Source organism: Centroberyx affinis, unplaced genomic scaffold, assembly GCF_046629955.1.
Source record: "Centroberyx affinis isolate AG114_WGS23_722 - 3 ecotype Tasmania unplaced genomic scaffold, CSIRO-AGI_Caff_v1 ptg006544l_1, whole genome shotgun sequence".
NCBI lineage: Eukaryota > Metazoa > Chordata > Actinopteri > Beryciformes > Berycidae > Centroberyx > Centroberyx affinis.
Genome location: NW_027283313.1, coordinates 169 through 72,257, shown reverse-complemented (window position 1 = coordinate 72,257; position 72,089 = coordinate 169). Strand labels below are relative to the sequence as shown.

The window sequence follows — 72,089 nt, the reverse complement described above, 5'->3', positions numbered from 1 at the left end:
CGATGCATCTGAGGTAGCATATGGTTGTGTTGCTTACCTCTCTGTCCAGTCAGAGGGTAAGGTCAGTACCTCATTTGTGATGGCTCAGTCCAGGGTAGCTCCCAAGAAGCAACTCTCTATGCCGCGTCTTGAGCTATGTGCAGCCCTCACAGGAGCTCAGCTGGCCTCTCTTCTGGAGCGAGAACTCACACTGCGGCTACAATGTACCTACCTGTGGACTGACTCTTCCACTGTCCTGCGCTGGCTCAACTCGGAGTCCTGCCGCTATAAAGTGTTCATAGGTACCAGAGTTGCAGAGATCCAAGAGCTCACCAATTCGCAGGCATGGAGGTGCGTGGACTCTGCAAGCAACCCGGCAGATGACATCACTCGTGGCAAGACATTGGCCGAGCTATCTACACCAAGCCGTTGGAGATGCGGTCCCCCCTTTCTTCAGTGTCCTTCTGATCAGTGGCCAGTCCTGCATGTTCCTGTAAAGGAAGACATCACTGAACTGAAAAGGTCCACCTTCTGCAGCCTCACCTGCTCTGCTCCACAAAATCTGCCAGATGCCTCACAGTACAGCAACTGGAAAGAGCTCATGATGGATATGTACAAGGTCCTTCACGGGGCAGCCAAGAGTAATCCTGACTCTGCTGACCCTGACTTCAAGGAAGCCGAGAGGTACCTGCTGCGCGCCAGTCAGGAAGAGACTTTTCCCGAGGAGTTAAAAGGCTCAAGGCTGACCAGGCTATCCTTACGAGCAGCAGAATTAGTTCCCTGACTGTTCTACAGGTCTGCTCAGAGTTGGAGGTCGTCTGAGGAACCTTGACACGACCTGCCCTCTTGATGTGCATCCCATCGTGCTGGATCCTCAACACCTCATCCAGGACACAGACCATCACCTTCTTCGTCCAGGACCCGAGCTGCGCAGGCAATACTGGATTCTGAGGGGTAGACAGGCCGTGAAGAAACACCAGAGGAGCTGCACAGATTGCCAAAGGTGGAAGGCAGAGCCACGTGTTCCTCTGATGGCAGACCTACCTCCATCACGTCTCCGCCTATATCAGCCGCCTTTCTACTCCACCGGAGTGGACTGCTTCGGACCACTCACTGTGAAGATAGGTAGATGTCTGGAAAAGCGCTGGGGGATCATTTACAAGTGTATGACCACTCGAGCCGTTCACCTGGACCTTCTAAACAGCCTGAACATAGATGCCTTCCTTCTGTCTCTACGGAGATTCATCCCCAGGAGAGGAACCCCTCATGAAATCCTGTCGGACAGAGGAACTAATTTCAGAGGAGCCCAGAGAAAGCTACAAGAGGCTTTCGCTGCCATGGATCAGCAGCTCCAAGAACAACTCCGATCATACCAAATAAAGTTCAAGCCTAATCCTCCTAATGCTCCACACTTTGGTGGTGCCTGGGAGCGTGAAATCCGGTCGACCAAAGCAGCCCTCCAAGTAGTGGTCAAGGGTCTAACTGTCTCGGAGGACATCCTGTTGACCGTACTGATAGAGGTGGAAGGCATTCTGAACACCAAGCCCCTGGGTTATGTGTCCTCAGATGTGGCTGATCCAGATCCCGTAACCCCCAATATGCTCCTTATGGGGCAGCGGGACGCCTCTCTACTGCAAGCGATCTATGCCCCGGAACCTCTCAGCATGCGGCGCTGGCGTCACTGTCAGATTGTGGGTGACCATTTCTGGACGCAGTTTATACACTGCTATCTTCCCACTCTGCAGGAGCGCAGAAAGTGGAAGATATCAGTGGAAGATCTGGCAGAGGACAAGGTGGTCATGATTGTGGACCCTCAGTTGCCTCGAGCTCACTGGCCTGTGGGACGGATAACCAAGCTAGTCCGGAGTAGAGACCAACGTGTCCAGACTGCTGAGGTCATGGTCAAGGGCAAACCGTACCTGAGGCCTGTGGCCAGGTTGATCCAGTTGCCAGCCATTCCAGACGATGACGACTCAGCTGTGGCACCACCCCGACCTTGACACTAACATCTTAGCCAGCTAATCTGGGGGCGGCTGTGAAGAATTCCCTCTGAGTCTCATTTTCCCGCGGCCGTACGCACTGCCTCCTCCCTTTCCGATTGCGCAATCTTCATAAGCTGCTTGAATGGAGGAGGAGGCAGCTGCATCTGAGAGCCACGATTTCATATGATTTGGTTCTCTGTGTAGTTTGATTGACTTCATGCGTTCTTGCCCATGTAAGTCCACTCATTACTTTTACTTGCCATAGGAAATAAGGCCAGTCAATGCCTGCTAAATCCTATTCGGCCAATACGTAGTATCCTGGCGCTTGACCAAATTCATATGCCACGTCCGCATTCATTCATAGTTTGTTTGTTACACGGGACATTCGTTATGAGTTACTATTTATGTTAATTGCTTGTATCGCTAAGTTCGGTGAAACATTGGTAGTTGTTATTTCAGATGTGGATTTCATTTGTTTAATTAATTAATATTCACGAACATTAATAGCGGCACTTATCGCCCATTTATGTATTTTTAGCACCTTGTTTTCAGACTCTGATGTGATGATAGTTTGTTGAATGCCGATGCAATTCACTTGTGCCATTAAGGCTATACTGATAGTTGAATGCCCTTTGCTTTCATTGCTTTATTTTCCTATTGTCTTTCAGAAACCACACGTCAGTCATCAAACACGCCAATCATCAATCTTCATCTGTTTGTTACCTTTGTGATCTGTGGGCAATAATTCATCTATTTGCCTGTGTTGTAACCCCCTGCCTTTATTCAACATTCAATACATATTCTGAATTTTATAAACTGGACTCTGCCTTGTGTTTGATCCTGAAGTAAAGCCAGTGAGTGGGAATCAAATTAACCAGAAGACCGGAAGAAGTTGTTTTTAGATTTTAAAGCTATGGTGAAATCTATTGAAACCAGGTTGTCTGTGTGCAAATGATCAGATCTGATCATTTTAATGTTACTCAAATCTATGTGTTTTCTATGTGTTTTTTATGTTAATTTTTTTGTTGAAACTCTGTGTTGCTGCTATTGAGATCCTTGATCTCAATGGGACAAACCTGGTTAAATAAAGGCTAAATAAAAAAAAAAGAATGACTTAATCCCATTTCATGGAAATTTGTCATACAATTGAAATATGTAAACCTTACAAAACATGGTCAACTCTATAAAGGAGTGAGAGTGTGTGTGTGTGTGTGTGTGTGTGTGTGTGTCAGTGAGAGAGGGAGAGAGGGAGAGAGAAAGACAGAGATTTGCTCTTGAAAAATGAATTAACACACAGTAATGCTCAATCATTTATTTGTTTCTTGGGGTTCCAGTTCCAATTCCAATTTACCTTAAATTTGCTAGCTGATTTGCAGTAACAGTTAACATGTTGTAATCATAACATTTTGTTATACGTCTGAGCAATTGCAACTAGCAGTCAATTTGTTCAGCACCGCAGCAGTAAAGTCACATTCATACTCCGGTTTAAAACGGTGCAAACCTCAGGTAAATGTTGTCTTTGTCACGAACCTTGTAACATGTGAGGCCTGTGAAACCAAATGAAGCAGCATGTTAGTAGATATAACAACAAACACCTGTAGTTTATACAGGATTTACACTGACAGGCTACAGCCTATGATCACAACCTTAAGGACAATTTCAACACCTGTAGATATCTTCTATCATACAGGATTTACACCACATAATTGCAACAATACTTTCCTGGGCCAGCGGCAACAATATCAACGCATTACCCTACAGTGTGCAGCTCAATGGCATACGCAAGCACATACTGCCCCACCTCCACCAATACAGTTCTATGATTCAGATTATTCCATCAATCATACACACACACACACACACACACACACACACACACAGCGATCGATTCATACTGCTCTGCATATAGACCTATAGCAAATAATAATATATGTAACCTGGGCTTTTTCACTGGGCTTACTTAGTCAGAAAAACTGTGGATCTTTGTCTTCTCCCACTGAGGTTTAACTCAACCAATGAGGCTATTTCTCCCTCCAGTGCAGCTCTGCCACTGAGCTTTCAACTTACCAATAGGTATGACATCCCCATTATTATTGAGCAGTGTTTCCCAGAATTGGTTCGGCCCATTTGTGCCCACAGTCTTCCCTTTCACAGTCACTGCCACCACAGCCAGAGACATTACGGGTTTCAAACCTGCCGAGATAACACAGTAATTCTCAACAGGAGTGAAACCTGCTGAAATGATGCTGATGTTCACTTCAACAGCATATCACATGTTAATGCTTTCCATGTCAGAAAACTATGCTGTGTTTGCAGATTGGTGAAAGCACATGAAAACACTGATCAGGGTTATTCATTTCATAAATTAATATAGGCCTACATATTTTTTTCTGTTCATAAAATTATTTAAATCAGAATTTGGTTTAATTTATTAAAGACATCAGCACTCTGTTCATGTAAGTTGACATGTTCAAAAAGAAGAAATTAAAGTAGGTTTCAGAGCAAATCTTACTAGGTTAAGTTAATACAATTACACCAGTCCTTATGCATAGTTAACGAATGGTCATCACGCATCTATAAGCCTTGCTATTTTATTGCATAATGTACCCAAATTGAGTGTTGTTGATCCATGTCAGGGCCTGCAGTAGGTTCTGACCATTTTCTGCCGAAAAAGAGAAGGATGGAATGTTGGGATCTGGCTTGACAGCATTTTTGATAGTCAGTTCAAAGTGGATTGATTGACCACCAACCTGGCCCTGATCTGTAGAAAATAGAGCATGAAAATACTGTGATTTTCAAATCATTCATTGCTGGAAAATCTGTTTTTGTGAGCTCTAATATATCCCTTACCTTTCTTAGTTGTCATCATTTTGTGTATATCCCTTCGGTGTCCACAGCAAGAGAAGAGGTGGAGTAGTTCACTGCTTTCATGTGTCAGCTTGTATAGTAATCCTGCTTATCAGTGCTATGAGAAAGCCACGTGATTATGAGGGCGTCACGAGAAAACAAGTTCAGAATTATTCTGCTTCTGTTGAGAGAATGTGAAATATGGCATTCTAGTTCCAGCAACACAACCTGGTTTGGGAAAGTCAAGAATGTATAAAGCAATGTTCTGAAGGAAGTTGTACAAGTTTTAATAGTGTAGGTGTTTTCCCAGGTCCTCCGTCTGTGTTTCTGTTTGTGTGTGTGTGTGTGTGTGTGTGTGTGTGTGTGTGTGTGTGTGTGTGTGTGTGTGTGTGTGTATGCGCACATGTGCATGCATTGATAGATGTCTAGCTATCTAGCTAATCAACATGTTAAATACCTGACTGAAGCGCAAGTATTTAACATGTTGATTAGCTTGATAGCTAGACATCTGTTTTATTACTGAGAACTACCATAACCTCAGAATTCCATTTTGTACCTTTAAAATCAAGTTGTTAATGATAATAATACCACATCGATCGCGCGTGCTCCGATCACGCCGCACAGCTCGATAGGCGCTGCTGGGCCAGCCGAGGGCTGGAGCGCTGTTAAAAATGCTTACAGCTGGCCTGAAAGCCGTTCCCAGCCTTCCCAGGCCATTTGGAGGGCCGAAACAGTTGGAGAGCGTGAATATAGCCACTCTAACACACACTGACACACTCTACACACACTGACACACTGTACACACACTGACACACTGTACACACACTGACACACTGTACACACAGTAACACAGAGTAACACACTGTAACACACACTGACACACACTGACACACACTGACACACTGTACACACAGTAACGCACTGTAACACACTGTAACACACAGTAACACAGTGTAAAACAGTGTAACACACTGTAACACACTGCAACACACACTGACACACTGTACACACAGTAACGCAGTGTAAAACAGTGTAACACACTGCAACACACACTGACACACTGTACACACAATAACGCAGTGTAACACACTGTAACACACACTGACACACTGTACACACAGTAACACAGTGTAAGACACTGTAACGCACTGTAACACACACTGAAACACTGTACACACATTAACGCAGTGTAACACAGTGTAACACTGTACACACAGTAACATAGTGTAACACATTTTAACACACTGCAACACACACTGACACACTACACAGAGTAACACTGTGTAACACATTGTAACACATACTACACATACAGCAACACACTGTAACACACTGTAACACACTGTAACACACACTGGCACACTGTACACACAGCAACGCAGTGTAACAGTGTAACACACACTGACACACTGATACACCGACACACTGTACACACAGTAACACAGTGTAACACAGTGTAACACACACTGACACATACTGACACACACTGACACACTGTACACACAGTAACACAGTTCAACACACTGTTCAACACAACGCAGTGTAACACAGTGTAACACACACTGATACACTGACACACTGTACACACATTAACGCAGTGTAACACAGTGTAACACACACTGACACACTGTACACACAGTAACGCAGTGTAACACATTTTAACACACTGCAACACACACTGACACACTGTAAACACATTGACTCAGTGTAACACACTATAGCACACATTGACACACTGTACACACAGTAAAGCAGTGTAAGACAGTGTTACACACACTGACACAGTGTAACACACAGTAACGCAGTGTAACACACTGTAACACACACTGACACACTGTACACACAGTAACAGTGTGACACACTGTAACACACACTGACACACTGACAAACTGTACACACAGTAACACAGTGTAACACATTGTAACACATACTGCACACACAGCAACACACTGTAACACACTGTAATACAGTGTAACACATTTTAAAACACTGCAACACACACTGGCACACTGTACACACAGCAACGCAGTGTAACACAGTGTAACTCACTGTAACACACATTGATACACTGACACACTGTACACAGTAACACAGTGTAACAGTGTAACACACTGACACACACTGGCACACTGTACACACAGTAACACAGTGTAACACACACTGACACACTACACACAGTAACGCAGTGTAACACACTGTAACACACTGTAACACACACTGACACTCTGTACACACACTAATGCAGTGTAAGACACTGAAACACACTGTGACACACTATAACACACAATAAGGCAGTGTAACACAGTGTAACACACTGTAACACACACTGACACACTGTACACACATTAACGCAGTTTAACACAGTGTAACACACACTGATACACTGTACACACAGTAACACAGTGTAACACAGTGTAACACACACTGACACACTGTACACACATTAACTCAGTGTAACAGTGTAACACACTGTAGCACACAGTAACACAGTGTAACACACTGTAACACACTGTAACACACAATGACACACTGCACATAGTAACACTGTGTAACAAATTGTAACGCATACTGCACACAGTAACACAGTGTAACACGGTGTAACACACTACAACACACACTGACACACTGTACACAGTAACACAGTGTAACAAATTGTAACGCATACTGCACACACAGTAACACAGTGTAACACGGTGTAACACACTACAACACACACTGACACACTGTACACACAGTAATGCAGTGTAACACACTGTAATACACTGTAACACACAATAACGCAATGTAACGCAGTGTAACACACTGTAACACACTGTAACACACACTGACACTGTACACACAGTAACACAGTGTAACACTCTGTAACACACAGTAACACAGTGTAACACTCTGTAACACACAGTAACACAGTGTAACACTCTGTAACACACATCGGCACTCTGTACACACAGTAACGCAGTATAACACATTGTAACGCATACTGCACACACAGTAACACATTGTAACACGGTGTAACACACTACAACATACACTGACACACTGTACACACAATAACGCAGTGTAACGCAGTGTAACACACTGTAACACACTGTAACACACAATAACGCAGTGTAACGCCGTGTAACACACTGACACACTGTACACACATTAACGCAGTGTAACACAGTGTGGTGTGTGTTACACTGCGTTAATGTGTGTACAGTGTGGTGTAACACACTGCAACACACACTGACACACTCTACACAGTAATGGAGTGTAACACACTGTAACACACAATAACGCAGTGTAACGCAGTGTAACACAGTGTAAAGTTTTATTTCTCTGATTCACCGGCTTTCTCGCTACCACCGCTTCTCTCTCTCGCTCTCTCTCTCTCTCGCTACCACAGCTCCCTCTCTTCATTCACTTTCTAGCTCGCCCGACCACTGCCTCTCTCTCTCTCTTTCTCTCTCTCTTTCTCTCTCTCTACCACCGCTCCCTCTCTTCATTCACTTTCTATCTCACTCGACCACCGCTTCTCTCTCTCTCTCACTACCACCGCTCCGCTCCCTCTCTTCATTCACTTTCTAGCTCGCTCGACCACCGCCTCTCTCTCTCTCTTTCTCTCTCTCGCTCTCTCTCGCTACCACCGCTCCCTCTCTTCATTCACTTTATAGCCCGCTCAACCACCGCTTCTCTCTCTCTCTCTCTCTCTCTCTCTCTCTCTCTCTCTCTCTCTCTTGGAGCGAGATCAAATGAATGATTCGTAATTGATATGTTATTCGATAGCCTAATTTTTATACAAGTAATATTCATACTGGTTTAAATAAACAATTTGATAGTATTTCACATCTTTGCTGAGCAAGAGTTAAAGGAATTAAAGGCCTGTCCCATATAGAGCCTGTCCCGAATATAGGCCGGTTGAGTTCAGTGTTTGAAGCAAATAAAAGCCTGGGCTATTAATTGAAGTTTTACGGTACTTCCTTTTTGTGGCAGGCTTACAAACATGGCAAAATGTAACATCATATGAGAGTTGGCCGTCTGTGGAAATAGAGGGGGTACACATGAGGAGGTTGAATGTTTGAGGGGGTACAGGACTTTAAAAAGTTTGGGAACCACTGCCTTAGAGCTCCATAGTATTGTGCACATCTTCATATTTTTAAGCAAAGCACTTTTGGTGGCAGTTAGGCCTGAGTTGAGTTTCTGTACGTGGCGCTCTTTTCTTTGTCTCTTCAGCCATGGTGGCATCGCTGTTCCTGTTAACTACCCAGTTCTTGCTCTGTTTATTCCAAACAAACCAGAAATATAAAATGCATCACTTCCTGTGTGGCAGAGGATTTTTCCCAGGAAAGAGCTACCAAACACCGGCTGTTTAGAACAGCAGGCTTTCATGAATATGGATATATGGATATAGCTTCAATCACTGTTGGGTTACAGCATTCAGTGATAGAGCGCAGCAAAACAGACATTTATTTATATGAAAATGTTTTGGATTATTACTTTAACTCCCATTTCTCCCAATGGCGCTTTTTTATTTTCACCATTATGTAGCTGCGAGAATGATGGGAAATTAGGCACAGGTGACCTAAAGTGTTGTACATTTATTAATAAGTATGATTTGTTCAATTAAATACTGCAATACAGTTTGGTGATTCGCCGTGCCGGACCCGGAGGCAGCTGAAACCCCTGCACTCTTGGGTTTACGCTAGTGGTATCCATAGTTTACACTAATTCTCTAACACAATCAATTAAAATGTTCAACAAAGCTGTGCTAAGGTCAACTAGAATAGAACATTCATCAGCATTCACTGCTAAAAGATCATTTGTACCTCTAAATAAATCAGTCTAGGAAACTGGGTTGAAAGAATACTAGAATGTCCTATGTAGAAGTTACTTTGCTGATATTTTACTTCAGAAGCAGTACTTTTTAGAAAAATTACATTTTTAGCTGTGATCTTTTCCATGCATTTCTAAAAGGAGGAGATGACAGAGTTCAAACTAGATTATTTTGTTTGGAAAATTTGGAAATTAGAAAATAAAGTGCACAACAAAGTAAAGCCAGATTACTCTTAAAATGTGTCTAAGATGCATTGTGCTGTTGCAGTATAGAACATATCAGGACCACATGTTTTTCCTATGAAGTGGACTAGATGAATCCCAGGAGCCAACAGCAGCAGGGCCACTGATAGGAGAATACGCATCACTATTCTGGTTGTTGGTTTGAACTCCCTTCTGCCAGTGTGCTTGTCTACCCGCTCATATATATTTATATCCTAGTGGTAATTGTTTAGATACTGGAGTTGAATGAACTTGAACCTTAATGTTATGCAAGCTAATGCAATATTGTGTGCCAAATTTTGTAAACTGTAGTTTTATGTAACAATGAATTGCAAATATACTCCTCCATCATATATCAATAATCTTGTATCACCTCTCTGAGTAACTGCTCTATTGAGGTGGTTTAAAGATATGACCGCATAGGTAAACAGATAAGGTATTATTCATCAGTTTCCAGACCACAATTTATCAGCAAAGAAGATTGGTATGAAAAAAAAATTAAAATCTGTGTTGTATTTCTAGTGATGTTAATTTAACAACTGTACATTAAAATAGCACACCCACCTGTCTCTCTCAGAATATGCTGGTCTTTAGGATATTTAGTAAACTGCTGATTGTGAAATAAGTTACACCAACAAGCTGTTCAAAAATATCAAGAGCATTTCAGATTTGGCCATTTCCCTTTTCTTCCACATCTGCTATCACAATATAGCTCATGTAATCATCACAAATTCTCTTATTTGGAAGTAGGGATGTTTTGCCACCAGGGGTCTCTGTAGTCCACCAACATATCTCATTATGACCCGAGGAAACAGACATTTCATTGCCCTAGACTACAACTACATAATGACTGAATAATCACTGTAAGCTTCTCTGTAAGCAATAATCCTGTATTTTATCATTGTTGTGGGAGTAGCTGTTGTCCTTCATGTAGCTCATTTACCTTGTCTGCTAAACAGACACTGATGTAGACTAATGTCTAATACATTAGTGTCCAGTACATTGGTAAATTGCAGTCAGTGGTATTACAGCAGAAAATAAAATAATAAAATGGCTCTTGGCTATACAGCCAAGGGTGGGGACATTTCTTTGATATCCACAAATAATGAAAGGCATTAAAGCTGAGTTGGTAAAAACTCTATTATGAAGTTTACTTTCAGCTAGTATCCCAAGAAATAACAGCAGCAGTAACACTGAGAGGAGAGCAAGCATCATCGTTTGAATACCAATCTGCCTGTCGTCAGCATTATAGTGGTCATTGTTTACATAATGGAGTTGACTGAACTCTGTTGACCTTTGTAGAGTAATGAATTAAACAAAAAAGTTTATGGAGTATGTGGTCTTTCATAGCATTCGTTTTGATGTCTCACTATGGGATACACCCCTACGCATATCTTCAGAGGTGCCATGCCATTGTTCCGACGGCCCATTATTCCGAAACCCCAATAGTACGAAAACTCCATGCCTGGCTCCATCCACAACCGTGGCTTCTGACAGCCTTGACTGTAAGCTTGCTCTAACCCTAACCTCAGTGACCCCATGCCTCAACCCAACCACCTCTGAGATAACGGGCTATCAGACAAATGGGCTTTCGGTCCAATGGGTGGACATTTTTCGGACTATTGGGGTTTCGGAAAAATGGGCCGTCGGAACAATGGGCAGTCTCCTCTTCAGAAGCATTTATTCCACTGTGCCAGCCCTGAGTGGCTGGCAGTCGTGACGCGTGCGTCAAGACCCTCCTCCTATATACAGGACCCTCCTCCTATATATAGGTCTGACGCTGCATCACTTGTCATTCAATCACCTCTTCTCGCTTCAGAAGCTTGTCTCTGCCTGCTGCTACTGCTAACTAGCTTAACTGTTCACAGACGGAGCACAGTGCCGAGCGCTAGTTTTCACTGTTGCTCAGGCTTCGTCTTGCCTTCTCCATAGGTAAGACTCTGTGAGAGATTACGTTCACTGTAGTCTGTCTCCAAACAGTAGAATTGTTTGCTGTGGTTAGCTACTCCTATCTCTCCACCCAGCTAACTCCGACGGCTAGCTTGACTGGTTACTCACCGTCCTGCTCCACCTGGATTAGCTTTGGGCTCTCATCACTCCAGGTATTAGCCACCGTTTAGCACTCCACGCTAAATGACGACAGCTGCAAAGCTGCCCCACACCACGGGGGAAGAGATGACCGGTGCTCGCCTCTGCAAATCTGGAAATAAAATTTCACGCAGACACCAGATTTACTCCACTTGCCTCGGGCTAGAACACGCACGGGCATCGATTCCCCTGGCTCATGCGGACATTGCACCCGGTTCACAATGAAGAGCCTCCGGCCTCGGCTGGCTTACCAAGCTAGCCTCTCGGAGTGCAATCCTTTCCTCGCTGCTGCTACCGTGGAACACCAACCCGGTATGAACAATGAGGAAACCCCGACCCCAGCTAGCCAATGCTGGGGTTCGGCGTTGGATGTCTCTGATCTGCTGGCTGAACCAAGAGGAGTTTCTCGTATCCGATGAAGATGACGATGACTTCTCCTTCGTGCCGCTGACTCAACATGTCAGCCCCCTCAGCATATCGGTGATTGCAGGTGCGCGGTAGGGTCCATCACCCGTCCCCACCCTCAGTGTTGATATGCACGACGTGTGCAAATGCACCGCAGAAAAGTTGGAAATCCTGTGGCCTGCTGTTGCAGCGGAGGTCCCCCGATCCCACGATGAGGGGAAAAACTGCCCCAGGCCAAGAGGGCTGCGAGGCAGCTCCTCCTGGCTTTCCCGGAGCTCCCAGAGGAGGTTTCCTCCTCGGAGCGTCCATTTTCCAGCAAGACCCTTATACCAGGGGCATCTTCCTTGGATTTTGAGGGGATAGAGAGACATGCCATGGCCCACCTGCCACCAAGTGTATAAGGCAGCAGCAGTGGCGGTGAGGGCCCTGAATGTCACGTCGATGCTCACGGCATAGCAGGCAGAGCTTTGCGATGACATGGCTGCAAAGCCGGACCCAGCCATGTGGAAAGAAATTACCATGGTTACCGACATCTGTCTCCAGGTTCAGCGATGCGGTGTGCAGGCGACAGGGAAGTCGATCCTTGACGTCCCCATGGTCTCCGAAGGGATCTTCGGCGCCGCACTGGCTTCTATGCAGAGGCGGTGTGAGGCGAAGAAGAAGGAGGATGAAGCGATACAGCTCTGCCTCCACCGGAAGGTGCCGCCTACCACGCAGCCGTCTCCTGGAGAGACTTATGCCCAGGTGGCCGCCAGGCCAACCCTGTCTTGCCGGATCCCTAAACGCCCGAAGGCTCCGGCTCCCGTCCCGGTGGACCTCCCGTGATAAAGAGTGCCTGCACCAAGAAGGCCTTCCGCCCCACTGCTGCACAGGCTAACCGGCAGGGTCCGTCTACCAGTCAGCAGTCCAAGGGGAAAATAAGGCGTCTTAGTGGTCTACCCCTCCACTGGAGAGACAGCCAGATGTTCCCTGTTCCACAGAGCGGATCTGTTATCCAGAGGAAATCCCCTCTACAGGGAGTGGCAACTGCACCCAACTGTAGTCAACCACCTTTGGGAATGGTTCGGCAGCGCGATGATGGACCTGTTTGCGTCCGGAGAAAATGCACAGTGCCCGCTGTTCTCTCTGCATGATCGAGACTGGCTGCGCGTTCCACTGTATGGGTTTCCCCTGTTGGCCTTGATTCCCCCCACCCTGTTCAGGGTGAGGGAAGATCGGTTGCTGTTACTCCTGATCGCTCCTCACTGGCCCTCAATGCCTTTGCTTGCAGAGGTGAACCAACTCTGCGGCCAGCCTTCCGTTGTGCAGGGACCTGTTGTCCCAGGCAGGCAGGGAAATATTTCATCCTAACCCAGAGCGCTTCGCCCTGTGGGCTTGGCCCATAAGTGGCTTAGTCTGAGCTCTACGGGGCTTCCTCAGAGTCATTAATACCATCCAGAATGCTAGGGTGTCTTCCACTAGGTCTCTGTATGACTGTAAGTGGAGGGTGTTTGAGGAATGGTATGCTGAGGCACAGGAAATTCCTTTTCAGTGTTCAGTGGGTGCAATTTTATCCTTACTTCAGGATTTAATCGATAAGCGGAGAGCCTTGTCCACTATTAAAGTCTACCTGGCCACCATTGTGGCGTGCCTTGTTGGCTTTGAGGGCAAGACTGGGGGTCAGCACCCCCTTGTTTGCCGGTTTATGAGGGGAGCACGGAGGCTGCTCCCAGTCTCTAGGCCGGTTTTCCCTTAGTGGGATTTGGTTGTTGTATTGGAGGGTCTGGTGGGTCCTCCAGCTTTTCAGCCTTTTGAGCAGATTGGCCTGAAACAAATGTCATTTAAAATGGCTCTATTGTTGGCTTTGGCATCAGCAAAGCGTGTGGGTGATATGGGTGTCGGTGCATCCTGCATGCATGATCTTTGCCCAGGGGAATTTGTGGGTTACCTTATGGCCTAACCCTACTTTTGTCCCTAAGGTTATCAACTCATGCTCGCATGTGGAGCTCATTGCTTTCCAACCTCCACCGTTTAGCTCTCCGGAGCAGCAGCAGTTACACCTGTTGTGCCCGGTGCGCACTTTACATGCATATTTGGATAGAACTGGTGGTTTCAGGAAAGGGGACCAGTTGTTTGTGTCGTGGGCTGCACCCTGCAAGGATAAGCCTGTCACAAAGCAAAGGCTTTCTCACTGGATTGTGGGGGCTATTGCACTGGCCTATTCAAGCTCGGGTCTCCAGACCCCGACTGGTTTACGCGCACATTCCACTAGCGGTTTGGCTACCTCTTGGGCTCTGTTTAGAGGGGTCTCTATTCAGGAGATATGTGCGGCAGCTAGCTGGTCCTCGCCTCTCACATTTGCGAAGTTGGATGTCACTGTCCCTACTATTGCTTGTGCTGTTCACTCACGCAGAGCAGGCTGTTCCAACACCTGAGTATTGGTTGTCAGTCTTCGAGATAAGCTTGTCTGGCAATACAGAAGTCTCCATATCCCATAGTGAGACATCAAAATGAATCCTATGAAAGAGAATTTTACGTTACTTGCGTAACCCCGTGTCTCTGCGTAGCATGAGTGAGATGTCTCACCAGACAGCCTTTCTTGCCATTGGGGCGAGAAGAGGTGTGCTTTCTTGAATGACGAGTGATGCAGCGCTAGCCCTATATATAGGAGGAGGGACTGCAAGTCACTCAGGGCAGGCATAGTGGAATGAATGCTTTTGAAGATAGGCGTGGGGGCGTATCCCATAGTGAGACATCGAAATGAATGCTATGAAAGAGAACCGGGGATACACAAGTAACATGAAATACAAACATGCTCCATCATGTTTTCCTATCAACTTAATCCCATGTCACCTCTCTAGATTACTTTGCTATTAAGTGGGTTCTAAGAACAGGTAAACATTTATTCATGAGCCAGGTAAGCTATTAATCAGTTTCAAGAGAGTAACAGGTAATGTGTTTAGTTTAATAACAATACAATACAAACAGTAAAATGTCAGACGACATTCACACTGTTATGCGACATTCAAGGCAGACTGTGATCAAAGTCAGTGCTATGATGAGATAAGGTTAGTTATGCCACCATGGTCTTCGCATAAATCATGTATTTGTGATGGAAAAAGTTCAAGTCAACAAAGGTCAGGTGAATAAATGTCCTCTGTCGGTTGTCCTACACTACACCACTACATGTAGCTGGGTCTCCCATCCAAAAAACATCCAGGGTCTATCCCTGTCTAATTTCACACACCAACCAGGGTCTATGGTTACAATTTAAATTCATATTTGTTAAACTACATGTATAGGGCAGGACTGGCCATATTTACAAATAATTGAATAATAAATAAATCTATTAATGAATACATGAATAAATAAATAAATGTTAAAATATGAAATGCATAGAAATCCTAGCCTATATAAATAACAGTGAGCATAAATGACTGAATTGATAAGTAAGATTATGCATTTATGTTTTTCTCCTACTGCATTGCGTTTTGTATGCAGAGCACTTCACATATCCAACACATATCCAAGGGTTGAAATAAAATATTTGTGATTGAAATAAACTATTTGTGTGTTACTATATTTGTGTATATACATTACTGTAACAGTATTTTACAACAGGCTACTTTGCATAAATGTATCTCTGAACATGCAAAAGGCATAAGCCTACTGATGAGATATTCATAGTAGTGTTTTCCTTTGAGCACATCGGTGTGTAGTCAATTGTTAGAAAGATGTATTCATATGATGGTTATGTGTTGCATTTTGATGCAAAATTACATTTTGAAAAGAGAGTTTGATTTTGCAAGAGATTTGTGGAGTTTTGCATTTTGTGTTTGTGTTTTTGTGTGTTGTGTTTAGAGTTTTGAGAAAATGAGCCTTAGTTTCAGAAAATGTGTGTAAGCAATTGTGAAAAACTGTAACAAAATAAGCTGTAATAGAGTGTGACTAACACATTGCAGCCCGGTCGCAGCAGAAAGCCCACCATATTATGCAGCTCAGTGTTGCCTCCTTGTGGCTGTTTCAAGTATTGCATCCCACATGTATGAGCGGACACTCAAATAAACCAACACAAATTTGTTTCGTTTAATATCACCTAGACTGAAACAGATGGTTTAGATGCACATCAGCTCTTTTAAAATGCATTGGCATTTCAAGCACAAATGGCATACTTGTAAATTCATTAATTCATTTTATTTTAACTCTATTTGAGTCAATTTTGTAAATGATAATACTGTTCTATCTATCTAATGGTGGCACTGTAACTACAAGTCAAAAATAAAAGTTTCAAAAGACTAGAACTCTGTAACGGTTGGTCCAATACACCCGAAACTTCTCTGACCATGATGGCCCTTCAAACATCGTTGTCCACATGAAGGATTTTTGTCATTTGTAATTGAATTTATTGAAAAACAACTTCTCCTAGACAAGGAGAAGTTTGTGCAGTCATTAGATGTGACAGTGACTTTGTGGAAAGAGAAGCTGACCAATGTCTAGCAGATTCCTGGTTCAAAACCTGCCAGCGATAATCTGTGAGATAAGTAGTGAGGTAAAAGCTGGTGTTAAGAAATGTTGTTGCTGAATGTTTATTCAAAGCAACAACACACCACACAGTGGCTGCTTTGAAAACATCTGACAAAACAAAAATTGGCCTCAGGACTAAATTCCTATTGGATGAATTTTCTGTTTCTTGGCAAACAATTACTGTAATGTATCATCAAACTTGCTCCATATGTCAAGTGAATGTCAAGGGAGGCAACAACAGCATTTTTGAATCAATCCGTAGGGGGTGTCACAGATATAAAAAATGTAAAAAATGTCTAAAAATGTGTGTGTGTGTGTGTGTGTGTGTCTGTGTGTGCGTGTGTAATGGGTTGAGAAAATGGACATTTAGAAAGATTCAAAAGTAAAGGGAAAAAAAGAGAACCCCTATTTTTTTTATTTTTCATGGTTATCTTGTTAATTAAATAGTTTGTACAGCTGCATTCATTTTGTTCAGTGCAAGTCTTACACATCCAGGTCACTAGAGGGTGTTTTGCGCCTGAGGAATGATAGCGATACAGAGGCAAGCACCGCAGAACAATAAAGCCTGTGGTGACAGTGAAAAGAAGCTGATCTTCTCTGCCTCTTTATTTCAAACCACAGGATATTACATTGCCCACCCTGACCGTCCAAGTTAGGGAGGCAACAATTTGGGGGCTAGTCCGGGATCAGCTCCAGCTTGTGGATGGTAGCTGATCTTCCAGAACTACAGTGACCTGATCGCCATTCTCCTGGACCAGTGGGCCAGGTGACAGACTTAAGTTATCCAGAGATAGCTGCCCAACTACGATGGGAAATCCAGCAACAGCTCAGCCTACTGACCAGCCTTGCCAACAAAGATGTGCTCTTCAGGCTTGCAGAATCCATCCAAGAGGAAGTGGAAGAAGACCCGCCAGATGTGGATGCGACCGATGTGGAACTCTTCGACTTCATTGTTGACTTTTTGAGAAGTAAACAACTGAAAGGTGTAGAGGACCAAGGAATGGCCCACCTGCTCGTTTTTCGTGACCTCATTAATGAACTGCTAGCACCACCAACGACTGATGAAGATGGCACAGAGCTAACAACGGAGACTGAGCCAGCCGCAACAGCTTCAACAATGGGTCTTCCCAGCATACCAAAACCTGTGACAGAGACTGAACCAGTGGTAGCAGCAGCAGTGAGTGTACCCACAGCACCAAAAACAGTGGTTGCTGACCAGGTAACTGGGTTAGTAAGGTTAACAGATGTTGCAGCACTACTACCCCGTAGAGAATTCAAGATACATGGTGGACAGATTTCTGATTCAGATTCAGATTTGAGTTATAACAGTTTGTGTAAACAAATTGATGAGGGTCTAGCTGAAAATCTTACAGAGACTGAGATCATTCGAACTGTGTTCAAGATAATTAAGCCTGGTACTTTTAAAGATATGCTGATCACCAAAGATAACTTGACTGTTGCTGAGTTGAAACACTTTCTCAGGGCACATCTCAGGGACAGAAGCAGTACAGAACTGTTCCAAGATCTTAGCAATGCAAAACAGTCTGACAGGGAAAGCCCACAGCAGTTTATGCGAGCACTGGTGGGATTTCTAAGCTATTATCGATCGTTCATCCAGGACTTCTCCCGACTGGCGAGGCCCCTGTATGAACTCCTCCAAAGCCCATCTGAGATCATTGGAGAGCCCACCAAACTCCATACCAACACAAGCAAAGGTCGAATTAAGAAAGGAGAGAAAGGGCAACTCCCCTCCAGAACACCGATAGTTTGGACAGAGGAACACCAGAGTGTTGTTTCAAGTTTGGTAGACATGTTAACCAATCCTCCCATCCTAGCTTATCCCAGCTTTGACCTTCCATTCATACTACACACAGATGCATCCAATGAAGGTTTGGGAGCAGTGTTATACCAACGTCAGGATAATAAGCTGCGTGTCATTGGCTACGGGTCAAGAACATTAACACCTACCGAGAGAAACTACCACCTACACTCCAGTAAACTTGAGTTCTTGGTGCTAAAATGGGCCATTTGTGACAAGTTCCGGGACTATCTGTATTACGCCCCAACGTTCACCGTCTATACAGATAATAATCCGTTGACTTATATCTTGACCACTGCACGACTGAATGCTGTTGGACATAGGTGGTTGGCGAACTTGCCGATTTTCACTTCGACATAAAATACCGGCCCAGTAAAATGAACGCAGACGCTGACACTCTCTCCAGATACCCCATCAAACTTAAAGACCAAATGAGTGAGCATACGGAAACAGTATCGCCAGAGGTGGTGTCTACAGTGTGGCAAGGTAGCAAAGCTGTGCAAGACAATGATGTCCCTTGGGTAGCTGCATTGCAAATCGGTGATGCTAGTGATGAGTCAGTGCCAGTCAATAGTACCTCTAGTGTCACACCCGAAAACATCAGAGCAGCACAACAGGATGATTCAGCCATCAAGGACGTTATCACCCTGAAACTGAAAGACTGGACTCCCAACGAGAAGGATAAGAAAGTCATGGGGAGAGAGACAAAAAGACTGCTCTATGAATGGAATAAGCTTGTTGTGGATGATGGGATACTTTACCGATGGACGGAACAAAACAAACAACTTGTCCTCCCTGAAAAATTGAAATGTCTGGTGTTAAAGAGCTTACATGATGACATGGGGCATGTAGGTGCAGAAAAGGTTACTCAGTTGGCACGTGAGAGGTTTTACTGGCCCTACATGCAGCAAGACATAGCGGACTATGTAACCAAAAAATCTGTCTGTATCAAGCAAAAGCGTCCCAATGTTCCACAGAGAGCTCCAATGGGGTCTATCACCACCAGTGCTCCGTTTGAACTAGTCTGCATTGACTATCTACACCTCGAGCCAAGCAGTGGAGGATATGAGTATATCCTTGTTCTAGTCGACCACTTTACTCGCTTTGCCCAGGCATAGCCAACGAGGAACAAATCAGGGAAAACGGCAGCTGAAAAGATATTTCAGGATTTTATCCCTCGTTTTGGGTACCCAGAGAAGCTCCATCATGATCAAGGACGCGAGTTCGAGAACAACCTGTTTCAAAGACTACAACAACTATCAGGAATCGCTCACTCACGAACCACTCCTTATCATCCACAAAGCAATCCAGTGGAACGACTGAACCGTACTCTCCTTCAAATGCTGCGTACCCTACAAGAGGAAAAGCAAAGCCATTGGAAGGATCATTTACCACACATTGTGCATGCCTATAACTGCACAAGGCATGAAGCGACTGGCTATTCTCCATTCTTTCTCTTGTATGGCCGAGCTCCAAGGTTACCCATTGACTTGTTGTTTCCATCCCAAACAGAGAATGAAACATCCAGCTCTCAGACCTTTGTGCAGAAATGGGCAGACAGAATGCGGGCTGCTTACCAGATAGCCTCCAACAACAGCGAGAAATCTTCAGCCAAAGGCAAGAGACAATATGACAGAGCAGTAAGAGGTGCTACTCTTCGGCCCGGTGACAGAGTACTGGTAAAGAACCTCTCTGAGAGAGGAGGGCCGGGGAAGCTACGCGCCTATTGGGAGAATGCAGTGCATCGTGTCGTGGAGAGAGTGGGAGATGGACCTGTGTATAAAGTACAGCCAGAGAAAAGTACTAAATCCCTGCTCGTGCTTCACAGGAACCTCCTTCTACCAGTAAATGACCTACCTCTTGAAGAAGACCTGCCTGTGAAAAGAGAGAAAACAAAACAAAGACAGACAAGACGGAGGTTACCTGAAAACGACACCAGTCATCACCAGGCTGATAGCTCTGATGAGGAAGAATATACTTATCATAACATCTGCAGCAAAATCCCATGCTACAGACTGATACGGCCACCACAGCAAACCCACATTATGCCCCAGCACACTCCTCAGAATCAGTCCAAGCTTCGCGCAGCAGCCAGTGAATTCTGTCCTGTCACAGAATTGGCTGAGGGAAGTCAAGACGAAGAACAGGTGCAGAGTGAGTCGGAGGCGCTGGAGGAAAGGCCTGAACAGGAGAAGGTGGGAGACCAGGATCAAACAGAGGTGCAGGAGCATGAAGCGCATGTGAGGAGATCACAACGGGGAGGGAGACCAAGAGAAATATTCACCTATGACATTTTAGGTCAACCAATATACAGACACTTAAACGTTAAGGTGAATCCACTATTGTCAGGTCAGCCACTCCCAGTTCACCCCCAGTCACTCCCAGTCAGTTTTGTACCCTGCACTTACCCCATGCACCATCAACCTTATGGTCACACTTAGCCGTACACCTACACTCAAGTAGGCCTACACTGAGCCCACTGACATATAGCCATATAGACAAATGTAAGGAGTCATTCTTTAAAGTCAGGGAGAGTGTAATGGGTTGAGAAAATGGACATTTAGAAAGATTCAAAAGTAAAGGAAAAAAAAGAGAACCCCTATTTTTTTTATTTTTCATGGTTATCTTGTTAAATAGTTTGTACAGCTGCATTCATTTTGTTCAGTGCAAGTCTTACACATCCAGGTCACTAGAGGGCGTTTTGCGCCTGAGGAATGATAGCGATACAGAGGCAAGCACCGCAGAACAATAAAGCCTGCGGTGACAGTGAAAAGAAGCTGATCTTCTCTGCCTCTTTATTTCAAACCACAAGATATTACATTGCCCACCCTGACCGTCCAAGTTAGGGAGGCAACACGTGTGTGTGTACTTGACACCTAGTTTTTAAACTGAGATATCTGATCTAAAGAAACTATATGTGTTATACCAAAATAAAGTTTTGGAGCTTATGTGCATTGTGAGCTCTGCAGGTACGTGGACGATTTCAAGCAGCCTGTTGACAGCCTGGACAATCCAAACAGCACCTGTATTTTCTATGGCTGAGGCCACTGGGCGTTGACGTTTCCAAATAAAATGATTCTTCCCCTACTGCAAATGCAGACTAATGCTGTTGTCCTTCCATGACTTTCCCTACAGTATTTGGACATGAAATGCTGCTTTTGATGGAGATGTGAGGAGAAAAAAATGGACTTGGAAAGTTCAACTGTGCAGGTATAGGCTTTGGAACGGCCTGCCTGAGAACCTCAGACTGACAGGCAGCATCATCTTTTAAATTTCTTCTTAAAATATACTTTTATCGTAAGGTCTTTTTATATCCTTTTACTTCTATACATTCACTACAATGAGTCAAGTAGAGTTTTTTTTGGACGGATGTACTAGTCAATGGTAAATGTCTTCGGACATATATCCACAGCCGCCTGGCTTCGGTTCACACAAACACACTCTCCAAACTTTTTTCCTTCATACTGCAAGCAAGGTTATTTTTAGGCCAGGGAAATGTTGATACAAGCTGGGCACAGACCCAGGGACAGGGAGTGAGGATACACAGAGAGGAACAGATAACAAACTCTTGTAGCTTGGTTAACCCTTATATTACTGTCTTGACACAAGTCATTTTTCTACTGTATTTTTCCTTTTTGGGTCAAATTTTACTTACATTGCCATGGCAAAATTATATTAAACTATTTAAGGAGACCTCTGCCAGCCGAGATGTATCCTTAATACCATAAATTATCCTGACCCAGATTATAGGGACTAGAAATGATGGAAATGCATTCATTGATTCCAGATAGTGAAATTATGCACATTCATAGCATGTTTTGGTGCTGTTAATCCAAACATAGACCACCTGACTCAGCCCCCACCCCCCCCTTGTTCATAATAATGTTTTGCAGAACTATTAACTGAGGTCAGGTAAGAGAGATATAACATAACCATTTCCACCTCACTCTTCATAAGAGATAAAGTTATGATGCATGATGAATGGAATGAGTTGTGGACAAAGTGCCTCTATATATTTAGTACAAAATAATTATTCACTGAAACATTGCTTACTCTTCTCGACTGTACATCTCTCCTTGCAGTATGTAATGAAATATACTCATGAGTTAAAGGTTAAGGTGTCTGGATCATGCCTCTTTTACTCAACACCTGTTGGATGCAAACCCTTTCAGACAGTAACTGTGATTAAGGGTAAATAAACGGCTAAATCACAGCTACAAAGGCAGTCATATTAAATTGAATGCCAATTAGTATGTGTCAGCTTTAAAGGAGCTCTGACAATCACTACTTTATTGTTTTTATATGTTGAGTTTTCAAGAAGGCAGCTAGGCAACTCACAGATCCAAAGTGGCCAAATAGTCAGAGCATCGCTCACAAAAACTGCAAAATTATTTAAAATGGTAAAGCAGAACAGCCTTCAGCCAACATGTTTAACTGTTAAACGTGGTGGTGGATTTGTAATAGTGCAGCAGCATCTACTGGGCATCATTGGGTCTGATGATCGCTTTGCATGGTTGTAGAACGGCTAAGTAATGAGTCCATTTTACAGAATCAGGAGCACCCTAGGATGCAAACACTTCCCTCATGATGTTCCCATATTCCAAGATTACATGAACTCCAGGATGAAGTCACACTCCTTCCATGGCCTCCCCAGTCAGCAGATCTAAACATCATTGAACCTTTATGTGAAGTAGATTTCAACCTCCTTCATCCCTCAAAGAACTGGAGGCTTTCCTTCTTGAAGAAAGGTCCAATATCCACTTCACAGTTGAGGATGCAGTATGAGGACTGAAGGGTGTCCCTACTCCTTATTAGATACTTAAGTCATATTGTTAAGTGTTTCCGTCCTTGTGTACCTTCCTGTATATCAGTGATCTTCAGTTGCCTGTGTTGTGAATGTAATAATACAAAAAAAATCTATCCCTATAACTTGTACATAAATGTTACTCTAAAAGGAATTCCACTACCTGTGACTGAATTTCTTTCAGCATTTATTTTACAGCTACTACTTTATAGCTACTTCTTAATATCACCTTATAAAATGTCTTCAATATTTTCCCCATCAGGTGTTCTGTTAACAAGCCTACTGTGTATATTACCTGTGTATAATCATTTATTCATTATTCATACTATGAATTTAATATGCACTTGTCTGCACAAAATGAATGATACTAAAGGAAATCCGTATGAAGATGGCTTGTAGATGAAGCAGAAATAGAAAGGGGGGAGCCTCTGTTAAGTAGATAGCGACATCAAGTTCAACTCCATTCTCTCTTAATTCAGTATTTAGCCATAATACATCACATCCGCAGTGAAATTGTAGAAAAAAACTTAACTCTTCAAAAATGGTAATAAGTGATAGGATTACATACAGTAAATAATTAAGAATAGTGGAAGTTCACAAATGTTTCCTAAAAGGTCAGAGATGAATAGAGCAGTGATTCTCAACCTTTTTCATATCAAGGACCCCTAATTTAGTCCACATTAGGGCCACGGACCCCCATTTGAGAGTATTTCTATTGTTAGATATGATTTTGTCCAGAATCCCAGACTATCTGTATTGTAGGTAGAGAGATAACAGTGAAACTATGATCAAAATAGATTCTTATACCTTCTCTAGTTGTGTTAACTTCTGAAATAAATGAAATAATGCTAAAATTTAACAATTCATCAATTTCCTGGGGACCCGCAGGAACCCCCTCAAGGACCACTGGTGGTCCCCGGACCCCATGTTGAGAACCACCAGAATAGAGGACTACAGAACAGACGAAGCTGTGGAGCATCACTGCCTTGCATGAATTTATTACACAAAATGATATTTTAACTCCCAAAGCTCACAGATCAGAGTACAAATATAGACCCAGACTTTTTAGTTTTTTCTACATTAGATCAGATGTGATTAGATATATACATATGCATATCTGGGACAGAGACAAATCACAGAAATCGAGTGCAAATACCTTTGCAAATGCAAGATTCTGATTTAAATTCATGAACTAGACAGCAAAAACAAGGGAGTGGAAAGTATGGTCATGAACAATGAGAGTATTCCATAATCTGGTGAATATTTGAAAACGCCATTGATTATGTGTCAAACACCCAAGTCTGACTGATTGTAACAACTCTGCTCACTCCATCTCATTCATTCTAGATGTAGAGCGAGATTTAAAGGGCAGCATTTCCACAGCAACAGAAAATCTAGTTTTAAATCCATACTTCTCAAAGCTGTCCAATCAGGGAAAATCTAATTCCGTGGGATTTCTCCCGGTTTAGATGGCCAATGCGAAAATCAGATCCGCGGTACAAAACAATCAGATCTTCTGCAAAGATGTGTGTAAAGACGGCAGTAGCACTACAAGTGGAAATGGCAGCAGCAGCATCTGAAGCTTAGCTCTGCTCTCACTGCTTGCTGGGTTCACAACAGTCGACCTTTGACAGGCATCACAGCAGAAGTCTAGGAGTTCTTCTGAGGCACCTTGATGGTCACCTGACAGGAAATAGGAAGAAAAAAAAGATCATTTTCAGAATTTGAAGATGTTAATATTGAAAACCTGACCAGACACTTTTTCATTTTTTCTTTGCCAATGTTGTTAGTCATAGGGCCGGCCTCACCTATGACTTGATATACTCTAATAAAACAACACAAAGACAAATATATTTCTTTGGAGTTTCCAACCAAACCCTTTCCAGCTTAACCCTAACACATCACATAAACACCAGTGAATAGGTTAAAATAACAGGGATGACTAATCAGATCAAAACTTGGATACCACCTCTTATACTAGGATTAATCTTTTATTTATGATTCTGAACTCACATTGAAATAAATTGTCATCAGAAATAATAAGACAATGCAGTGTACCATTTATGTGGAAACATTCCACGGGTTTGAATTTGGGGAAAAAACGTCTCAAAAAATGTATTCTACTTTCCTGCATCAGACTGGATTCACAGCAGAAATCTCCTATTGACTATGTTTTTGAAAATGTGAATGACTTCTGTGTGGTCAATGCTGATGTCCCTCTCAATGGACAGTAGGATTCACACTAGCCAAAACAATACTAATGAGATTGGTCCACAAAGGTATTAGGGCTGGGCAATATATCGATATTATATCGATATCGTGATATGAGACTAGATATCGTCTTAGATTTTGGATATCGTAATATCGTGATATGGAATAAGTGTTGTCTTTTCCTGGTTTTAAAGGCTGCATTACAGTAAAGTGATTTAATTTTCTGAACTTACCAGACTGTTCCGGCTGTTCTATTATTTGCCTTTACCCACTTTATCATTATATCCACATTACTGATGATTATTTATCAAAAATCTCATTGTGTAAATATTTTGTGAAAGCGCCAATAGTCATCCCTACAATACTGTCGCAATATCGATATCGAGGTATTTGGTCAAAAATATTGTGATATTTGATTTTGTCCATATCGCCCAGCCCTACTTACAACTGAACATTTAGCCCACTTTGTAGAAAATACCGAGATATATATCGTGTATCGCCATTCAGCCTAAAAATACCGAGATATGATATTTGGTCCATATCGCCCAGCCCTAAAAGGTATCATCAGGTATATACATAGATATATTATTGATAGCTAGCTAAAGAGAAATTATAGGCCTATAGCTACTAGCCAGCTGACACTTATTTGCCACTGTAAAATGACCTTCGAGTCAAGCTAGATGCCTCATTTAAACTTCAAAGCTAGCTATCAATAGCTTACCAAAACCATCAATAAAATACTTGATTGATTATAAGCTAGCTAGAGAAAATGACACAGAGTTAGCTGGCAAATATGTACTTTATTATTTGTTTTCTTATTTACAGTGTCAAGACAGCACAGTACTTCCACTGTATACAGATGCTGCCTGGATGTTGCAGGATGCAGTTTATCTAGACCAGTAGGTGGCGCATGGCCTTTCTTTACTGACCTAACACCAGCATCATTTGTGAACATGACATACTGTAGGCCTAGAGGTCTGCTAAATGAAAACAATTAAGATACTTTTAAAAGGGCACCATCTAATCAACCTACACTTACTATGAACTCACATGTAAATAGACAACACATGCACACACACACATGCATGCAAACACTCACAAATGCACACACACAAACACACTAAGCGAGAGTCAGTCTAGGTGCTAGCCTGGCTGACACACAGACCAACATGGTAAACAGCGAGTCAGTGCATCAACCAAGCTGTTAGGCCCCTATGGTAGAAAAAAAAAAAAGTTTCCTTGTGACCTTAGGGCAAAAATGAAGCATGGAAGCGTCCCATTAGAATCCCCCTTCGGATGAAAAAGTGAGGGTCTCATATTCTACTAGGCTGCCCCTACAGTAGAAAAAAAACATGCTTCATTTTTGCCCTAAGGTCACACATGGGTATTTGAGCCGCTCAAGTGCCCTCTCTGGTGTGACATTAGGGCAAAAATAAAGCATGGAAGAGGCATCCGGTGGCAAGTGGTAAGTCCTGATCGCAGTGGCACAGGTTGGAATCCGGCCTGTGCCCTTTGCAGCATATCATCCCCCTCAGGGGCAGTCGCTCCCCACACCTCCCAACCCACTTTGCTGTGGTTGTACGAGCTGTAGTCTTCCAGATCAAGTACTTTAGTATATGAGTGTTTAATTAATATTTACCGTTTTGACCTCTGTGTAGTTGTCCAGGCCATACTCTCCCAGCTCCCTGCCGTTTCCTGAAGCCTTGTAACCTCCAAATGGAGCTTGGGCCCCAAACACATCATAGCAGTTAATCCTGCAGATGGACACACACACACACACACAAACAAAAACCAAAATTTAGAATATATGCAAACTCAAATTATGTTATAGAGAAGGGTCGTTATAATGTACTTTGTATCTGATAAAATGAACTTTTTTGAATGAAATTTTCAGATGGAGCAACAGTAGTGTTCACTGCACCAAGGCTCTAATTCAGAGTTGCCGCACGTTCTTCAGCCAAGACAAAAAAGCCTGCGTGAGATCAGACCCGCATATTGTGACTAGTGTGGAGCTCTGAGCTGAGGAGGTGCAGGGGAGAATATTTAAACGACCCCTCTCTCGCACCTGCCCACTGTGTAGCCGGGTTTCTCACAAGGTCACACTCACTTTAAGAGAAGCACTTGCCTTTAATTTTGAGAAAGTGAAAGGTCTATAGGTCTATAGAGAAACATGGCGTAGATTAAACAGGCCTAAAAGTTGTGCCATACAGTATTTGCTATATTTTGATAGCCCTCTATTAAAGGATAATTACGGATATTTTCTGTGGTTCTCAACGTGGGGTCCGGGGACCACCAGGGGTCCTTGAGGGGGTTCCAGGGGGTCCCCAGTAAATTTATGAATTGTTAAACTTCACCATTATTTCATTTACAAGAAGTTAACACAATTAGAGAATGTAGAAGAATCACTGTTATCTCTCTACCTACAATACAGAAAGTCATGGAATTCTGGACAAAATCACATCTAACAATCAAAATAGTCTCAGATTTGGGTTTGAGAGACAGAATCTCATTAAATGGGGGTCCGTGGCCCTAATGTGGACTAAATTAGGGGTCCTCGATATGAAAAAGGTTGAGAATCACTGCTCTAATTAGCATATTTTATGGGCTTGCATCATTGCATCCTTCAATCATTAGGCCTATAATATGCTAATCTGTGTTTTTATTTAATTTGATTTCAATATCAAGTGCTACAATTTGGAAAAGGGTTGAGGCCTAAGAGGTTGCTTCTATTAAATACTATATCAGTTAAATCAATAAAATGAAGATTACAGTATTACAGTGAGTATCGAACGCAAGCCTCATCAAAAACATACGGTGGTTTGCCATTGTGTGTCTTGTGGTGTGTTTTGCTTCCTTGTGTTTGTGTTCCATCATTCTGTTAGATGACTGATTGTTGATCAGTTCGATCTCAGCAGGCTCATTCTCTGTTAAGTCCTATGAGACATGCTTGGTGATGATTAATAAATTAACTTGGAACTTAAGAGGCGCCTAGCGAGAGCTTTGGTACATGGACATGGCTGAAGTATGAATGCCTCTGAATATGAGCCTTACAGTGATATAGCAGTCTGGGGGTTAGCCATGAAACAACAATCACATAATAATTGTAGAAATAATAATAATAATCCTACCAGACTGTGCCGGCGCGGAGACCGTTAGAGACATAGTTGGCCTTGTCAATGTCTTTAGTGAAGACAGCTGCTGCGAGACCATATTTGGTATCATTAGCTCTGTGCATTACCTCCTCCAATGTTTTAAACTTCAGGATTTGCATCACTGGGCCAAAGATCTGGAGAGAGCAGGAGAGGAGAAGACATGACGGAAGAGAAAGAAAGGAGAAAGGAGGAGGGGGGTGAAAACAAGAACAGAGAGGGAAAAATAATGGTTTTATTTTTGGGATATGGAGTGTAAACCAATGTTAGACGGCGAGGATCTGAGGCCACACATCACCCCCAAAGCGCTTTACGGACAATAAAAACACATCAATAATAAAAGAAATGAGATGAAATAAAACAATAAGATGAAATAAAACAAGGAAATGCAATCAGAGAACAAAAGAGTACGATAAATAAAAACACGCAAGCATTAAATTCAAGTAAAAGCAATGCTAAAAAGGTATGTTTTAAGTTCCCTCTTAAAACAATCCAATGTTGGCAGACCATTCCAAAGCCTAGGCCCATATACAATGAAGAATGCCCAGCCAAAGCTCTTAGTTCTGTGTCTACGGATAGTCAGTAGGTTTCTGCCAAAGGATCTGAGGGTGTATACCTTAAAATCGGATAAATAAGGGGGAGCAAGGCCTTAAAAACTAAGAGAAGAATTATAAAACCAAACCTAAAATGAACAGGCAGCCAGTGTGATGCTTTCAAGGCAGCAGGCAGAGTTTTGGACCAACTGTAAGTGATTGATAGTGGATATTGGGAGACCAGAGAGTAGGCCACTACAGTAATGTACTAGTGATACTAGTGATAAAAGCGTGTATTCGTTTCTCAGCACTCTCCTGTGCCATATCTCTGCTAACCTACCTCCTCTCTGGCAATGGTCATGTTGTCCTGGACATCTCCGAAGACGGTTGGCTGTATAAAGTATCCTCTGTCAGCAGCCACGCCTCCTCCACACATCAGTTTGGCTCCCTCTCTCTTCCCAGTGCTGATGTAGCCCAGAATCTTGTTGAACTGCTCCTGATCCACCTGGAGAAGTCGAGGCAGAGGGAAGAGGTCGACTAGGTGCGTGCGGTGTTAGTTTATGTTAAGGCTGTCCGTCGAGTTTCAGTGTCTCAGTTTCACACACGGAAAGGTTTTGGGCGCTTTCGCAATGTTTTTCTCCCACTGTTGTAATTGCCCTATTGAATGTGTTGGAGCCTAGAGAAGCTATCCAAAGCCTGGCGCTCAAGCTCAATCCTGCTTCAAGATAGGAATGAATTTTCCAATAAAAAATAAGTGTAAAAAAAAAAAAAAAAAAAAAAAAAGATATGAATCACAATCAATGGGTATGAGTAAAACAGAATCAGTATTGAAATAAGCCAAAATTACTTATTTTTTTATCACTCACGGTTAGGGTGTGTGCTATTGAATGCTTTGGGACAGAGCTTATTTAGGATGTGCATTATCAGGGCTGAAAAATACATTTTGGTAAGAGAACATAGAGGCTATGACCCGTAGAGTACCATTGTCCCGGTGTGTGTGTGTGTGTGTGTGTGTGTGTTTGTGTGTATTACCTGAGGTCCCTGCTCGGTGTTCATGTCAAAGGGGTTTCCCACCACGCGTCTGTTAGCCCGCACAACGCTGCGCTCCACAAACTCATCGTAGATGTCTGCCTGGACATAGGTTCGAGAACCAGCACAGCAACACTGGCCTTGGTTGAAAAACAAAGCAAAGTGGGCCTGCTCCACGGCATCCTCCACTGGGTGGCAAAGGGCAAAAGAGAAAGAAAAAGTTCATTTTAACATTGGCATGGAAAATAATCTTTAAGGGGAAAAAAACGACTGTTGAACGTCAGTACAAAATGAGGACTCTGGAAAGAAGCCCTTGCTCATGGTTCTGACATTTATTGTCAGAACCATGTTTTAGATAGCTGAAATATTGTCTGCTGATTCTCAACCTTTTTCATATCAAGGACCCCTCATTTAGTCCACATTAGGGCCACGGACCCCTATTTGATGAGATTTTGTCTCTTGGACCCAAATCTGAGAATATTTGTATTGTTAGATATGATTTTGTCCAGAATTCCATGACTAGAGAGATAACAGTGAAACTATGATCAATATAGTCATTCTTCTACATTCTATAATTGCTGTAAACTTCTTGTAAATGAGATAATGCTGAAGATTAAAAATTCATCAATTTGCTGGGGACCCCCTGGAACCCCCCCATGGACCCCTGGTGGTCCCCGGACCCCACGTTGAGAACCACTGCATTACAGCTGTGCTGGATATGTCTCGATGTGATGTCATAGTCTGTTTGGCCATTTATCCACGGGAATAAGAAAAATAGACCAAACACCAAAATGATCCCAGAAATGCAAGGTACGTTGCCAGTAGCAATTTTCTTTTTTTAAGTGTTAGTGTTTTACAGTTGGGTTCCTTTAAAATAAAGATGCAGTTTCCTTGTAAACCGCCAACACAAAAAGTCAGTCTTTACATAAAAAGCACAATGATTCTGGGAGAGAAACACTGTCTGCAGTTCAGTGAAATAACAGATACAAAGCCAGTACTCTGTACTGGGACCACTATTAGCGTTACAATTCAATTGTGGTGTGGGCCTTTTACGTGTGATTATATGCAATACAATCCACTGTGTGTGTACTCTAGTTAAATACACACATAATGCACTACTTTCATCTGACATAAGTGTCTGATGTGTCTACATACGGTTAGCTGTTAGTACTCTTCTCTCCCAATTACACACACACACACACACACACACACACACACTGTATACATACTATTTGCATCAGACAGGATGATATTAGGACTCTTTCCTCCCAGTTCAAGAGTGACTTTCTTCAGGTTACTGCTGCCTGAAGCCTGCTGAATTAGATGGCCGACCTGATGTAGACAGACAGGGAGAGACAGATATACACTGAAGTGACTACAAAGACTAATTCAGTGGTTTTGAAACTGTTTCAGCCATACCTCCTTAAACCAGCTTTTTATGCCCAGTACAGTATTTGGGTTGTCTTTTGGACTGGAAGGAGGTGGAAAGAGCACCAAAATAAAATATCCTACTCAAGTGGAACTAAGAAGTGAGTTCTGAATGACAGTAATGTTTAAATTTTACTTGTTTCTTAAACTGCAAAGTATCATGTGCACTCTCGCTCTGGTATGATGCCGAAGGACTTTTATTCTGAAGGGCTGTGTTCATGCAGCAGTGTAGAATCAACATTGGCGAGCTAGCATTAGCTTTAGCTCCCAGCTCCAGAAAACTGTGTTTTTGGGAAAACAAAAAGGCTTTATTGGAACTTTGATGGTATCTAAGGCCTAGGAGGCAGGGTGAAAGTTTGGCGGAACAGCCATGTGGAAACCACACACAAAAATGAAGGGCTTGGTAGGTCGTTTTGTATAGAAGTGTTTGGGACTATACTTTGGGGCTATACTTTTCATGACCTGGACCATAAATGTTGTCTTCCACCATCTAAAAATCTATAAATCTATTCTTTCACTACCTGGACTTTGTGCCCTCTAGTATGGAACATCCAATTTCTAGAAAGCTTAACATCTCTTTTATTGGATGCATCAATCTGGTGTTACCTACCTAACATGCTAAATCAAGAATTTAGCACATATCACTGTGCTAAATCTGAAAGTGCAATTATTTGCGGATTAGTGCGGACCTTGACTCCAATTTCATACAGAACCTCACCTACAAAATTACTGACAAACGTAAATATCTTACCAAATCAACCTAGTCATACTTTATTTTTAAGCTGAATTTTCTTGGAATGGTTGAAAAATATTGAGAAATGGAGGACCCTTCCTTTCTCCATGGTACAATTTACAATTTCCCATTTGGCAGACGCTTTTATCCAAAGCGACTTACACATGAGATTTTAATACAACACAAGCAAGGATCGGTAGGCCGCATACTGTAAATGCAATCAAAATGGTCTCACTTCCTAGATTTTTTCACCTCTTTCAAAGCCTACCCAATTTTCTACCAGGATCTTTTTTTAAAACTTTAAATAGATAGTAAGTATCCTACCTCTGTGGATCCAGTGAATGCCAACTTGTCAACATCCATGTGCTTAGCAATGGCGGCGCCCGCTGACGGCCCCAGGCCAGGCAGGATATTCACTACACCTTCTGGAAAACCCACCTAGAAATACACACAGTTTACTGCAGAAGCACATTACATACAAGAATGTAATTCAAAGAAACTACAGACTCTACACAGTCCAATTACATTCATGGTTTTGCAAGCTACAGCAACAAACAATTTCACACATTGTAGAAGTGCTAATATCAGCCATAATATTAGTACATGTTAGTATACAATAGTATACATTGAAAACAAATCTGGCCAGTTTTGTGCTGGGCCATCCCCTTTCTTTAAATAATTTGTAAATGGTGACCATAATTTGATTGGGCAGGTTTAATGACCATTAGTCCACTGAAGCTATGCACCAAAAGTTTGTGTAAATGGGTAAAAGATAAATTAATAAATGAATAGGTAAATAAAAACAGGCAATTAAAAAAAAAAAACAATTCAAAACGGCGGAACAATTCAGTATGGTGGAAACATTTTGTATCATGTCAATTGGATATATGGTTTGTGACATTTCTTTTCATATTTGACCTTTACTTATAAATAACCACCCCCATAAGGTCAGGAGGGTTTGGTGGGTAGCTGACACCCACTGTTACCTATCACTTTGCCAAATGACAAGTTGCTATCATGTGAACACTGAGAGGAAATTCAGCAAAAGTGACAAGGAAAAAGACACCAGAATTAACCATTAAACAAGAATAAACCAGCACAAAATGCAACATACCAAAACAATAGGGGTTTAAAATGTAGTAACAGCTAACAGAACTCTAACAAGTCGATCTTCCACCACGTTAGTAAATGATATATTTATAGATTAACCATTTGCCTACATTCACCCGAGCACACAGCATGTACCTCTTTAATGAGGCTGGCCACATAGAGCGCAGTGAGTGGCGTCTGCTCCGCAACTTTCATCACCACTGTGTTACCGGTTGCGAGGGCAGGGCCAAGTTTCCAGGCTTGCATCAACAGAGGGAAGTTCCACTGCAGGGAGGGAGAGAGAGGAAGAGGGGAAGAGAGAAAAAAAGAAAAAGAAAGAAAGCGAGAGAGAGGGAGAGAGAGAGAGATTTTGCACAACTGGTTCAAGAGGTTTCTATTATCAGCAGCTCAGTCATTCAATAGATAAGATCTAAGAAATGTTTCTGTTGCAAATATCTCTGTTCTTTTCCCTCGCCCCCACCGCCCCACAACACACACACACACACACACACACACACACACACAAGCTCTATTGGACAGAGCTTTGAGTTTGTTTTCCAAGACACTCTGCTTTTGAATACATGGCCTTACAATGACCTGTGGTTCTCCCTCCCTCCTCTCAACCATTCCTTTTTTCTTCCCTGTGTGTGCACTCAAATGTAATCAATTATTATTATTTAACCTCTCCCAGTCAGGCGGTGGATGGAGTTGGCCTGCCCATTCTGCATCAAGCAGCAAAAACCAGCCGAGAAATGTTGAAATGTTCTTAAGCATATGACAAAAGGAGCTGCACAGCATAGGTCAGTACTTTGCCTTTTTGTGTTCATTCACCCGCCAACTGTGCGTTCACACTATGAAGCAACTCCCGTATTTTGTAACAACCACCGCAATATGTAATAATTTATTACAAAATACGGGGAAATTTATTACATATTGCGTTCAGGCTGTGTATTACAAAATACGGCAGATTATTACAAAATGCGGGTGTTATTACATAATGAAGTGAAAATGTATTACATTTTGTCGAGTTATTACATAATGTGGTGTTACACAGCCATTCAAAGGTTCCAAGTTTTCCACAACTTTTATTTGATAGACCACAGGAACGTGCCAGCAGCAGGTGGATGGCAGCGATGGCCTGAATAAATGTGAAACAATTTCGCACATATTTCCAAGTTGGAAGTGTATTTTTCCCAAAGTTTTTTTTTTCCCCGTTTATTTGCAGGTTGTCAAATCTGCATTTACAAATCACCGGACATGTGTGGATTTGGTTGCATTTGTTTTGGGATTTTTCAGAAATTCAGTCTTCCAATCCACAAATGTGTGTTGCGTTCATGTGCTGGTGGGGAGGCGTTCTGCTGACCCTAACCCTGCTCCCATGCTTGCCTGCTCTCTGCCTCCTCTCTGCCTGAGAGAGAGAGAGACATTAGCGGTCGGTTAGCCGTCTCTCTGAGCTCCCTCTCCAATGGTATGTTTTTTCCAGGTTCACAGATTTCCACGCTTCCCATTCATTTTCTATGCAAGCGGCCGGGTTTCCAGAGGCAGTGCGTCATGTTGGCTGCTCCACATTTGCATAAAGTTGAGGTCTACTTGGAAATTTCCCACGAACACCCTCAACAGCTGACTTGGAAGTGCCGGATGTCGGCCCCTGCCCACCAGCACGTGAACGCAACACACATTTGTGGATCAGAAGACTGAATCTCTGCCAGGGTCGTCTGAAAAATCTGAAAACTAATGCAACTAAATCCATTTGTCAGGTGATTTGTAAATGCGGATTCGACAACCTGTAAATAAATGCAAAAAAACAACAACAACAAAATCTGCACATGAAGCACTTTTTAAGACAAATCTGAGCCCTACTCCACCCTTGCCAGTGACCACATGACCAATTGTATTTAAATGAGCGTTTTGCTCCAAGATAAAGACCAACTTCTATTCTACACCCCCACACTAGTGCGATCTGTCCAAACCCCCTCCTTACCGGGATGATCTGTCCACAGACTCCAATGGGCTCATGTCTGGTGTAGCAGAAATAATCTCCATCGATGGGGATGGTCTTTCCCTCCCATTTGTCGGCCCAGCCTGCGTAGTACCTACACACACACAGACAGACATTTTTGTAACAATAGCTGTGTTCCATACATATCCATTTTTTGTAAATTATGATGTATTGGATTAGAAAAAAATACATGGAAACAGCAAAATTCAATAAAATCTACTCAATGTGGTTGTATGACCATTAGTTGGTTCATTAGAATAGGATACATGTTGTTTCTAACATGTATAAGTCTTAGGGCTGGGCGATATGGTTGAAATCAATATCATGATAATCATAAGGATTTTTCTCGATATCAATATATATATATCACGATATGGTTCATGTATGCAAAATCACGTTAAATAATCAAATTAATGTTCATCTCATTGAACTGAATGGTGTGATGTCAAACAAAACAGAAATATTCAAATAATATTCCTACCATACCTCATTTTATGAGAGTTTTGAAGTAAAATTTGCTTGTCATCATCAATTTAGACAGCAGAAATGTGTCACGATATCAAAATATTAGGCAACTATTTAACAAAGACAAACAACAAAGCCAGAACAAGTCATAGAAAAACTATAATAACAATAACAATAATAATGATAATAATAATAATAATAATAATAATAATACAAAAACAAAGATAAGACACAACGAACAGTGTACGATCACATGCTCCCATCACCACCCGGCTTTGGCCAGGCATGGTGGTTGCACGACCATTAGTTTATTAGTACATTAGAATATCATACGTATATTAATATCAACTGGTATTAAGTCTCCATTGTGGTTCTATCACAATTAGTTGGCACATTAGAATATCACCAAGGTCGTTTCTCTGTTTTCATGAAATATGACCAACATCAGCTGACAAGAACAACTTGGCCAACACTAATCAATACTAATCAATTCTTGAAAGACACATTTTCCTGCTAGATGTGTTGGAAGTATTTACTCACAGAAACCCAACTGACAACAACACACCTAATTCACAATTGATTTTTTTTTGGACCATTTCAAAATTTTGCTTAAAATTCTCTTGACAGTTGGAGGCAAAACCCCCTGAATATCACAGCTGGCATTTCTATTTTTATTATTGTCCTTACTTACCTATTTATTATTATCTTACCTATTTTTTTAATCTTTCTTTCTTTTTTGATGCCATGTTACTAGATGAATTCAGTCTTGCTTCTGGATGTGTTTTTGATTTTGCTTGAAAATTTTTCTTTTCCTTGTAACCGTTTTAATTATTTTATGTAAAGCACTTTGAGTTACATTCTATGTGTGAATGGTGCTCTAAAAATAAAGTTATTACTATTATTACGAGCATTAGACCATGTGGGAAAATGTATTCTTTGGCAAGTTAACTCTCTGATCCACCATGTCCTTCGTTTCTCACTCCCTTTCCCCCTCGTCACATGTGTACAGCTGTAAAACCCTGTGTGTGTGTGTGTGTGTGTGTGTGTGTTACCTGAAACATTTAACCACAGTGGGGACATCCACGCTGTAGGAAATGGCATATGGCTTCCCATTGTCCAGGGTCTCCAGTTCCTATGACAACAACAGTGACATAAGTAACTACAGGGTAAACTTAGTGTAACATTGAGGCATCAAGTCTGACTTTTATTTGGCAGTACAGTTCCTATGGTGTTATCTATTACTTTCATAATTGGTGTTGGGTAACAATATTGTAACAACCTCATCCGTCTTCTGAATTAGAATATTTACAGGGTTCCTACACATTTTCAATTAAAAAATTCCATACTTTTTCCAGACCTTGATCTGTTTTGAAGATTCTGTCTGGTGTTCAATATGATTTACGCAGATAGACATCTTGCCCCTGCTAACTAGGTCATATCACTGTATAGATGAAGATTGTTCTTCACAGTGACAAATATCAGAATATGTGAGATGATTGGCAGGGTTCCTACACGGTTTCCATTTTAAAATTCCATATTTTTCCCAGACCCTATGTTCTTGACTGGATTTGATTTTGGTGGGTATTTGATATAATGCATGCTGACAGCGGCTGGGTAATAAGAGCGTCCCTCTATCTGAACATTATTCTTCACATCAACAAAAACTGTGGACTCAAAGTGGCTCTACAACAACATAAAAGCTAGAATTATGTGTGTATCGGACCTGAACCGCAACATTTTCCATACTTTTCCAGACACTTTTTCAAATTCCCAAACTATTCAAGACCTGGAAATGATCAAATTCACTTTTAATACTTTTCCAGACCTGCGTAGGAACCCTGCATTTATGAGAGGATGAAAGGAGTTTATTCCCAGAGAGAGATCTCACCCCGATAACGTGAAACAGCTTCATCCTTGGCAGTGGTGTAGCCAGGATTTCATCACTAGACCCTAATCTAGACTGGATGTTGGAGCCGAGGCACTTCCATTGTAGTGAAAAGTGAGTACTCCGCCATATTACTTTTATTTTTGGATGTGGATTTGTGTGCGTGTATGCCAGAAAATTACTAAAAAAAAAAAAAACTAGCCCCGTTTGGCCTTGTAGGCTGTCTGGTCTAGTTAGGATGTGTCTTATTGTCTCACAGCAAGGTAGGCAGCATCCCTCTCAATAGCATCAGCCAGCCGGCTGAGCAGCAGGCCGCGGTGAGAGGCGTCCATCCGTCGCCACGGTGACCCAAACCTGAAGGCATCGCGTGCCGCTTTCACCGCCTTGTCCACATCCGCCTGCGAATATAGGACCATAACATAATTAGCTTCATGAGTTGGCCTTTTTTTTTTTTTTTTAAGACAGTGTATTGTGGTAGTAAGCTCACCACACAGATTTCCCAAAACAACAGAAATGCAATTGAGTTGTGTTTTACCTTGCTGATTAGCATACAGCAAAGCTACATCAAGCAACACACAAACACCTCTGCACAGTTTAACTGCAATGTCACCCACACACACTGCAGCATGTTTGAATGGAACTGTACATCCTACTACTATAATTGGAGAGTGGTTTGTGTGTTTGTGTGTCCCACCATAGAGGAGAGGAGAGGAGAAGAGAGGAGGAGAAGAGAGGAGACAAGGAGAGGAGAGGAGGAGAGGAGAGGAGAGGAGAGGGAGAAGAGAGGAGACAAGGAGAGGAGAGGAGGAGAGGAGACAAGGAGAGGAGAGGAGAGAGGAGACAAGGAGAGGAGAGGAGGGGGAGGAGAGGAAAGGAGGAGACAAGGAGAAGAGGAGAGGAGACAAGGAGAGGAGAGGAGGAGAGGAGAGAGGAGACAAGGAGAGGAGAGGAGGAGAGGAGACAAGGACAGGAGAGGAGAGGAGAGGAGAGGAAGAGACAAGGACAGGAGAGGAGAGGGGAGAAGAGAGAAGACAAGGAGAGGAGAGGAGAGGAGGAGAGAGGCAAGGAGAGGAGATGAGGAGAGGAGAGAGGAGACAAGGAGAGAAGAGGAGGAGAGAGGAGAGGAGAGGAGAGGGGAGAGGAGACGAGGAGAGGAGAGGAGACAAGGAGAGGAGAGGAGGAGACAAGGAGAGGAGAGGAGAGGAGAGGAGGAGAGGAAAGGAGAGGAGAGGAGAGGAGAGGAGGAGGTCAGTATGTATACAGTATGTCAGAGTGTATATACCTCATCAGCCTCAGCAACTTGACAGATGACCTCACCGGTTGCTGGGTTGATCGTAGGGAAGCTTTTCCCGCTCACAGCATCCTGCCATTGGTTGTTGATGAACAACTGAAAAAAAAAAAATATGCGATTACAAGTGCTGCATTTACACCAAAACACACCATTTTGTTCCCAGTCGGTTAAACCAAATGTTTACTGAGAGGGATGCAAAATAACCACCACCACCAAACACCAAGCAGGATGGATCCATGGATTCATATCATGTACGCCACATTATGACCCTGCCATCAGCATGGCACCATGGGGGGGGTAGATGGACACACTGGTGTAGGAGTGATGACTTGAACTGAAACATGAATGAAATGTGCAAGGAAGGGGCATTTTTACATTAAAATTAATATGTAAGTGCTCGCAGTTAACAAAGAATCTTCTGAACCAGCATGAGGTGGCACTGCATTCCCAATGCAGTGTAGCATTAGCAGTAGGGCAGCCTAATTATTAACGGTGCATTAGACAATCATTAATCCGATAACCACAATGAACCTGCATTCTAGTGCAGTGGTTCTCAACGTGGGGTCCGGGGACCACCAGGGGTCCTTGAGAGGGTTCCAGGGGGTCCCCAGGCAAATTGATGAATTGTTAAACTTCACCATTATTTCATTTACAAGTTTACACAATTATAGAATGTAGAAGAATGACTGTTTTGATCATAGTTTCTCTGTTATCTCTCTACCTACAATACAGATAGTCATGGAATTCTGGACAAAATCATATCCAACAATAAAAATATTCGCATATTTGGGTCCGAGACACAAAATCTCATCAAATGGGGGTCGGAGGCCCAAATGTGGACTAAATTAGGGGTCCTTGATATGAAAAAGGTTGAGAATCACTGTTCTAGTGTATCAAGGCGTTCATGTTCATCCACTTCTCTGCTCAATCCACTGCTCTCTTCTGGAAGCAGAAAAATTGCGGGAGGGAAAAAACATAAATAAATAATCCCTGCCCCACGTGTGTGTGTATGTGTTTCTGTGCAGTCTGCTTCTAGTTACACATTTTAGTCGCACCATCTCCAGAAATGGTCGCACTCTGGAGACATGTATGCTTTGATTCTGCAGCCAACATTACATAACATAACATTACATAACATAAGATTTGGACTTGATAAGTGCTTGAAATGTAGGGCCAGCCAACTGCACTGATGATGGAATGTGTGAATTTTCCATACTTTCCTATTCTTCCTAGTCTTTATGTCCACTACAGTAGCCTAGGGCTGGGCATACACCATACAACTTTCAAAATCCTAACAGATTATGAAAAGACTGGGCGTATACACTAACTTTCTGCAGATTTTTTTATGACGAATGAAAAACTGGGGATCACACACTTAACAACTACACCAGATGAGGGATCACACACTACTCGACTTGTCACTGCAACTGAACCAAACTGAACGCACCAAACTCACATGAAAACACGAGCTCTCGCAGTACGCTACGAGATGCCGGTAGCAAAGCAAACACGGGGATACAGCATAGATATAAATTCACATTATACATTTATATGGGTACTAGAGCTTGCTGTGGTTGTTGCGCCACCATCTGCATGGAATAAAGGAAGAAACAGAGGGCAAAACAGTCTGTGTTTTTTTCGGCCATTCCATTTTCTTTTCAGAAACAGAAAATAAAAAATGGAAAACGAATGAGGATTTCATTTTCATTTCAAAATCCATCCAAGTATACAAGGCATTGTCTGGTTTTCCTGGTGAGAAACGGCAGATACATTTACAAAGGACTTGATTTTCCTTTTCTCCTTTGTAAAACAGAAAACAAAATAACAAACATTTTTTAAAAAGCCTATTTTGGGATTGCAACCTGAATACAGAGCTGTGCGTCTTTCAGCACCATCAAGGCCTGGAAAGCGGAAAGGAGAGAGAGAAGCAGAGAGGGAGGAAAATAGAATGACCAACAAATACACAGACCCAAAATGCATTTACATAAAGGTGTGGAAGTCAGTCTGGACTGCACAGACTGCAGAGGAGCTGCAGGTGAGCAGCAATGTCAATCAAATACCTGTTGCTCCATGATGGAGCCAAAGCTATGAAGTGGGAGCTGAAAATGTTTGGAAGCGATGTTGGCTACGGTGCCAGATGATTATGTTGCAAAACCGGACTGCGCGCATGAACATATAGGCTGATAAATAATAATTATAAAACCTGACTTTCTGGTCTCAAATCTGTATCTGGCAGCCAAGGTTTTGTGGAATCAATAATTGAGTCTTCCCTGTATTTTTTTCCTGTGTGCCTTGGTACCAGAAAGATCAGTAGGCCTATCTATAAATGTATTGTATGAAGAATTAACTAGTTGATTGCTCCTTGGTGTGGGCTAAACACTGTATTGGCTTGTTTTGGCATAGCCTCATAGTTTTTCATTGGCTATTGACGGGATCCATTCACATTTGAGTTGAGACGAGTACACACTACTCGACTGTGTTGATTCAGCTTGTAAAAATCAAACATGTTTGATATAATCGTAGTGACTCTGACTCACGTCGGGAGGCAAGAGATTAGAGTCTGTTCCCCTAACACACTTATAGATTTTCTGTGCCAACTGGCCACACCGACTGCCCCAAAATCTGCAGACTAGAGCAGACCAGGACAGACTCGGCCCGATGGTGAATCCTGGCTAAAATCGGGGCAATAGTTGTCTAGTGTATCCCCAGCTTAAGTTGATTTCAATTATAGAAAAACAAATTGCAACACATCAATATATCTAGAAAATGTGGAAAAACAAATCAAGCAAAAACATTTTTGCTTGATTTTTATTTGCTGTTTTGAGAATTGCAGTTTTTGTTTTCTGAAATGTAGGCTACTTCCAATGAGTTGGATTTATAATGTGACATATAGGTTCATTAAATCAATTCTGAAACCTCTAAACTTTCATCAAGACTCATGCTGCTGACTGTATAGAGGAGTGGCCTATTAGGGCCTAGCCTATTAGGGGGAGATTCAAATATTCTGAGAATAAATTAGACGTTTTGAGAATAAAGTCAAAACTTGAGGAAAAAAATAAAAAATAAAAATTGAGATTCAAGTCGAAATAAACTTTTGAGAAAAAAAGTCAGAATAAAACTTTTGAGAAAATTAGTCGAAATAAACTTTTGATGAAAATAAGAAAAAAAAAATCAGGCACTGCATGTGTAGCTTAACTGTCAAGTGTTAATTACTTAGCTAAAAGTTTATGTTGATTTCAATTTTTTTCAGCAACAATTGACATCAGACATGTATTATTCATGAGGTAATGAGCAAAAACTCGCTTTTTATCAACAAAGCATACCATCAAGCTTTAGGCTATTTATACAGGAAATACTACCTCGGTTGTATGATGAATGTAAACAAATTCAATCTGCAATTGGAGCCTTCAATCACTCACAAGACATATTTTATGGAAATCCGCAATTGGGCGCCATTCTATCTGGTTTCTCTGCGAGAGAGAATACTACCATATTTGACCACTAGGGGGCAAAGGTGTGTTTTCAAGTTGCGATGTTATGACCCATAAAAAGTCTGTGGGTATATGTAAGGCAAATTTACCACTGGACTGTAACCACAATGCAATGCAATGACAAATACTAGAAAATAAAACTTTTGTATTTTTATTATATTATTAAATAGTGTATATTATGACATGGAAAAAGGTGGGAAAAGGTTTCACTCATTTCATAGGGAGTGAAATGCTGTTCTGAGGTGTAGGCTTGTGTTCAGTTAAGCAATCCAAAGTTAAACTGGCACTCCCTTGTTTGCAATGGGAGTTTGGCCGGACTTTCTGTCCCACACTGTCCCTTTCTACTCAACAGGTTAACTAGCTGTCTCCTACCATGTGCCACAGAGGCCCAACGGCGTCAGCAACTTCTCATTCCAACCCGACTACAGCAGCTCAGTACACAAATTAACTGTAAACCAGAGAGTTAACGCCAGTTATTAAGACCCGCTGCTGTAGTTTACGGCCGGACCTTGGCCCTCCTCTAGCACGTCTTTTCAAGCTAAAGCAACCTTTGTAACTTTTACCTGACTCCCCATAGACAGACACGGTAACGTCAGCATATTTAGCAGCACAGTAACAAACTATAACCTCACAGGTACCATTACAATTTGCATTCATGTCGAGTTGTTTGCACTTGTTGCACCGTTTGCTGGCACGGTGGCGAATATCCACCGTAAACAACGTGTGGTATTTTTTTTAGCAAACGATACCTTATTATATTGAACCTCGGGCTGGGTGTTGGGTACCGGGATGGCGGCCGCAGAGTAGTGACACACCGGGACTCGGTACAGCCCGGGAAGAGCCCGACAAAACACGGTACGGAGCATGGTGCTTCTCGCAGGACGGACAGACGATGGGAAACAGCCAACAGCACCACGGGTAACACCGAGCGAGGCTAGGCTGGACCTTCCCGAGCATGCGCAGTGGAGCGTTCAACACAGTCGCAGCAGATTAATAGCCTACTGTAAAGGAAGTGCAGAAGAAAACATCTAACCGACATACAAGAAACAAGAAAAAAAAATCACTTCCTCTACAGTAGTACTCAAAGTGTGATCCGGGATCCTCACGTGAGGAATAGTTTGATCTCCGTATAATTCAATGGAAATTATCCCAATTAGAGAATGTCTAAGAAATACTATTTGAATTACTATTATCTCCCCAGGTTACAATTCCCTATGGAAGCCCATTTCCGCCAGTGTGATGAAAAAAAGAGATCCTGTAATTCATTATTATGAGAAACTTTCTCAAAATAATGAGTTAGTATCTCAAAATAATGAGAAACTTTCTCAAAATAATGACTTAGCATCTCAAAATAATGACTTAGCATCTCAAAATAATGACTTAGTATCTCAAAGATACTAACTCATTATTTTGGGAAAGTTTCTCATTGTTTTGAGATACAAAGTCATTATTTTGAGAAAGTTTCTCATTGTTTTGAGAAGGTTTCTCATTATTTGGAGATACTAACTCATTGTTTTGAGATATAAGTCATTATTTTCAGAAAGTTTCTCACTATTTTGAGATAAGTCAAAATATTGAGAACGTTTCTCATTATTTTGAGATACTAAGTCATTATTTTGAGAAAGTTTCTCATTATTTTGAGATACTAACTCATTATTTTGATAAAGCTTATCATTATTTTGAGATACTAACTCATTATTTTGAGAAAGTTTCTCATTATAATGATACAGGACCGTTTTTTTCATCACACTGGCAGAAATGGGCTTCCATACTATTCAGTACAAAAACAAACAACTAAAATCTTCCCATGTCTGCATAAGTTCTATTGCACAATGGATAAAATCAATTCTGTTATGCCACTAGAAGTAACAAACATGATCTGAGGGGATGTTCACAGCTTTTCATTTAACTTTGCAGCCCTGGAGAGATTACACATACTCTCTTAAGAATGAGGAAATTCCAAAAGTTGTTTCAACAACATGTTAATCTATAAGGTATGAGAGGATCGGTGAGGGGTGACAGGAAAAGCTTGTGAGGTCAAGGAGGGAGATAAATAATATATATTTGTTCTCTGCTGTGCTTGGGTTGAAAGTCTATCCACAGCTGAGTGGATGAGTTTGCATTTTTGTAGGTAGACTTGGTTTCTGCCGACTATATATTGTATGTATGATGTCATGTATGTATTCATCCCTGAGAGACAGAAATATGGCTTTGTTTCATCTAGTCTCATGAACATTTTAATAAACAGATTTTTTTTAAGAAAATATTGAGCAAATTCATAGTTTTCTTATTGGAAAAAGTGTAGGATATATAAAGGGGCGTGACTAGAAAATGTTGGGATAAAAATAAAGTCTGAATAGCACCTTCTTACTGTGTGCATACATGCATGATAATCTTAGGTCACAGGGTAATATTGAATTGTTCTTGGTAGAAAGGACAAGATGGGTTTTGATATAACTTAATTTTAAGATACATTTATTTACATTTATTCCCTAAAATCTGTCGGTCTGTCTGTCTGTCTGTCTGCATAGTCTGTTTCTTCAAAGCCCCTACCAGGGACTTTGATATGTACCTTGATATTTTGTTATCTAGTCTGATGGACACATAAGCATATCTTGTGTTCATTCAAAGAGCCAGTTGGAATATAAGCTAAAGCTCGTATAACAAGTATAACAAGACATGTCAGCAAAAAATATTTTTCACTATTATTGAGTTATTCCATTTAACACACAGGGAGGTTGCCAGAACCTTCTCCAAAACAACTGAAGTCATTGGGGTCCGGTTCTTTAAAGTTCTAAAAAGGACAAAAATTACCATAAAATTACTAATTATACTGCTCGTGCAACATAATCTAAGTTTTCTGAAGGCAAACGACCGCACGGTGAGTGGGAAAGACTGATATTTACACCATTATTTAGTGCAAATCCTCACAACTGCTGTTTTCAAAAATGTTCATGCGCACCCAGATCTCGCGCATTCATGTGAATCTTCCACACGTGTGTTTACACAGCTAATGCATACAGGTCCACGTCACACAAACTGAAGTAGCTCTGCTGAGAGTGGCTTACTTATCAGACTTTCAAACAAAGAACAAAATGTCCAGTGACTTCGAGAAGAGAAACAACGGTTCTTTGCCTAGCCTTATTTATTTGAACCAGAATACACAGACAAGGAACTCGGACAGATGGATGAAGCAGTGGCAATAGCAGCTCAGCCAGATCAAACCAGCTGGCTCTGTCTGGACAGCGTTATTGTGCTTTAATCGCTTTTTGATTCAACTGTTGGAGATGACCAGTTGGCCCTGTGTGTGTGTGTGTGTATTGGACAGCAGCGCTCCTGGCGACCTCAAAGTATGTAAAGCTCTACAGTGAGGTGATGTCATTTTGAACACAATCAGCAGTCATGATGGCAAAAAACTAGGAAAATACGGCCCAGGTTGCAAATAACCAAAATGATCTTTTATCGCCTATCGGTCTGATGACGAATAGACAGATATCTGCATATGAGACGTTGTCTTGGCCCGGATGTCCGCTGGCTACACCGGAAACCCCGAAATATTGGCCGTCGCCCCCAGTGTCTAATCGTCGTCAGACCGATAGACGCTGGGTTCCGAGATTGTGTTGAGGCGAGGAGAGAGAAATTCCCAATGAACACGAAAGTTTTGGGTGGCACCCAGGGTGGCCAATACAATTAGGCTCCAACTATTGTATCGCCCCCCACTAGTGAGTCACACAGACCATTGTCTGCCATGTCTTCTCAGTCCATGGTATCAACCCATCAAAGCTCTGAATGTTCATGGAATTCATTGGAGAGGCTATACCTGAGACTCCCATGTGCAAGACTCCTGTCAGCAGAACTACAGTCATTGTTCATTCTTGTCATTGAAGTTATGACAACATGCAGGCTATCACTGACACATGCTGGCAGTCTTTTGGAAGAGATATATTCCAGCCAGAGGATGGAAAGCTGGGAGCACAAACATACAGCTGTGCATCATCTTTCTGCAAAAGGCTGGAGAACGTCATCTCCAATGGTGAGCTCAGCAATGTTCACAGGAGCTCACCGATAACATCTACTATCTCTTGATGAGTGGATGGACCTATCAGATTCGTGGACACTGATCTCCTTGATGTCTGTTGCCTTAACTGACATCGAGGAGTTGTCCTCAAAGATGCTGATCAATTAAGTAAATAATAACTTGTCAGCAAGACAGTTCTGAGGACTTTGAGAGTTTGACACTCATTGAGGAATTATTCCCAGTTTTCTGCAACTGATAGCTGTGGATCTGGAAGTTCAGGGGTCCCAGTTTCTCAGCCTAGTCTTGTAGAGTCTGCTGCCAATTCGACTTCACTATTTGAAGTTTTTTTTTTTTCTCTTGGTGGTGAACCTGTGGTCTGCTGTTGTTAAGCCAACTAATAATGTATCAAAAACGCTGGGTGACACTAGGGGTGTTGCGGTGGGCGGTGTTCCCGGTGGCATACGTTATTTTGTAATTAATAAAATAAAAGCACATAGTCAGAGCTTCCATGTTCAAGTTAGGCTTGTAAATGATGAACAACATACTAATCATTAATATGATGGTGATTGTTGGTGGGGGTTAATTGTTCTTATCTACAGTGACAGCAGTATCCAGTAGAATCCAATGGTAAACAGGGGAAACATGCCAGTCTTTGCAGTGCACTCATGCTAACTCTCCGAGTGTTAGGCAGTTTTACACATCTCCATGGCATCTCAGGATCTGGCTTTCGATAATGCTGTTGTCAAGGCCTTGACAACTAAGCTGCAGATGGATACTTCTCCCACGGCTTATTGCTTATTGCTAAGACTGATGGAACAACCTTCACTTTCCTGACTGGACTGAGCTCTGCTGCAAATCAAAGAAGGCCAGAAAAAGCAGCAGTGATGCTCCAACCTGCGGCCATGAGAAATTGGTCTTTGATAATGAAGCGGTCAGTCACAGAGAGTGGCTCACCTCCCCTGCCTCCAAAGAAGCCTAAACAGCCTGTCATTAGGTTCTTCACGTCTGTGGCCAAAGCTTTCACCAAGCCCTTGGAAAAGGCTTGCAAGGTTGAAGCAGGTTTCTGATTCTTAGCCTCTTATTTGCAAGTCAAGGAAATTGAAGTGAAAGCCTAAATGTGTTTTTACCTTTGTAAAACATGCAAGGACACATTTTCTTTCACACTGTTCAGTCACTATAATCTTATCAGTATTATTAGTCCAGGATTTTGTCATTATTTGAGCCACAGATACAACCACAGGACTGCAATGATTAGAATAGCCATATTTAATCAAATCAGCACTCTTGCATTGGTTTGGTGCATGAGACCCAGGCTACATCATGTATCAATGGCCATGGCCTCGTTTTTGCTCAAGGATAGCCAAGCATGTGCCACAGAGAGCAAAGAGTCTACAGGTTTTCATTCCAACCAAAGACAAGAGTGGGTGATTTCACTTATTAAATTACCCACTGCAAACCTGCAGACTTGGCACTCCATGGCACATGCATTTCCATGACTACAACACAAAAATTCTATAGCAGGGCGATCCGTCCGGCTGCTCAATCTGCACCATGCACAGGCAGACGTGTGGTGCAGATTGGACAGATCGGACAGTGACATACCTTGATCCATCAGAAAGTGGCCAGTCTGTTTATAACACAGAACATCTGACATATTGGTGGTGCAATTGTGAGCACAATATGACATAACGTTGACGGTGTAAAAAAATAATTGGAATTTTCATTCCAATTCATTTTCCAGTATAGCACGAAATCTGCATTATGCCCAAGTCTATCTCCTAGGAAAGCAGACATCCCTTTTGACACCAAAGAATTGCAGTTTGCCATACCCCAAAACATTTAACTCTTAAAAAGCCTCTGTCAGATTGTTCACAGCACCATTATATGCCCCTGATTTGAGATAGAAAACTTTATCAGGCCAGGCTGGAACCAATACCCTATTGCCCTTTAATTTTTCCCCTTCACTTCTGGATGAGAAGCTACTAATTAGAAACCAACTTCAACCTTGTGATCGTGATCCTTTCCTCAACACAGTGAAAAGTTATTGTTATAACAACAATAACTGGACAATGTAATGTCTGGTGAGAATATGACACTACACGTTTTAGAAAGAGTCCATAATAAAATAAAGTTTTTATCCTGGAAATCCAGGTTTTTAGATGTATCAACCATGAAGATATTGGCAAATGCTCTGGTCCAATGCAACTTTGATTATGCATGCACAAGCCATAGCATCTCTAAAAATCTATGCAATAGATTACAAACAGCCCAGAACAAGCTTATCAGAGTGGTGCTGAAACTCTCCTTACGCACCCACCTGATGGCCCAACATTTTAAAGAGCTTGGATGGCTCACTGTAGAGGATAGAGTGGCCATGTTGAAGTTGAGTCTGGTTCACAGTGTCATTTTTGACACTGCGTCCAATTATTTTAGAGGCTACTTCACACGAGTCAGTGAGTCCCATAATTATAGGACCAGAGCCAATGACACTGATGTGATAACCCACAGTTTTAGGACATTGATAGGAAAAAGCATGTTTGCTTACTCTGGAGCTGTTACTTGGAATGGTCTACCAGTGTCAATAAAAACCACAGAATCAAAACAGTTCAAATCGTCAGTAAAAAAAATATTTTTTGGAAAAACTGGTGCGATAATCTGCATTTGTACACAGGTGTTTTTTTTTCTCTAATATATGCATTGTTATGTAATGTATGCATTGTTTATGTATTGTTCGTAAGAGGACCACAGTGGAATTAAGTCGTTGACTTTACTGTGTTTTTATCCTCAATTGTTATTTAAATGTATGTGCTGGGCTTCATCTGGAGCAAAATGTGCATGTATTTATTTTTACTTTCAAATAAGATCAAAAGATCTCATCATAATTTTCATTTTCAAGATGAATGCAATAGGGGCAGCACGGTGGCTCAGTGGTTAGCGCTGTCACCTGGAGTTTTGCATGTTCTCCCCATGTTTGCGTGGGTTTCCTCCCACATTCCAAAAACGTGCAGGTAGATTGGAGACTCTAAATTGCCCATAGATCTGAATGTGAGTGTTTATCTGTGCTTCAATCAAATTGTTTGCGCTAACTTTTTCCTGTGTCTTTCATTATCATTTGCAGAGTAATATTTGTGTAAGTCAAGTAAGGTAAAGGAGTCTGTCACCAGTCTGTCGCCACTGAGTCTGATTCAACCACTAGGTGGCAACAAATCACCATCACTGTTTTTGCAAACTCTTGGGCATTCCTTTGTAACCTATAAATACAGTCATTCACAACAGTGTATTTAGCTGGACACACACACAAAGCACAGATACAGACACCTGTGAACTTGCTGATATTGCTATTAGTAGCTTAGACCAGGGGCTGGTTTCGTGGACCTGGATTAAGCAAAGTCCTAGACTAAGATAATTGTCTCAGTGGAGATTTTGGCAGAAAGGAACATTGCACTAAGGGTGTTTCGTGTTGTCCAATTGCTTTGACTTTGTTTTCACAACAGAGGTTCAAAGTGCAAAACTCTTAATGCAAAGTTTGATAGTCGTAATTGTGGGCTCAGCTATTTTGCTATTTTTTAAATCAATAAATCAGATTGATAAAAAAAAGAGTGTCAGAGTAGGTATGAGATGTATGAGATGCATAACGCTTGCTGATCTATATGTATTTACTTACACTATTAAAATCATTCCATTGTCGTTTTGGCCACAAAGGCCATTACATTCTTTACAATCTGATGAAGGCCTTTGCGGGCCGAAACGTCAGTGGATTGTGGAATGATTTTAATATTGCAGAACAAGTAAATATATTTAAATTTAGAGCAAGAGTGACACCTCTTCACTTGATTTATGCAGCTTTGTTTTCGGCTGCAGTACCAGTATGTGAGCGGAGCAATGCCTTTAGTCTGTAACATGGATGGTCTGTACTGTCACCGATTAAATGAAGCCCTGTCAAGTCTATTTCTAATGGGCGCACTTTTATCATATGGAAATACTCCTCATTCAACTTCATTCCACAATGCTCTGCCACGAAGCCAACGGCTTTTCAAAATAAAAGTCGCGCGGTGAATTTTTAAATGCGGATCGAGGCAGAATAACACAATTTGGTGGTTTAGTTTTGGAGGGGGACATTTTAAGAACCTATATTGGAGAGGACATGCCCTCCCCCCGTCCCCGGCGCCCATGAGTATCATACGTACAGAGAAGTGTCTAGAGAACCCAGATATTTGTAGCTGTGCGCAGAGAACGAAGCGTTCTGTGTTTACATGTCAGCCATGCTGGACTGCTCTGTCATGTGACCGCTGTGTAGTCCATGGGACAGGCTGACGTTGCCCATACTTGTGATTCTTCTTACAAGGGAATGGGCCGGAAAGAAGGTTGAGTTTCACACAAAACCCGTCCCATTTACCAAATAAATGTATTCGCAAAGGTAAACCATCTTGCACTTTATGTTAAAGATGAAAATTGCCAGGCGCAGACACGGTGAATGGTTGTTAATCAAAAACGGACGCAGTCGCTGTCCGATTTTTCCGTTTCTGCAGCGGCACTAGTCAGCTAGCGGCGTTAGCTTGTTGGCTAACGTTAGCATCGTAGCTAGCAAGCGTCTAGTAGATGAGTTAGCTTTACCAGGCTAGCAAGCTGCCCAGACCAGATAATGACAACACTAATAGCGTCAGCAGTATAGGGTCTGAAAGTCATTCTCCGTGCGCATTTAGCTACTTTATGAGACGTTGGCAATTTGGCTACTGTTGATATATTGAGTATTGACTTCAGCTTGCAAGGCAATAATTATATCGAACGTTAATTGAGTATCCAGAGGTTTTAAATAGTCTCTATGCTTGCGGCATTACCTTCAGTGCGAGCATTAAACTAACCAGCTGGATATAGTAGCCTGCGTTAGCCTACGATAGCTAGCAAACAAACAGCTGTAAATCTTACAATCACTTGAAATGAGATTATAACATCACTCATTCAAACAGCACCGGATTAACTGTAACTGACTGGTCACTGACAAGACATATGAATGTTTATAAATGTGCAGTTCAATGCAAATGATGTTAGCTAACATAGCTAGTTAACAAAGTTAGCACTCTATAACATTAGGTATCCAGTTATCTTGACGGACAGTCAAGATAGTTTATTCTGTAGAGTGTACACAATGACAAAGATGTTACTCTTGTCAAAGAGGAACTTTGTGACAGTTGGGTAACCCGAATGGACTCACAGTGTCGCTTTTATTCAGTTGTATGTACTAACACCTCTGAACAGAGTTTATGTAGCCAGGAGCCATTTGTCCTGTGTCTGTATTTAGGCTTTCACACCCTTTAACCACTAGAGGGCATTATACACTGGCTGATGGGTGAGATGGTCAGGTGTTTTAAGGTCACAGGTGACAGGAAATGAATCAATGATAAGTCGGGCTTTAGAATTTCAGATTCAAGAACTAAGTAGCTTGGCCTATATGATTTTTTTTTTGTTTTTGCTATCGGATCTAGGGTTGACAGTGTCCAGATCTGCTTTAGAGAGAATTAAAGATTTGGCTTGGTGAAAAATGACTTGGAGAGTCCACATTGAGAAAGTGAGTTGCAAATGTGAGAAAGTGATTAATACTCTTTTGAAGCTTGGCTCAGGATCAGATGTGCATTAGACTATGGATGCTAGTGATGGCATTGCTGTATGGGCCAGGAAAAGACCAGACAATAACTGACATTAAGCAGGCTTGGCTGCATGTCCAACATGAAACTAAGGTTTGACTCTGTGTTATGTGCTGCATGAGTAACTGTCCATCACACGACAAGTAGCCTATGTAGCTTACTCAAATGAACAATAGATGCATGCTTTTAAAACTGCCTTGACATTCATCAGTGCAAAATGTATAGATGTATTATTAATCCCACCAGAGCTGGGTGGTAATATGTTACTCAGTAATGTGTTACAATAATAATTAAAGATGAGAAATGGTTGAAAAGTTCTCATGGTAGTATTCCCACAACTCTGATGAGAAATTATATAAAAGTTGACTTTCTGTGGGTGGAAGTATTCCCACTACTTAGATCTTATTGTGCAAAAGGAGGACAAGAACATTATATACCCAGCGCTGTTTGATTTCCCTTCATAATTTCATAATTATCTTTGTCATTTCTGAGGAAAAGAGGACGCAGTTTTGAGGGTGTAACGTAAAAGTAAGGAATACTGTAACAAATTACTGTTTATTACTGGGAGTAATAAATCAAGTAATAATGACTTTTGAAATGAATAGGTGACTAATATATCATTATTTTAAAGACAAGCCGAACCCATTAAATTGCTTAATGCCTTATAAGCGACGTGTGCTTTTTTTTTTTGTGGGTTTCATGTGTGAAAGGGCCTTAGAAGTCAAGACAAGCAAAAATTAAATCCTTCATTCTATCTTTTTTGGTGATGTGATATTTTTGCCAACCATTCTGAAATCACACAGAATTGCAAATTTATCAAGATTATTTGCAATCCCACCTATTCACTCAGAATTGCTACTATTCTACGCTTATTTCTGCCTGTAGTTGTCAGCCAATTTTAAGAAGCGTTCCTATGCCTTCTGGTACTCTGCATGTCACTTCCCATTCAGTACACAGCCTCTCTGCTTTTATTTTAGTGTCTGTTTAGTGTCTTTAGAGCAGCGGATTCCAAAACCCGGACCCACATTTTCAAATGAATTTTTCTTGGCATCCAAACGGATGTTGTGGCCACTGCCAGTTGGTGCACATAATATATACCAATATACTAATTGATTGTGTCATATAGCATGCCATTTGGTGGAGGCCTATATCCTAAGGCTAATGAGTCTCAATCTTTTTCGTATCAAGGACCCTAATTTAGTCCACATTAGAGCCACAGACCCCCATTTGATGAGATTTTGTCTCTCAGACCCAAATCTGAGAATATTTTAATAGTTAGATATGTTTTTGTCCAGAATTCCATGACTATCTGTATTGTAGTTAGAGAGATAACCGTGAAACTATGATGAAAACAGTCATTCTTCTACATTCTCTAATTGTGTTAACTTCTTGTAAATGAAATAATGGTGAAGTTTAACACTTTATCAATTTGCTGGGGACCCCCTGGAACCCCCTCAAGGACCCCTGGTGGTCCCCGGACCCCACGTTGAGAACCACTTGGGCCTTGCAGTACTATGGACCTAGGAAATAAACTCTAAACCCTAGCAGTCTTAGTGCAGTGATATGGTTTGTATGCCCTTGGTTCCAATTTTAGACGGCACTGTACTTGGTAGCGCCACATAAATTGTACTTTTCCACTCAAAAGCCATCATTCTGGGTAAGAATCTGGGGCGGTAGGCAGAATGTTTCTGCAAAAATACACCTGGAATTTTATCTGCTCTATGGCTGCTAGCCTCGCCTTGATGGCCACAACCAGCTCACAGCTGGCCATGCAACACGCCCCCAGCAAATGTTTTTTTATTTTTTTATTTTTTTATTTTTTTTAAATTAGTCTTCAAATATACAACAAATTGCCAATGACAGTTCTTTCTATATCACCAGAGAAAGCTGAGTACAGTACATATGTGTCAAAGACAATAATCAAAAGGAAATAGAGAAAACAAAAACAAAACAAAGAGAAAATAAATAATAAATTAAAGGGGAAAAAAAACAAAAACAAAGAACAATGTATACATTCCAGGGGTTAAATTACTTTATACTGCGCAAATACAAAGTGTAATTTTTGGGCATTCATGCTTTTCATACATTTTAGAGATTTGGAAAATGTTTTGAATTCGTTTTTAAAGGCTGTTAAACAGGGTTGTGGATGTTGTGTTGGTTGCCCCCAGCAAATAGTATGCCCCAAAAATATCGCCAACATCATTGAAAAGCCAATTTCAGGCAAATGTAGACTAAGCATGAACACGCAGGGTCACAGACTGACACAGACTGACATGGTATAATATATCCTGTAAAATCATTGCATATTGTAGCTTTAATATTGGGATTACTCAACTCTGGGTCACAGCTTAGTCTCAAAAAAATACTATTGTAGCCCGTTAGCCAAAACTGTCATTTCACAGTCATATAAATCAGCTCTTTAGCAATATTTAAAATATTCTCTTCTGTTTTAGCTTCACTCGGAGATGTGGGCAATCCTGAACCAGACAGGATGAGTAACAAACCTCCTACCAGACCTGGGATCAGCTTTGAAGTGGGGGCCAAAGTAGAGGCCCAGGACTACTTGAAGAAGTGGTATGGCAACATTATTGCAATGTTATCACAATATTATAAATAGCATAACAATATAATCAGACATGGTATTTGGCAATGGTGCAACAATGTTATCTCAATGTCACAATCTTATCACAACATAAGAAATAGAATGGTACAATTGCTATCAATCACAGTATTTCTCACAGGCTGAGTTTACTTGGGTGCAGAGTGTTCGGGGGGGGGGGGGGGGTCTATATTCAGTTGGTTATATAAACATATGCAGTTTCCACATAGGCTAGGGCTGGGCAATATGGTTGAAATCAATATCATGATAATCTTAAGGATTTTTCTCGATATCAGTATATATCACGATATGGTTCATGTATGCAAAATCACGTTAAATAAGCAAATTAATGTTCATCTCATTGAACCGAATGGTAATGTTAGGTGTGATGTCAAACAAAACAGAAATATTCAAATAATATTCCTACCATTCCTCATTTTATGAGAGTTGTTAAGTAAAATTTGCTTGTCATCATCAATTCAGACAGCAGAAATGTGTGTCACGATATCAAAATATCTTCATATCATCACGATATGATTCCACTGAAAGACGATAAACGATAATATTGAATTATCGCCCAGCCCTAACATAGACTAAGACTGAGAAGTGTAAGAGTATGGATTATTATCATAGATTGATTTACTTACAGTTGCTTATAATTGTTGTTATTGCTACAGTTGTTAGTTGCTTACAGTTGTTGTTGTTGTTGTTGTTGTATATTGTGTAGGTACCCAGCACGTATAGAACAGCTGGAGCCTGAGGAGGGGAGGCTGCTGGTCCACTTTGACCGCTGGAGTCATCGCTATGATGAGTGGATATCCTGGGACAGCGGCCGACTTCGCCCGCTGGAAAGACCCGCCATCTGCAGAGAGCCACTGCAGGAGGAGGACCACAGTGCTGTACGACACACACACACACACACACACACACACACACACACACACACACACAGAGCATATAGAGCCACGGACACGCTCATAAACCAAGCGATCAAAACCACGGGGGAATTTTGAGGCCAATAAGGAAGTGGCTGAAAGTCTGCTAGATGCTGACTCCAAAAACCCTCCAAATCCAGTCCAACTCCATGCAAGTCAATGGGACCACAACCCAACTTCTCACTCAAAATATAAAGTCAATAACATTTTTTTTTTTTAACATAAATATAAAATAAAAGCCATTGTTTTCATAGTTCACAACCAGCAAAAAGTGGCCCTGTTACAGGATAGCCGAACACTTTATTTACACAGTTCACAACCAGAGGCAGAACATTTCAGCCTCCTATTTTTCATTTTATAGATTTTATAGATTTTATAGAACTGCTTCAGGCGCTCCTTGCAGTCCAAGGACTCCTGGTCCGGTCCATTAATTGCCACCTTGCAACACACATCCAAGTGCCTCTCCTACAGTCTATTGTGCAGGGGTGTCTTAACCTTTAAAAAAAACAATGAATGCATTAAGGAACTTTGTATTAATCTGATACAGAAATGAATAATAATAGCGTTCTCAATCATACATTACCATCTTTAGTGGTGAAAATAGCCTGTCCACATCTGTAGTCTGAACTGAGGCTGTGAGGGCGATTGCAGCTGCAAGGCTCAGGGTGGGATAGAGCTCAGAGGGCTCTGGAGATACAACCTTAAGACTGCTGGTCCTATTGCTGGTAGAACCAGAAAATTGTTCTAACAGTCCTGGGCCCTCATTTATCAAGAGTGCGTAAGTACAAATATGTGTGTAAACCTTGCGTACGATAATTATTAATAGAAAATTCCATAGGCTTCAGTAGTTGAGAGTAAAAGTTCATGTTATACCATTCATATACAATTTCGACAGTGCATATTGTTCAACTATATTAACTAGTCCATTTAAGCATACTGAATTAAATCGATTAATCATGATTTTAATCATTAGTATGGGTGATGAAATTCAGGGTATAGGCAATCATAAAAGGCAACAATAAGACATTGATAGTTGTGTGCGTAAAATGGCTCATCTTGCTTTGATGGATGATTTGGAGCATTATGCACATGGAGCGTGTTCTCAGAGAGCGCACCAACCTTTTAACTGAAAGCCATGAGGGGCGACTCAGTAGATTTAGTTTTATTGGACCTCTGCCCCACCTTCTCCTTCAGGGAGGACCTGCAGGCTGAGAGAAATATATTCAAATGAAAATTATCTATCACAGTCCGGTGTCCGGAGTGTCCGGTCCACATCGGACAGGCTGGTCTCAGTCTGTTCTCCGCCTGTTGCAGCAATGTCCCTGTTGTTGACTATGATTATTTTGGATTCAGGTCAAAACTTTTTTTTTTTTTTCTGCCACTGCTCTGCTGATAAAAATGTTAAATGCCGCCGCTCTCACCTGCTGACAGGCTGGATGTTTTCGCTTGTTTATCAATCTACCATCGAGTGTTCCAGAAAGTACTTTGTGGTGCCACAACCTCGGTTATTTTTTAATAATTTTAATAATTCAATGTCTGCATCTGTAAATTCTTCCTCCTGCGTTCTTTGTCTGACCTGTGTTCAGCACAGAAGAGATATCAATGACATTTCCTGCTGCATTTAAAGGGAAGGTTGTCACCATATATGGTCAATTTGGGGGTGTAAATTTATGTTAATGAGCGGCTGTGCACGAGCATGATGGTGGTTTAGAACTTGTGGTATTTATCAAGGCAGGTTACTTAGAGAATTTAGAACCTTTTCTACGCAATGTTGATAAATGAGGGCCCTGGCATATTTGGTGAGGTATGGTACTCCCCTCTGCTCCTTAAAGGATAAGGCTGGGGTTTTTTAATGCATTTCTTACCGTCAACAAATTCTATGAAAATAACAAAATCAGCAATGAATTTGTTTTGCTAACAAGTCTCGTCCATGTAGCCGGTGCCCAATAAAGCCATGTCCCAGCAGCCATAGAACTCTATTATATAAAAAAAACGATTAAAAAGACGTCACAAGGCCATGCCGTTGCTCTGGCAGCATATTTCATCATCACCATGCACCGGGCCGGCCGACTTTTTCCTCAAACAACTTAATAAGCCGGCTGTAAACACGTTTTCCATCTCAGGAAAGTAGTTCCGTAGCACAGAAAATAGTCCCCGGCATAATGAAGAATTTGTTCCATTTGAATTTGATTTGGTAATAACTACAACAGCCTGATTTTTCATGGTAACAGTTAGCGATTTTTAAAATGTAAACTATGTCTTTGTGAGTTGTATTTAAAGGTATTTAGCTTATAATTGGAGCCAATGACTTCCGGTTTGGAGGCTAAAAAGGGAATGTGGGAAGTCGGAAAGTAATGAGAGTAGAGCAAACGCATTGTTGATTTTGTTATTGTCATAGGATTTGTTGACGATAAGAAATGTATTTAAAAACACCAGCCGTATCCTTTAATACAGTCAGACACTGATAGATTGAGGCAGTGTGCCACACATTGCACGGTTATCGGGCCAGGGAATGAGCCCTGGAGTCTCTTTCCAACTCCATCTTTTCTCCCTAGGAAAATGAAATTATCACTATGACAATCTCACCAAATAACTAAACTAAAGGTAAAAGCCAAAGCGACAACTCACTAGTGTTGCAAAATTCCAGGAATTTTCAAAGTTGGAAACTTTCCATGGGAATTAACGGGAATTTATGGGAATTAACGGGAATTTATGGGAATAAACGGGAATAAACCAGGAATTTACTAAATTGAAGGTATGCTCTTAATAGGGAACTTAAATATAGTTGGGGAAAATATATTTTAGCATAATCCTGACTAAAACAACCAGATGTCATGCAAGTACAGTTGAATATCTATGCTATTCCTCAATCACATGCACACATAGCACACTGCTTACTGCAGGGCTATTGAGACCACGCCCCCTACATGCAACTCAACATTCATGTTTTTGTTCTTCAATGAAAGAATTGATTGTTCAATAAAATATTTAACACTTGATAAAGTTCTACTTACAAATAAATCTGTTTTAATTGTATTATTTTGGATGGATGTCTGCTTATAACAAAACAAATATTTATGCTTGGATATGATACCTTTCCATTAAATTACCCTCAATTCCCAGTTAATTCCCATTAATTCCCATAAATTCCCATAAATTCCCCAGCTTAACTTCCCATGGAAATTTACCGGAAACTTTCCGGAAATTTACCGGAAATTTTCCACCCTTTTGCAACCCTACAACTCACCAATCATTACTGAGGCTCCGTCACTGGCAAAGGAGGCCAGCTTGTTGGTTGGTAGCTTCTTGTCATCTCTGATGACTTTCATTATGGTGTCATACAAAGTTGCTGCATCCCCAGTGGACACTTCACCCAAATACAGCACTTTGTTTGTTTTTAGTACAGTGCTTCCTGTCAGGTCAGGTTCCAAATAACTATTTTAAAAGAAACAATATTCAGTCAAATTAATTTTAATCACAACATACACATCAGTTTTATTTAATTATAGAAAGTAATCTCACCTCACTAGAAGACCCAGCTGCTTGGTGACAGAGATGTCAGTGGGCTCATCAACCGTTAATCCCCACACTGGGATTTTGACACTTTATGACACTTCTGCCACCAGCTGGTCATCCAAAATCCATGATCTCACCATTTCATCAATGATGTGGCTGCTTGTGTATTTGGTGTTGGTACTTGACAGTAATGTGGAGATGTTCAATTTACAATCATATAAGTTTAGCAGGGAGAGGGTAGAGTAGGCGGGTCATATGTTTAGACTAGAGGTATGTACTTATTTGGGAGGAGACTCTTTCAGAATGCATGGAGTATGCAGGTGTTCTCCAAGGCTTCAGGTGCGCGTTCCAATGAGGGATCAATACCCTCATTAAGTAGTAAACTAATAATTTTGTCTCTAATGTGGCCCAATTTGTGATTTTTGTGTTCCTGTGTCAAATAGGAACTTAGGGTTGTTTTTATTGCCATTGATTAGCTCAGAGAATGAAGTAGCCAAGAGCGTATGTTTGTAATCCAGCAGGCTCATCATCATTCCATGCAAGACGAAAAACCTTACATTTGGACGAGTACCATTTATATAAGTGATTGTGTGTCTTTGTTTGTTGTGTGTGTGTGTAGGAGTTGCAGGATGGTGAAGAGGTTCTGGCTCGCTGGACAGACTGTCGCTACTACCCTGCTAAGATCGAAGCTGTTAACAAAGAGGGTGAGTACAGCTATACCCACAAATAGTGCTATCAAAAAGCATTTTCCGGATTATTATCAGATCATCAGGCAAATATTGTAAGTTAAATGATATGACAAGTTTCAAATTCATGGGGTTGATGTTCATAGACAGTTTAAAAACAATGTTCTTCTTATTCCTCTTTATTTGGTTTATTTGCAATGTGAAATGTGACCAATTTTGGAGGCCAGTACATATCGACCACATTAATATATTTCAAAACACCAAACTGCATGGCTATAAAACAGAGCCCCAGTCCATGTGAGGATACTGCATATGTTTCACATCATAACGGGGTTCCTACGCAGGTCTGGAAAGTCTGGAAAAGTATTAAAAATGAATTTGAACATTCCCGGGTCTTGAATAGTTTGGGAATTTGAAAAAATGTCTGGGAAAAGTATGGAAAATGTTGCGGCTCAGGTCCGATACACACGTAATTCTAGCTTTTATGTTGTTGTAGAGCCACTTTGAGTCCACAGTTTTTGTTGATGTGAAGAATAATGTTCAGATAGAGGGACGCTCTTATTACCCAGCCGCTGTCAGCATGCATTATATCAAATACCCACCAAAATCAAATCCGGTCAAGAACATAGGGTCTGGGAAAAATATGGAATTTTAAAATGGAAACCATGTAGGAACCCTGCCAATCATCTCACATATTCTGATATTTGTCACTGTGAAGAACAATCTTCATCTATACAGTGATATGACCTAGTTAGCAGGGGCAAGATGTCGATCTGCGTAAATCATATTGAACACCAGACAAAATCTTCAAAACAAATCAAGGTCTGGAAAAAGTATGGAATTTTTTAATTGAAAATGTGTAGGAACCCTGTCATAATGCTCAAAGACCTGCAAACCTCAAGAGCATATTTGCTGCAATTTCTCAAATGAGTGCTACACAGCTTCTTGGAACAGACATTTTGACTGTCAAAGAAACTACCACAGAACTGAAGACCACAGTGGTTGCCAGTCAGGAAAGGCTTTGGGGAAGCAGAAATGCGTATTGCCCTCCTAAAGGAGAAATGACTGCAGAGACAAACAGATGGATATTCTATAGGACTGCATTCAAACTCCAGAAAATCCTTGTAACTTTCAATAAAAAAAAATTAGATTGGATTGAAAGAAATTTATGGAACCAGTGGAATGATGGTGATGTGTGTGCTAAGCGAGTTTTATCTGAGGCATTTATTATTATGATTATTATTATTATGGAGGGGGAGTTAGAGATTCAGGGTGCAGGGTGCAGGTCAGGGTGCAGATTCTTGCTACTAGAGTTTTATATTAATTTGTCACACAAGTAATTGCGATCAAAGCTTTAATCTGATTTAATCTGAATAGTGCAATTCTGTTCTGTCCGTTTGTGTTGGAAGGGTCGGGTCAGATACGCAGCCATTTATTTCAATGCAGCTGCTCCACTGGCTGCTCATCTAGCTATCTATCAACTAGCCGTCTAGTTTGCCCAAAAAGCGTCAATCTATGTTGGTGGACATTACATCCTCGACCCCAACGTGGCCTATCTAATCTAAGTGTGTGTGTGTGTGTGTGTGTGTGTGTGCGTGCGTGCATGTGCAGGTACTTATCGGGTGCAGTTCTATGACGGCGTGGTGCGCTGTGTGAAAAGGATCCACATCAAGTCAATGCCAGAGGATGCCAAAGGACAGGTCAGGGTTTGATTTGTCTAATCTCACTTGGATCTTTTTTTTTTTTTCTATAAGGGACCAAGCTCAAAACTACTTTGCGTCGGCTATGTGAATGTGCAAGTTATTCAGGGTAGGGCTGGGCGATATGGACCAAAAATCATATCTCGGTATTTTTAGGCTGAATGACGATACGCGATATATATCTCAGTATTTTCTACGAAGTGGGCTACATGTTCAGTTGTAAGTAGGGCTGGGCGATATGGACAAAATCAAATATCACAATATTTTTGACCAAATACCTCAATATCGATATTGACAAAATTGTAGGGATGACTATTGGTTTGCTTTCACAAAATATTTACACAATGAGATTTTTGATAAATAATCATCAGTAATGTGGATATAATGACTAAGTGGGTAAAGGCAAATAATAGAACAGCTAGAACAGTCTGGTAAGTTCAGAAAATGACATCACTTTACTGTAATGCAGCCTTTAAAACCAGGAAAAGACACTTATGCCATATCACGATATTACAATATCCAAAATATAAGACGATATCTAGTCTCATATCACGATATTGATATAATATTGATATATCGCCCAGCCCTAATTCAGGGGGAAGTTTATTCGTTTGTTCCACAAAGTTGGCAGTTTCCTTTATTTACTGTGTATCTGATTTTCCTGTAGAATAATAACCTTCTTGCCAGCAGAGAAGAAACTGCCCAGACCTTACGTTGAACTGAGTTTGTAGTTATATTCTCAGAAGTGATCCCAAAGATGGCAGCGGGAGCACATGGAGAGTGCAAAGAGTCGTCCAAAGATTTTGGAGAACGTATCAAAGAATGAAGTCCAATGGGTCAAGTTTTTTACACCCCACAACATATGGTAGAGGTTGGCAGGAGCACATTTGCATCTATCGCAAGTGGAATATTTGTCTGGGTATATCCGTGCAAGAGCTGCTTTTCAATAATGCAGGCAATGGAAGATCTTGAACTGAATGAGACCATGGCATACACAAGTTGATGATTAAGGAGGCAGTCTACAGCTGCCTCCCAAGTATCATCCAAGATGTCAAAGCCCTGCTCGTCTTTACAGAATTGCTTTAGGGTATCTAAAGAGGGTGTGTTCATTACAATGCAACCGCTAGTTTTGATTTAATATCATAGAAAGTTAGTCTTTTACACCTAGCCTATACTTGGAAACCGTTCACACAGATGGGAAGGAGCAACAGGAGGTAAATGATGCACTGAAGATCACCTCGCAACGATTGGGAGGACGAGAAGACACACTGGACTAGTATAACTCTTAACTGTTTTGACGGGATTACATGCCGTTTTGGTGAGCTTTTTAAAAAGTGAATGGATGCTGAAATGCTCTTGTGAGGAGTTTTGACTTCTCGTGCGAACGCAAGGCTGAGTGTAGAATGCCGTAGTTTCTAAAATTCTTACCGTTAGAAAACTGTGACATTTTAAAGCTGCATCCCTGTTGTTACAGCAAGGCTCTTAGTATCATTAGAGAGCCCTCCCACCCTGCATACAGTCTGCTTTCACCTCTGCCATCTAGGGCTGAACGATTTTGAAAAAATATCTAATTGCGATTATTTTGACCGATATCGCAATTGCGATATGATTTGCGATATTAGAGGGAATGAGAATTTTTACATCATTATTCTCATTTTCATTGAAAAACGTATTAAAATGATTATGGTGTGATTTTTGCGGGGATCTGTACCAAACAAAGATGTTTTCTTAAGTCTGTAGAATACGATGTGTAGGCCAGGACATCTCTCACAATATTTCATTTAAAATGCTATTTTGACACATATTTCGCCTTTAACAAATATTGCACCTCCTGCAATTTGAAAATTGCAGTAGGCCATATTGCGATTTCGATAAAATTTCGATTAATTGCTCAGCCCTGACCTCATCCATAGAGAGCTGCCTTTTTTCACCATCTCCACCCCCCCACCCACCCATTAAGAAGAAGATATGTTGGTCTGAGGTGTGTGTAGTTTACTGACATCCAGCTACATGATTTCAGGGTAATGAAGTCCTTCAAGCTGTCAACAATTCAAAGTTCCAGTTTGAATTTGTACAAATTGGTAAATAAGAAAAATACACTTGGACAAAATGGGTGATTGTGTTTCGATCAGTGACATCAATTTCCAATTTAATCCATTTGAATTGAGGCTGCAGCACCACAAAATGCAGAACAATTCAGGGAGGTTGCATACTTTCTGATGGCACTGTATAGTTTATATATATACAGTACACTATATATACAGTATAGCTCATAGCTTAGCCTAAACTGTAAAAATGTTACATGACTGAGTATCTCTTGTGCACACAGCCAAAGCAACCACATCCAAAGGCACCGGTTAAACTATAGAGAGTATGAATATAGCTGTAACTGTTCATAATAACTGTAATAACAGTCTAACTCTAACAGGACTGGGTTGCTCTCGTGAAGGCAGCCACGGCAGCCTGGTCCGGAAACTCCAGCAAACCCAGAACCAGCAACAACAGCAGCCGCTGCCGACGGGAGGCCCAGGGAGAGGAGCGGCAGGCGGATGAAGAGGAGACGGAGGAGGAGGGGGAGGAAGAGGAGGAGAGAGAGGGAGGAGAGGAAGAGCAGAAAGAACCCTGTCCGATCCAGGTAGCTGACCCCTCGAACATGACCGTGGTCTTTGTGTGTGGAAGGCGGAGTCAGGTTTTGAGGAAGTCACAGAGTGGGCTCAGTAGTCACTCTAGGTCAGTGGTTCTCAACCGTTTTCATATCAAGGACCCCTAATTTAGTCCACATACGGGCCACAGACCCCCATTTGATGAGACCCAAATCTGAGAATATTTTTATTGTTAGATATGATTTTTTCCAGGATCCCATGACTATCTGTATTGTAGGTAGAGAGATAACAGAGAAACTATGATCAAAATAGTCATTTTCCTATATTCTCTAATTGTGTTAACTTCTCATAAATGAAATAGTGCTTAAGTTTAGTAATTCATCAATTTACTGGGGACCCCCTGGAACCTCCTCAAGGACCCCTGGTGGTCCCCGGACCCCACGTTGAGAACCACTGCTCTAGGTGACATGTTCAGTGGGCTAAGTGCTTAGTATTTGCGCATTGCTTCACTTACTGTCACTAGGCACTTCATTGACAATTAGCTGAAAACATTTGAATGTGCTTATTCAAATTGCCAACATTATCACCTGACTGTCAGGCTAAGTAATGGTAATAGTTTAAAGAGTAACTAAACCCCACCTAAATCTGTGGTGAAGCCTGACACCTAATGGTGAAAAGTAGGGTACTGAACTGGCCATCTGCTATTGGCTGGTCTTTGTGCCAGGTGATGTCACCACCTGTTGTACTCTGTAGACGGTGACATCACCTGGCACAAAGACCAGCCAATAGCAGATGGCCAATACTAATACTAACATTTTAGTCATTGTTTTTCTTTATCAGGCATCTGTGTTTCTTTATTGCGTTAATATGCATATATTACATTCCTTTTGCATTGTTGACATTTCTTATTCAGATCTATGACTACTGCAAGCCTCAACCTGTGGTGTGTGCATGTCCCTATCAGGAGGAGAGCAGTCCAGCAGTAGACCCCAGTGTGAATGCTGGGAGTCCAGCAGGGGAGGAGCCTCAGTCAGCCTCAGAGACCCCGCCCTCCACAGGAACAGAGAAGAACAACAATCATTCTGGTATGTTAACTACAAAAATGTTACTATGTTAACTACAACAACACTGCTGTTAACTGCAAAAACAACACTGCTTTTTTTTTTTTAAAGCATTTATTTATTGGGATTTTTGATGAAAATTAAATCAAGGATACAATGTAAAAGTTAACATACAATGTTGACAATTGCCCCTTCCCTCCCCCCTAAACATCTCATCCAGGAAAGAAAAACAAACAAACAAACAAAAGAAAAACAGGAGTGACAGCTATGGTAATGAGATAAAAGATACAGTGCATTTCCATTTAGACATTTAAAGTACAGCGAATGTGCAGACAATAGAGCAGAAACAACCAGAGGAGTGTCATACAAATATAGAGCATAGCATAAGAATAATAGATATTTTCAATACAAATGTACATACTATAGTATCAAACGCCTATATAGGACTAGGCAGGAGAGGATTCATGAATCCAGAAGGTGTTGCAGATCTTCAAAAAACAAAAACAACATTGCTCTTAACTACAACAACGACAACACTATGCTAATTACAACAACAACAACACTGCTATGTTAACCACAAAAACAACAACCCTAGTATATTAATTGCAAAAACAATAACACAAAGAGGTATACTATGAAGATAGATTATGGAGTTAGTGAGGTAACTTTCCAGTGTCACAAAGGTGGCCCAGTCTTAAGTGGGGTACATCACCACGGTAAATTAGGCTGCACAGCTATCCTGCTCCAGAGGTATAGACATATAAAAAGTCTGCCTCCTCTTCAATGAACTCCTGTAATAATGTCAAAAGCGGCAGTATTATATATGCAATGATATTTAACATGAATAGTGAAAAAGCGACTATTTAAAAGAGCTTACAGCGTTCGTTTGACAAGCGCACATATTACTACAAAATGTAGCATGGTGATATAAGCATGTAAATGTAGGTTCAAACAGTAGACCTAGAACTTACTTAATAAGACAGAATGTCTAGTTTCTTCTTCCCAGGTTGTATGCAGCTGTTTACCCATATTGGTGTCAATAGTATGGCATTGAGCACCGGTTCCAAATTGCTTAATTCACAGGAATCAATAAGCCACCGCTGTAACGATGCCTCTTATCGATCATTAAGAATGTTGAACAGCTGGATGCTTCTCGAGTAGCTGCGCTAAGGATGTCAATGGTTAACCGTTAATCGGTTAACCACCGAGAATATTTTTAACCGGTTACGCATGTCGGTCTTGGTTAATTTGCATACACACTCTGCTCAACTAGCAGTCTGAGCAGGGCTGCCAACTCTCACGCATTGACCGAGAGACTCACGCAATTGACACTTTTCACACACTCTCACACCACAAGTCCATTTTCTAATAAATAAAAACAAATTCATAACTGATAACGTAACGTAAAGAGACACTGACATCAGGACAGACGAGACAGAGCAGCACCGTGCAGCAGTGAGTTATTCAGACCATCAGGGGGAAAGCGAGAAATATACACAGATCTATTATATTGTCATTTATTACCATGCATGCTGCTCAGAGTAATCAGGACGTCTGCGTCTCTCCCTCTCCTCTCGCACCGTGCGCACGCAGGCAGGAGTGAGAGTGAGTTGCTATGGTTACGGGGGATGCTCTGTCTGTCGCTCTGAAACTTTCTCGCGTCTCCCAATAATAGGTTTTTAGGTTAGTATGCCTATGCAAAATCATGAATGTAAGTTCCTCAATGCTGAAATCTAGTAATATAACATAATATAAAAAGCTAATTGAGTCAAGGGAGCGCCGGACTAAAAGGAAAGCGCCACTTTCTTGTATTTCACGTCATTAAGTGTTTTTTCTTAAAAATTACTCCCACTCCCAGCCCACCCCTGCAGCCAGAGAAGACGCTCACAGCGCCTGGCAACCGGCTCTGACCTGACCTCTGACCTCAGCAACCCAGAGCTGTGCCCGTCCCATCCCAGCCCCTCCCCACCACAGGGTGAGTGACAGCTACAACTGAACCCGACTCCTTTGCTCCGTCCCAAACGAATAATGAGTAATGTTTTCATTCGTACGAGGGAAATTCTCTTTTCTTTTACCCCGCTGCACAAGGAGTCGGTAGGGATTCGGTGTCTTGCTCAAGGACACTTCAGCAGGATGAATGCTTACTGTCAAGGGAAGTCTAACTACTAGGCCACCCTGCTGCTCAGACTCCCAGAATTGCCACGCTGCCGTCTGCGACACTATTTGCAAATCTGAGAATAAACCCATAAAACCCCAAAAAAAGGTAAAAATGTCACATGGGATAATTGGTACCATGGTACAGATTTTGTCCCTGATTTGCAGCTGCTGAAACCACCCATGCAGACTTCACAAGAGCTCCTTTCCACTCATGGAGGCTACAGACTGGAGGGAAAAAGTTCTCGTAAACTGAATTGTTGTAAACTGATGTGTTGTTCCAATCTCCATCTCATTGCAAAGCCTGTAGCTGCAATCAGAGGAAATTAATAGAAGACCTTTCCTACTGGTTATTGTCTGAATGTTCGTCAAGTGGGGCAATTTGCCTAGTAGTAAATTTTCAATTTGTGAGTCTAATAATATAATCTGATCTGGTATTATTTCAACTTTGAATGGACTTTGTAATTGCAGTTCAGAAATTTTGATATTGATATGGCATTTATGCCATATCGCCCAGTAGGGCTGGGCGATATGGACCGAAAATCATATCTCGGTATTTTTAGGCTGAATGGCGATACACAATATATATCTCTAAATGTTCAGTTCTAAGTAGGGCTGGGCGATATGGACAAAATCAAATATTACAATATTTTTGACCACATACCTCGATATCGATATTGCAACAATATTGTAGGGATGACTATTGGTGCTTTCACAAAATATTTACACAATGAGATTTTTGATAAATAATCATCAGTAATGTAGATTTAATGACTAAATGGGTAAAGGCAAATAGTAGAACAGCTAGAACAGTCTGCTAAGTTCAGAAAATGACATCACTTTACTGTAATGCAGCCTTTAAAACCAGGAAAAGACAACACTTATGCCATATTACGATATCCAAAATCTAAGACGATATCTAGTCTCATATCACGATATCGATATAATATCGATATATTGCCCAGCCCTATACTACTACTTGAGTTGAAGTGACCTTATACACTGTCTGGTGGGAAGACGTAACAAAATGGTACTGTGCATCCCGTTCTGATTAACCATAGTGATAATCTTCTCCAGGTAATTTGTTGATAGCCTTACCCAGAGTGACATGCAGACTGCATTGAATGCAAACAGTAGATTAATATTGGGGTGGGATACTGACCTAGTGTTTAGAGCAGTGATCCTCAACTTTTTTCATATCAAGGACCCCAAATGTAGTCCACATTAGAACCACGGACCCCCATTTGATGAGATTTTGTCTCTCTGACCCAAATCTGAGAATATTTTTATTGTTAAATATGATTTTTCCAGAATTCCATGACTATCTGTATTGTAGGTAGAGAGATAACAGTGGAACTATGATGAAAACAGTCATTATTCTGCATTTTCTAATTGTGTTAACGTCTTGTAAGTTAAATAATGCTGAAGTTTAACAATTCATCAATTTGCTGGGGACCCCCTGGAACCCCCTCAAGGACCCCTGGTGGTCCCCGGACCCCATGTTGACAACCACGGGTTTAGAGAGACATCCTTCAGCTGGAGAACCGGGGATCACGCCCCATGGTGGCAAGTGCTGATCCTGCTGAAGTGTCCTTGAGCAAGTCACTGAAATCCCTAGCAGCCTGCCAAATCCCTACCAACCTACCAGGTGTGGTGTTCTGTAGCTGACCCTGACCTCTGACCTCCCTGTGGAGGGGGTCAAAAGAAAAGACTATTTCCCTACAGGGAGCAATTACAGGGATACTATGGCAATTTAACACATCAAAATAAGTCTTTTTGTCACCGGGCGGGTAGTGCATTAGAAAGAAGCATCTCAGGGCATCCTGTGAGAGCAGAGAATCTGACTCAATGCAGATTAACCCAAGTGACATCACTCGGGTAAGAGCACAGAGCACAACTGCTCTGCAACAGTAAGTTTGAAAAGTGGGTGGCTTCTTCAGAGGGGAAAGTGCCAATAAAACCCAAGGAAGACACAGATTTTCTTTAAGTTACAAATCAATCTCCGTAGCATAGGTGCATTTAACTAAACACAGCCACGGTGACTATAGCTGAATGTAACCAAATGTGTCAATAGCTGGCCAATACGGATGGGTCATGATTTTTGAATTTTCGAATAGTTATTCAATTATAACAAATCGAATCGTTTATGCGACTATCGTCTTGTCTTAAAAAGTATATTTTCATAGCTTGCTAGTAGTAAATAGCTATGGCTTGATTAGCCCCGAACAGGTCCTTCTCTCGTTTTAACGTTAAAACTCTTTGAAACTCTTTGAAAGATCTTCAAAGAATGGTCGAAAAGTTCCCAGTGAATATCGAATAGTATTTTTGCTTGAAATGCCCATCCCTACTGGCCTAAAACATCCAATTAGCATAGAAAATAAACATCTGATCTTTCTATATACATTGCAGCCAGACTGACCACATCAGCCAATGATTGTAAGGCACCAACCAAGTGGCTAGATCAGTCTGCCATATCATAACTATCCTGCCAAAACCTTATATACAATTTGGGGACCAGAAAATTGCTATTTCATTGTAAAAAAAAAAAAATGTCACAAATACATTTACATGGACCTCAGCAGAGAAGTAAACCAGTTTTTCTTCAATCTCTGTAAAGTTGACTTTTTGAAGATTGAAAGTTCAGTAGAGAAGTGATAAACTGAGAGAATAACTGAAGTGTCAAACAGAACTTAAGCTCTGTGTTCAGTGTTTTGACCGGAGATTATCGTGGTCACAGATGAAGCGGCAGAAACGGAGACGTCAGTCCACCATAGCTGCTGTGCCGGGGTCCTGCCCACGACGCTAGCCCAGCCAACCGCAGAGTGGAACTCGCTGACAGACAACCCCTCAACCAATCATACAGCCCCAGAGGAAAAGTCTCCGCCCCTTTCCACAGGTAACGCCGCATCTGCTGCAGTGGGACAATAGCATGAGTTCAGTTGTAATAAATGGTAATAAACTTAGTGTATGACGTTACTCAAAACACATTTATTGAAAAGGCATAATAGTAACATTTATGATTAAACAAATCAAATTAAAATTAGAATTTAAAAAATCCAAGCATATATGTCCCACATATATTCCCAATATGTGGGAAAAGTTGTGGTAAAATGATATATAATAAATTTGCCAAAAATTCTAAAAACTTGTTTTCACCTTGTCATTATGGGACATACTGTGCAAATTTGCTCAAATCTATTAGGAAGGTTAAATCGACAGAGGTAGGCCACCACAGCACAAGCACTACCACTCACTAGTATAACTAGTGATTCAAAATACTAGTGACTAAACATCTGTATTCTCTTCTCCAGCTGTTGGCATGAAGAACTCTGCTTCCAGGACTCCGAAATCCAACAAACACACCAGAGAACCCAGTATGTACAAACCCTAACTTGAGTCAGGATTGAAACTTGTGATTTTGTTGGGAGTATGTGCTTCACTAGCAAACCGACTGTTACTTTTTCTGCTGCCCTGACTTCATTCATGGCCAGTTCGCTTTATTCACATGGCGGCCATATATTATTTAAGTCATACTCAGGGTAGGAAAGCTCTAAACCAACTAGGTTGAATTATGTAAGTTGTAGTTGTAGTTCTGGTAGTTCTGGTTCTAAAAATAACCACCTAGCAGTTTTAACCAGCTAAAGTTGCCGAATGCTAGCGCTAGCTAGCAGATACAGCTAAGTTGACTGTCAAAGCAGCGCCACTAAGAGTACAAGTAATTTATTTTGAGTACTTGCCAATAAGGATTGAATCCCAACATCAGGGGTCATTTGTGCTACTAGACATGTAGAAAAAACTTGTTAAGAAAATGTATACAAAAGATAATCAAGAAAACTAACAAAAAAATATAAGGGTATCTGGAGACATCAGACATATATATCCATTCATAAATGGGACATCACAATAGTCACTGAGTTTAAGCATTACCACGTTCATATGGAAGCCCTAACCACGAGGATATAGCATATTCAAAGTATGTATCCAAAAACATTCCCTTTTCAATAGAGCACTTTCATGATTGCCCCCGCTGTGATTCAACCTTACTTTTCTCAATCCCAGTTTATAAACTTCATGAAGAAATCCATTTAGAAGTCATGAGCATTTGATTACTGTAGCAAAATTTGGTCTGCTGAAACGGGATGATAGAGTGACCACATAGGTCATCTTTTTTTGCTCTTGATTGGCCTATGGCAGCCAAACAATTTGGAGTACCAACAATCTTTTGACAACTTTTAGTCATGTGAGTCATGGTCATGTGACCATATTTGAGGAAGGTTGCATCATCAGTCTAAGTGGAGTTTGCAAAAAAAGATTTCTCAAAAAAATCAAAATGGTGTACAGAAAAAACTTGCAGCGAGCAAAAACACTGTTGTATATATCCAGCATGGAGAGTAATTATACGCACATC

At 41.4% G+C, this 72,089-nt stretch overlaps 2 protein-coding genes and 1 long non-coding RNA gene across 4 annotated transcripts; 1 reads left to right on the top strand and 2 right to left on the bottom strand.

Annotated features, from left to right (window-relative positions):
- Nucleotides 1-3,275: 3,275 nt before the first annotated feature.
- On the bottom strand, nt 3,276-4,929 carry LOC139638772 (uncharacterized). The gene is made up of 4 exons (XR_011694823.1): nt 4,812-4,929; nt 4,569-4,722; nt 4,029-4,154; nt 3,276-3,508 (listed from the first exon to the last, which is right to left on the bottom strand). It is a non-coding gene; the product is annotated as an uncharacterized lncRNA (long non-coding RNA).
- Nucleotides 4,930-23,937: 19,008 nt separating this feature from the next.
- On the bottom strand, nt 23,938-43,698 carry LOC139638773 (aldehyde dehydrogenase, mitochondrial-like). 2 transcript variants are annotated; one of them, XM_071512801.1, is made up of 13 exons: nt 43,517-43,698; nt 39,268-39,372; nt 38,243-38,383; nt 37,153-37,232; nt 35,618-35,729; nt 33,793-33,921; nt 32,872-32,985; nt 31,616-31,718; nt 30,390-30,574; nt 29,698-29,862; nt 28,804-28,961; nt 27,315-27,429; nt 23,938-25,147 (listed from the first exon to the last, which is right to left on the bottom strand). In XM_071512801.1, the coding sequence occupies exons 1-13, from the start codon at nt 43,631-43,633 to the stop codon at nt 25,115-25,117; spliced, it is 1,557 nt and encodes a 518-aa protein (XP_071368902.1). In that variant the 5' UTR covers nt 43,634-43,698; the 3' UTR covers nt 23,938-25,114. The 2 variants fall into 2 exon arrangements, with proteins under 2 accessions (XP_071368902.1, XP_071368903.1); XM_071512802.1 differs by lacking the exon at nt 38,243-38,383 and having other exon boundaries at nt 23,941-25,147; nt 43,517-43,697.
- A 7,433-nt stretch (nt 43,699-51,131) lies between these two features.
- LOC139638776 (PHD finger protein 20-like protein 1) lies at nt 51,132-71,055 on the top strand (the record flags this gene model as incomplete). The annotated part of the gene is made up of 10 exons (XM_071512805.1): nt 51,132-51,202; nt 54,881-55,001; nt 55,754-55,925; nt 60,097-60,181; nt 61,775-61,863; nt 64,292-64,498; nt 65,431-65,551; nt 67,386-67,502; nt 70,419-70,577; nt 70,993-71,055. Coding segments are annotated over exons 2-10 (1,096 nt in total), but the record flags the coding sequence as incomplete, so codon positions are not given.
- Between the last annotated feature and the right edge of the window lie 1,034 nt (nt 71,056-72,089).

Excerpts from the sequence above, each read along its gene's own strand:
- LOC139638773 (XM_071512801.1), bottom strand. The coding sequence starts at position 43,633 with ATGCTCCGTACCGTGTTTTGTCGGGCTCTTCCCGGGCTGTACCGAGTC. Across the intron at positions 31,719-32,871 it reads CATTCACTGGATCCACAGAG|GTCGGCCATCTAATTCAGCA; the intron begins GTAGGATACTTA and ends TGTCTACATCAG. Across the intron at positions 28,962-29,697 it reads TGACCATTGCCAGAGAGGAG|ATCTTTGGCCCAGTGATGCA; the intron begins GTAGGTTAGCAG and ends TGCTCTCTCCAG.